At 36.2% G+C, this 72089-nt stretch overlaps 1 protein-coding gene, 1 long non-coding RNA gene and 2 pseudogenes across 2 annotated transcripts; 1 reads left to right on the top strand and 3 right to left on the bottom strand.

The window, feature by feature from the left end:
* Positions 1-10724: 10724 nt before the first annotated feature.
* On the bottom strand, positions 10725-12233 carry LOC113360603 (annotated as a pseudogene).
* A 690-nt stretch (positions 12234-12923) lies between these two features.
* Positions 12924-14790, bottom strand: LOC113358580 (annotated as a pseudogene).
* Positions 14791-30226: 15436 nt separating this feature from the next.
* Positions 30227-31646, top strand: LOC113362249. The gene is made up of 3 exons (XR_003365655.1): positions 30227-30414; positions 30590-30666; positions 31394-31646. It is a non-coding gene; the product is annotated as an uncharacterized LOC113362249 (long non-coding RNA).
* Positions 31647-53723: 22077 nt separating this feature from the next.
* Positions 53724-67037, bottom strand: LOC113358579 (calcium-transporting ATPase 10, plasma membrane-type-like). Its single transcript, XM_026602180.1, has 33 exons — positions 66483-67037; positions 65931-66137; positions 65805-65844; positions 65439-65527; positions 65213-65344; positions 64976-65065; positions 63790-63859; positions 63620-63690; positions 63459-63542; positions 63279-63356; positions 63121-63192; positions 62855-62938; positions 62685-62767; positions 62497-62605; positions 62358-62413; positions 62134-62176; positions 61423-61503; positions 61115-61252; positions 60604-60666; positions 60428-60526; positions 59338-59448; positions 58940-59110; positions 58615-58674; positions 58347-58511; positions 57148-57264; positions 56638-56736; positions 56042-56179; positions 55869-55969; positions 54870-54915; positions 54667-54795; positions 54389-54496; positions 54216-54307; positions 53724-54109 (listed from the first exon to the last, which is right to left on the bottom strand). The coding sequence occupies exons 1-33, from the start codon at positions 66600-66602 to the stop codon at positions 53983-53985; spliced, it is 3273 nt and encodes a 1090-aa protein (XP_026457965.1). The 5' UTR covers positions 66603-67037; the 3' UTR covers positions 53724-53982.
* Positions 67038-72089: the final 5052 nt, after the last annotated feature.

Genomic DNA, 72089 nt, shown 5'->3' with positions numbered 1-72089 from the left:
GTGTAGCCACCTATTCGGAGAGGAGAGTAACCTAATTAGGAGAAATTTCTTACGCCCGCTCAGTTTAAAGTCTTCTTTGGGATTGAGAAGCTCTAGCGTGTACCGTTGGTGGGAAACTAGATAATTGCGGTTTATCTTTTGTTTTCGATTGATTTGATTGACTATCGGTGGTTGAAATATGATTGCACCTAGTTTGTTTATGCTTGAGGATCTTCTCTTCAGATATAAGATTCACTCAAACTAGTTCAGAGTTTCGACAGGGATCTTTAAACTGTTGTTAGTTCTAAAGACGATCTTATGATAATCCATTGTTAACAGACTTCGTCCTGTGCGTGATTGATCACAAGAGATTCAAGTGATTGTGTGCAGGTTTTTATTGAAGATTTAAGAAGATTTGAAGACAAAGAAGATATTGAAGATCTGACTTGGGTTTATAATCTTTGGTGTGCACAATACTTATTTTGGTAAAAGAGGATCAAATTAATAATCGGTTTATCCTTGTGGTAGATTGGATTGATTAATTGAGTAGATCGGCATCAACACACTTCTTTGGATTAAGAGTGTTGTTGTCTTAATCTTAAACGATTACTTCGGTAATTGAACATAAGATAGATCTAAGGACCTAACGAAGGAGTTTATGTTAAGATAAATAGAATAGCCTTTGTCCGATTCATATCACTTGGTTGAAGAGAGTTGATACCAAACAGATTTGTTGTTCCATTACTATTTGGAATACGAACCAAAGGAATTGTTTCAAGTACGTGACTTATTTATAAGTTGGGGGCGTGGGAATACAGACGGAACTAGGTGAACTATAGGTTTAGTTTCTTGGTCTCAACTATACGAAGTTAGGTGTAATTTTGTTTAGCGTCTTAATCCTGAGAGTATTCAGTTCTGGACAAGGTCCCGGGGTTTTTCTGCATTTGCGGTTTCCTCGTTAACAAAATCTTGTTGTGTCATTTACTTTATATTTCCGCATTATAATTGTTTTATTATATTAAAGTAAATTACACAAACGTTAATTTCTATTTATTTAATAAGCAATCCTATTGTGTTTGGTTACGTCCGAACCTTTGTATCAAGTAAACATACTTCGTTATTGTTATATCTCGATCTCGTATCCATAGACGATTACACGAAGTGTGAAATGATTAGTTGTATTGTCTCGACTCAGTCCATAGACAATCACTTTTGGATAAAGGACTTATAGGTAGGAAAAGTTTTAGCTTGTGGTATATTTGTGTACCTTTGCATTTTCAATTGGTATCAGAGCAGGCAAACACGAAAAGATCTAACAATCTGTGTTTGGTACGATCCAACCTATAAGAATTGAATCTAATGTCTGATTCAGTTAACGTTATGCAAGAGTATGAATAATCAATTGAAGATGTTACTACTTCGTTGACTCTTGATCCAGGAGTTACGAAAACATCTATGTCCATCTCTGATGAAAGAGAAGAGGCTGATAAAGAGTTGACAAAAACTCCTAAAGCATATACAACCTATGTCTTCTAAAGTACTCATTTTAAATATAGAGTCAAATCTTCTTAAACATGAGATCAGAGAAAAAGACATTCAACAGAATTGTCTAGCCAAAGAGAAAATGGATCTCATTGTCAAACTAGAATCTCTTGTTAAATCTCTTATAGATAAAGAGACATGTCATATGATTCTGACTAATGATGATGTTGTGATTTCTTATGATGAGGAAACTAAAAGTACGTGCTCGATTTTTACTGATTGTGATAAAACCGGTTTAATCACATCTGAAACAGATCAATATGATGGTAGTTTTCCTAACTACATCAATTTAAAAGAGGATGAGAAACCAGCTTCTAGATCTACTGATGATCAAACGAAATCTTGTCCAAAGGAAACTTTGAACCGATTCCGTGGTGATTGTAAGGAATACAATTTTCAGTCACTTGACAGGAAACTTATACTTCTTCAACATGTGGTGGTAAAAATTTTGAAGGAAGTTTCTTGTCTTAAAAAACTGAAAGATCATTCCTCGGTAGAAAAACAAATTCTACCACATCCCGATAAGATCAAATCAAAGAAGTCAGAGGAAAGAGTTGATAATCGCTTATGGAAAAAGGTTCCTCTGCACCCATATTGAAACAGTTATGATTTTGATAAGGAACGACTTCAGAAGGAAGGGAAAGATAGAATCTCTGTCAAAAAAAACAATCGGGAATTTCCGATAGTTGTTTCAGATGATCACACTAATGTGAATAATAAGGAAGTCCTTTGAATGAGAAAATCTTATGAAAATCTCATTGAAAGGATCAAGAGAGATTTATCTATCTCTGAGAATTCTCACACTAGTACGTTTTATCCACATGATCATATCTCTCTAGTTAGAAAAGATCATCGTCTTGGGAGAAAATATTTTGGGCAGAAATTCCCGAAGAGAAACGTGAACTATGTTTCTGATATTCACTGTAAGCTGGAAAAAACTTACTCCGATGCAACTTAGTTGTATCAAAATTGTGCATTCTCATCCTTTTTCGTGCTCACAAACTTGGATGGGAAAGGCACAATAAAACGGGAGCACATTTGTTTTGTGTAGATTGTTTATCAAAAAAATTTATGTGACACTATATGGATAGCTGCGAATCCATGGTTGTCTGAAAAATGTTCATGTTTAACATGATTCTCCAAAAAGAAGTTTTATTTATAATTTTCGAATATTGACAAACCTTCCAACTTGTGAAATTCGGACCAAGGAAACGAAATATTTTCTTTTATATTTTCGGTTTTCCAGAGGTATTTTGGTCCGAAAGTTGTCTCTTTTAAAAGAGAAACTTTCTCTTGTCTGTATTCAGAAACCCTGATCAATCCTTTATATTTATTTATTTATTCATAACCGAGCATGCCTCCAATAACTCGCGGTGTCTCAAAGGCTCATAAGGAGGAAGCTCAAGAGGTTAAGGATTGTCAAGGAATCAATAAAGAGAGAAAGAAGAAAGGCATCATGTCTGATTATGACTCTGATAGTTCAGTTGGATCACAAGATGAGTCATGTCTGTTGTCTTACAACCTAAAAGATACAACCAAAACCAATGGGATCCGTTCTGATAGTATGATTGACTACATCCAGGGTTTTGAAGAACTAAGGACCAATCTCATTATAACAGTTCAAAATCAAGATTGGCTCAAAGAAAAGATTGAGGAAACAAAAGCTGATATAGCTGATATGAAGATTCAAGTTGGAAGACTTTAGAAACAAGAAGTGGTTGTGGACAAGTCTCTTGAGACATGCGTTAAGAGTTTGAACACTGAAGAGACCTCAGTGAACAACCAGAGCATCACCAGAGATTAAGTTATCTGTTGTATTACTTAATCTAGAATAATAGACATCAATTTTTGATCTCTTTCATTGATTGTATTGGTCTATTATGAATAAAACTATTATGAATATAGTTATTTGATTTATAATTTTTCTTGTGATAGTTTTCGGTTTACATAGCCTATGCTTGAATGCTTTTATCTTATTGCTATGTATGTTTATGGGATGTTTGATTTCGGTTTTACTACCTTAATATTCGATCTCACATATTGTGAACCCATGTAGTTTGGGTGACTTTTTAATTTAGCAGGATTGAGTTCTAGCCCATGTTGGTAGGCTTTATCAAAGAATCATGAGGGGTTCTGGTAGAAACAATATGTGAAAAAGTCACAATATGTTGAATCAATTTTGGTTTAGTATAAAAGCATATGTGTTTCGACGGTTTTCAACTTTTGCTTGCAATTGTTAAAACCGATTTTCAACCTTTCTCTGGTAAAGGTTGGTTGTTTTTATTCTTTTGTTTATGCATAAGGATGACAACATGATGATATTTCGATATCAATTCTCCATGGATGAAGATGCAAACATATTGGAGAAGTGGATATGAAATTTTAGGTAACAATCTTGTTAGTTAATTGTTTACCTGTTTAAGAAAAGCCTGAGTTTATATCATATATATTTATTGCTTTTGAATAAAAATAAATTCGGTACAATTGATGTTGTGTGTGATTCAATTGGTTCTGGTTAAGAAAAACTATTGTTATCTTGCGTTTGTATGGTATCAATTGTTTAGGCTTACAAAATTTCGGTGCAATTCCGGTGCTTTTAATGTCTATGTTGTTTCAATTGCTTCCGGTTGAGGTGAATAATTATGCAAGTTGATTTATGTTAGTTTGTATGAATTATTTATGGCTTAACGAAATAAAAGTTGTACGGGATGAGTTGTTTAGTCCAATTCGATTCTGGATAAGAGAAACTAAGTTAATTATGATCTCAGTTAGACTTATCGAAGTGAGGTTTCATTTATTCAAGTCTAATCGAATGACTTAACAAGAAATGCTAGTTAACTAACCTAGTACTTGTCTTCTTTAAAATTGAAAGGTCTAAGTTTATGGATAATTAGAACCTGATGAGAAAAATAGAGTTATCTTTATTTTGGTCTTATCGAATTAAGCGGTTGCTTTTGAACAATCGGTTTAGCAAAGGGACTAAGGTGCTTAGTTGATTTGTGTTTTGCCAAACTAAATTGGAAAAATTGTTCCGGATAATTGTTTCCTTGGTAACATATCAAAATAAAACTACTTGTAGTTTCGGTTTTGATATTGGTTATCAGAACATGATGTGTGAAACCCTCGTGCCTAACTCTACAGGTTGCAAGTCTATTGAGATTTGTAAGATTCTTTTCGTGTTGTCCTTTATTTTTTTGTTTCTTTGTCATTTTTGTGACAAAAGGGGGAGAAATATATGGAGTAAACAGGTGATACTGGCATTGTTTTTATATTGATTGGTATCGCTAAGGAAAAGAACAGTGATGCTTGAACGTTTATCTAACGAAAGAGTGAAAACACAGACTAAGGGGGAGTAACATGTCATATGAATTGGTATAACAAAGACGTGCGGATTGAATATCTACCTATCTTCCTTAAGGGGAGTATTATCTTTGTTATTATAATGTCAACAACGACATTTTCAAGGATTGAATGTAAGAAGTTTTACTGTGCTGTTGAATTCGGGAATCAACCGTATGTGTAATGAATTCTTGTAATTTTTTTATCCATATGATGTAAGAGTTTTGTCACTAAAATTGAAAAAAGGGAGATTGTTAGACCATTGCTCGGTTGAACCCACCAAGCGTTGGTATGTCAAATTTGGTTATCATATTTTAGTGAATCAAAACTCATATTAAGAGTCGCTTGATTATGTACTAGAGTCAACTTTGTATATGTTAGCTTGAAAGTATTAGGATATGAGACATTAAAAGTATTGCGAAGACTTGAAGATGTGAAGAAGCAAGGAGCTACAACGACAACAATCATCCTTCCACTTGAGGTTAGTGATATTTTACTTGAACTGTTTCATTCCCTAACGTATCTTTCCAGTCGTGCATATTGAAAACATAACTGCGAAGCATATTTGAACTCTAGATAGACATATTATTAAGAAATACAATACGCGGTTTATTTCTTAACCATTAAACTTTGTAGATAAGACATCGCCATAATCATTTGAATGCTATTGTGATTATGTATGGGTATGAGGTGAGGATTTCATCCTAGGGAACAATGTTTACATGTTTTCTAAGGAAGTAAGTTCATAAACTTGTTTGTGAACCGAAAAGGAAATTGTCAGGTGTTATTGGTTTTTTTATTCATTGCATATCTTATGAACAACCAATATGTGTGATTGAGTGTAGCCGCCCACAACTTGTTTGTTTTCTTGGTAGAACTATTCACAAAGGCCTAACTTATGTATTGGTATGACTTTTATTAGTGAAACCGATCTTAAGTAATCACCTGAGATGGTATGATCGGGTTTGTGTTATGTCTAACCAATTTAGGAAAGAGGAACCGATCCTAGTAAGAGGTGCAGTACATCACAAAGGAGAACCGATCCTTGTATGAGGTGCAACAAGGTTTATAACAGAAAGGGGAACCGATCCTATGGACATGTGCAACACATATAAGTTAGATACCGTATATATGTAGGGAGCCGATCCTAGTACCTAGTTAACCGAACTTTTGGAAAGCTAGTGTGACTATGCACCTTGTTGAATCCAAACTCAAATCCCGAGACTACTCAAATGATCACTTCTGGAGAAAATCAAACTGCTCATGCCAACAAGAGGAATCAGGTATTAATTTTCTTTAGACATAATTTATTACATACAATCCTTTATTTTCATTTGTTTTTCTTTTTAATCCCTAGGGTTTACTGCACAGTTTTGTCATTAATTGTTTTTCATACCATTATACTTTTTCCTAGGTTCATTAAATTTTCTCATGCATTAGTCTTACTTGTATTAAATTGTTCATGCAAATTTGATCATAGTCTGCACGTTAAAATTCTCAAACTAAGTTTTATTTTTTCCCTCATTCCCAACTCTAGCAACATGAAAGTTTTATCCTGGAATGTCCAAGGCCTTAATACTCCATCTACTAGGGACAACCTTAGAGACATTGTTAGATCTCAAGACCCGGATGTTATATTTCTTTGTAAGACTAAATTACAGGAAGATAAAATGAGATCCTTACTAGCTCCTTTCAGATATCCCAATATTAGATATATACAACCAGTAAGACTCTCTGGATGGTTGGTTCTCATGTGGAAAAATGGCTTTGTCTGTGACATTGTTAGCTGTGACCATAATATGATTCATGCAGCTGTTCAAAGTGATTCAAGTCATCCAGAATGGTTATTATCATGCATGTATGGCTATTGTAATTATTTTAAGAAGAAAAATCAGTGGGAATTCATCAAAGAAATTAGTCTTAATATTTCTCAGCCTTGAATTCTTCTTGGTGATTTAACTTTCATCTCCATGATCAAACCTCTCAAGCTTTTACTTCAAGTGATGGTTTAGTTCATTCTGTACTTCAGGAAATTGGTTTAGAAGATCTGGGTTTCATAGGAAGGGAACATATTTGTTCTATTAATAATATTGGTACATGAAAAAAAAGGACAAGAATTGACATGGATGTAGTTAATACAAATTGTAATATTTATTTTCAAGACTCTAAACTTCTTCATCTCAATCAACTTGGTAGTGATCACTGTCCAATAATGCTGGTTACTGACTACTCGCAACCAAAAATTTGGAAGACTTTCAAATTCTTTTTCTCCTGGTTACATGACATAACTTGTGCAGTTGAAATTGATAAAGCATGGGAAAAGGCAATTCAGGGTTCTTCATGTTTCAAGCTAGTTAAGAGACTCCAGTTCACAAGAATTGCTTAATCTAGGTGGAATAAAACACATTTTGGAGATATAACCAAAATTTTCATGCTCTTCAACTACAATTATTTGAAATACAATCTCTTCATTTTTCTCAAGAAAATACTTCAAAGGCTATTGAGGCAAGCAGAGAACTTGATAAATGGCACCAAATCCAGCATGAATTTAACAAGCAAAAGTCTATGGATAACTTTGTTAAAGATATGGATTATAATAGAAAGTATTTCCATACTTTAACAAAACAAAAAGAGCAAAGAATAATACTGACTCTTTAAAAGATGGGGATGGTAATTGGATACATTCCAGAGATAGTATTGCTTCACTCCTTTCTGATCACTTCAAGGATATAAGTACTTCTGGTAATCCATGTATTGAAGAACATCATTACATCAATATCCCAAGTATAGTTACAGAAGAAGATAATAGAATGCTTCTTGCTTCTCCCACAAATGAAGAAATTTATAAAACCTTAAAGAGAATTGAGAATTGGTCTGCTCCAGGGGCCTGAAGGTTTTCAAGTTGGTTTCTACAAGTCCCAATTGAATTTTGTTGGTGAGGATGTTTGTGAGATGGTCAGGAATTTCTTTCTACTAAGTTCTTACCAACTCAGATAAACAAAACTTATATCTCCTTAATTCCTAAGAAGAACAAGCCATGCACTCCATCTGATTTCAGATCTGTATGACTTTGTAATACTTCATATAGAATCATCTCAAAGATTTTATTTGGTAGAATGAAGCCACTCATGGAAAGAATTATTTCTCCCTTCCAAGCTACCTATGTTTCTGGAAGAATGATCAATTATAATACTATAATTTCCCATGAATTAATATATTCTTTGAAAAGAAAAGAAGGAAAGGGAGGTTGGTTGGCGCTCAAGCTAGACATGTCAAAATCTTTTTACAGGCTTGAATGGCCATTTCTTATCAAAATTCTTCATATTTTTGGTTCTGCAATGAATGGTGCCAGCTAATACATCAATAGATATCTACTACTTCTTTGTTTGTTCTTATTAATGGCTCACCATATGAAGAGTTTACTCATTCTAGAGGCATTAGACAAGGAGATCCTTTATCTTCCTATCTATTCATTCTTGCAATCGAGTGGATTTCTAGAAATTTATTAACTGCTCATGATTCAAAGGAAGTTAAAGGAATTACAACTGCAAGAGGAGCTCCACATATTAATCACTTGCTCTTGCAGATGATTGTATTATTTTCACTCATGCTAATTTAACCAGTGTGAATAATAATCTTTTTAAAATTTTAGAAGATTTTAGCTCACAATGTGGTCAAGTCATTAATTTTGAAAAATCTTCAGTCTTCTATAGTAATAATATGGATCCATCTGTCTACAATACTCTCAGTCATATTTTGGGAGTTAAACTTATGAAGGAAAATGAGAAATATCTAGGGTGACCTCTTCTGATAGAATGTCCAAACTCAAGTCCTTTGAAGAAATTCAACTTGATTTTGAAAGAAAACTGGGAAGTTGGCAAGGTATTAACTTACATCAAGCTGGCGGAACTACAATGGTAAAAGCAGTTCATAATGTTATACCTGTATCAAATGAGCACCTTCAAGATGCCTAACAAACTTCTTAAAAAACTAGATTCTATACAAAGAAAATTCTGGTGGGATATAAGTCTAACAGAGGCTTAAACTTAATAGCATGGAAGAACATGTGCTTGTCAAAAGATTTGGGAGGCTTAGCATTCAGCGACTTAAAAACGCTTAATCATGCTCTCCTCACTAAACTAGCTTGGAGAATATGTCAACATTCAGATCATTTATTGTCTAGACTCTTGAAGGCAAAATATTTTAAAAAGGAAGAGTTTCTACATTTAACAAAGAGAAACAACTCATCTTGGAAGAAATGTATTGAACAAGGTTTGTATATACTTCAACAGATTTATTGTATGGAGGTAAATAATGGTAAAGGTACTAAAATTTGGGTTGATAGATGGATTATTGGGTTAGACTCCAAAGCTGACCCCCTTCATCCTTCTCATATTCAATATGTGCTTGTTAGTGAGCTGATCTTCCTGATACTAATGGACTAGAATATCCCTCTTCTCTGCACTTTATTCACTCCTGACAATGTTGAGAAAATCAAAAGAATGCAGCTTTCTACTCAAGAAGATGATGTTTTTTACTGGATTCCTTCAAAGGATGGTAAATTTACTGTCAAGAGTGCTTACAAAAAACTTATGGAGGCCAGAGTTCAACACCAAGCAGCTTTAAATGTAGTTCCAAAATCAGTTTGGAAAGCACTATGGAAAGCACTATGGAAGATAAAATTACTACATCGTGTTTAGTTATTCATTTGGAAGTGTCTGAAGTAAATTGTACCTACAAGAATTAGATTGGCCCAAGCTATGCAGGACGTCGAAACTCACTGTGAAATCTGTGCACATGATAAAGAATTTCTTTACCATATGCTGATCAGTTGCAAGCATGCCAAAGCATTCTGGAGATTACTGAACATAAATATTGATCAAGTTATCAATAATTGTCAGACTGTAAGAGATTGGATCATATCTTGGTTTCAAGATGTTCAACATACTGGTGCAGCTAATCTTTAAAAATGGAGAGAGTTGTTAATGGTTGGATGGTTGATAATTTGGAGGGAAAGATGCGACTGCATCTTTCAAGATAAATCACTTAACCCTATTAACACTTCTTCTAGAATACAGTATCAAATACTTAGTTTCAATACTTCTCTGCAGGATAGAGTAGTTAATACTTCTAGAACACAATTAACATTTGTATGTCTAGAAAATCATGCGAACGATCATCTGCACAACATTCTTAGAGTAAACACATAATCTTTTAAATTATTTGTTGATGCTTGTTTTCATCAGGATACTAATGACTTTGGTTCTGGTATTGTCTTATTTAATCCTACAGAGGGTTCAAAGGAGCCTATGCAGCTGGAGTAATTGATGCTGAGGCTGGAGGACGTAAAGCAATGCTGGAGGGATTATAAATGAGCTAAAGCTATGGAGCTAGACAAGATACACATTGATGCTGATGCTGAAGTAGTTGTTAATGCTATTAATAATAATAACCTGTCGCTTGTAAGATGGAAAAATAGGAATATTTTAAGAGACATAAAGCTTTTACTCAATTCTTTGTATAGGTTTAACGTCAGTTATATAAGTAGAAAGTGGTAATTGAATCAACTAGTTGATTCCATTTCAAAAGCCGTTAGTAAGGACATGTTAGAGGTTGAAGAGTTCAGTTTTGATCTTACACACACTGAAACTATGTTATCCAGGTTTTATAAACCTGACAAGATTTATTAAATAAAATCCTCTAATTATCTAAAAAAACAAAAACAATGTAGAACAAAAATAAGGAATTAAAACGTGCAATTTCAAATGACTAGGAAAAAAAATGGTAGGTAAGTTGGTAATATTAGAAAACAAATGTAACAACTTCAGTCGTCAAAGCATCGTCAAAAATATCAAAAACCAGATCTATAATATTGAGCATTGCGGAACATTTGCAGCCCGGGCACGGGAACGAGCCTGCTCAGCCTCCCTTCGTGCTGCCTTCAGCTTTACTTGCATCTTTCGTCTTTCATCAGCCGATTTCTTTTCTGCATCAGCCTCCCTTTGTGTTGCCTTCAGCTTTACTTGCATCTTTCGGCTTTCATCAACCAATTTCTTTTCTGCATCATCAGCTTTCTTTTTTGCCTGTGCTCTGGCAGCTCGTTCACTTTCTAACTCCCTTTCAATCCTTATGGTCGTCTCCTTCAACTTCATCTCAACCTAAGACAAATAAATTTAGGAGAAAAAGTTGGAGATTTTAAAACAGAAAATGAGTTCTTTTCTTACCATCTCAGTTATTCGTTTAGTATGCTCTTCAAGCTGATCATTTTGGTCCTTCAAAATCACCTTCATTTCTTCAAATAGCTCATTTGTGTAAGGTAGCCCATTATTATGTGCAATTAGCAAGTTCACGAGTGACATTAAGCTTTCAACCTGCTCTACTCGTTGTTTTTCATCTTTAGTCTTGTTATCAAAAAGAAGAACCATGTTTCCACAAAGCTTGATTACATCCTGGATCAATATTACAAAAGCTAAAGTATATTTGTTAAAGTCTAAGGGCATTCAACTCAAAATCAATTGACAATGACTGGAGCGGCCCTTCCATATTATATTTTAAGTTAATCAATTAATTCTAGCAATATTGTCCTTTCACACGCCCCCTCACGTGTAAGGCCAGTCTCTAGGCCTCACATGTGGACCTACGTACGAGTTACCAGTCCATCGGTAACAGGTATACACAGGTGGGTGACTAAATCAGGGGGTAACACCTCGGCCAGTATCGGCACTGGCCTACACCCCGGGTGTACAAGTGACAAAATCGGTTAAATACTTCGTCCAGTAACTCGGCCTACACCCGGCTATACAGGTCTGAATCTGGGACTTAGCTCTGATACCATGTTAAAGTCTACGGGCATCCAACTCAAAACCAATTGACAATCAGTGGAGCGGCCCTTCCATATTATATATTAAGTTAATCAAATAATTCTAGCAATGTGGGACTATTGTCCTTTCACAATATTAGATCATCATCAACCTGTCATAGAACAGTAAACATACTAGTATGATGAAGATCGTCTGGAAAACAAATGTACACAACCTAGCTAGAAATTAGTGAATTGTGTAAATTAACCTGCAGTGATTGAGGGCACTTGCTACCCAAGTATTCGGTTAGCGTAACCTCATCATCTAGGAGTTGATCTCCTCCAGTAGAAACAACAATCATGTACTCATTGATCTTGTCACCAAAGAAATCCTTCATATATTGTAGAGCAGACTTGATCTGAATGATTTTCTTGGCAAAATACTGTTCCCAGTAGCGCTTTTGCCATTTCCAGTTCTTCCCACTAATACAATCGTTTTAGCAGCAGCGTCAGCACATGATGTCAGAGATCCCAACTCACAATCATTTTCAATCGAAATATCTCCACCGCCCATTTTTTCCTAACAAAACAAGATCACATAAACATTCAGAAGAAATAGAAACACCTTAGATAAGTCAGAAATCAGAATAAAGCTGTTGTGAAAAGGAGATAGGAAAAAGAAAAAATGAAACATGGGATGAATGAAATGTCTTACTTGATTTTGTTTATGGAATGTAAAACTTAGAAAATTTAACTTCAACTAAAAATTTGTATGCTGATTTTTATTTAGTGCCACGACATACATGAGACAGTGGGCATAAACTTACAGGAGAATTGCCTGTCTACACTCCCATGATCTCAAGCACCACAATATACTATCAGGACCTCATGATTCGGCTACCCCACACCATGAAGTCCAGAAATTTAAAATGTTTTTTTATTTTTTCTTGCATGTTTCTTTCTTTTTATTGACAGGAATGTTTGGTCCGATGTTGCTCTCACAACCAGCAGCCAAATTTATAGAAATTATTGGAAATCTCTTAAAATCCAACGTACGGCAATGTTTGTGGAATTATGATCCAGTACATAGAAATCTTTTCTTAAGATTTTTGAGTTGGCCAAACTGAACAAAAACTGGGAAAAAACAAAAAACAAAAAAAAAACTACAAGAGAGCCAAGGCAAAAGGGGAAGTACTAGAACAAATTGCCTCAACCCCGACTAGGCTGGGAACCCCCTGCAGCACAAATTAAAACAAATCGGAACTGGCTTAAGATGGTTCTTGCTTGAAAGAAAATTGATAATAGATGATGAAGCCTTAGAGAACAAACCTAACAAACAAAGTACTACAATTACAACGGCAAAATGAAAACCCAACTAATTACTTTCTAAAATGTCAATTTTTTTTTACCACTCACAACCAACAATGGAGTTAACCAATTCCTCTTCAACAATCTCCTCTTCTTCAACTTCGCATTTCTTCATCTCTTTCGCCTTCAATCTTTTCTTCATTTCTTCAACTACATTCCTCATACCCATGTCGACATCTTCATCACAACTCATAAAAATCTCAGCAACATCAGCTGGTGTCATCTTAACTGTGCCTAACAATTCCTCAACTTGTTTCATAACCTTATGCTCATCGACTAACAAATATAATTCTTGGCTAAAATCTTTAACGATTTGTAATCGCAAAACGTCAAGTTAATATGTTTATCCATCCGGCCTGGTCTTAATAATGCAGCGTCGAGTTTTTCTTTATGGTTCGTTGTAAATATTATCAGCCTTTCTCCACCACACGAAGACCAAAGCCCATCCACAGCACCCCGGATAAGCTCACACTGCTACCAAAACTTGACTGACTACTTTTCTTAATGTTGTTACCAAAGTTAAACTTATCATTTTCCGCATCACTGTTATTGCATTTCTTCTGCCGATCAGAAAGATCCAATGAACAATCTATATCCTCAACCACAATCACTGACTTACTTGTAATGGAAATCAACAGCTTTCTTAGCTGCGAATTGCTCGAAACAGCCGTTAGCTCCAAGTCATAGATATCAAACTCCAGGAAATTTGCAATGGATGCAATCAAACTAGTCTTTCCTGTAAGACAATTTGAAGCACAAATTAGTCTAAAATTTTACTGTAAAGAAAGCACAAATTCAAGATTCTTACCTGTTCCTGGTGGACCATAAAGAAGATACCCTCTTTTCCAAGATCTTCCAACTCTTTTCTGTTAACAAACTTAATCAAATCATCTTTAATCTCCTTCTTAAGTACCGGGTCGATCGCAACCGTATCGAACGTCGACGGATGAGTAAACGGCACAGAAGACCACAGCCGACCATTCTCATCGGCCGATCGGTTCGTGAACAGTTTTCTTTCTCTGTTCTTGAACTTGATAATCTCAGCTTCTTTCATGATGTAAGGTAAATAATGAGAATGCACCAAATCCTTGTACTTTGTATGAAAACTAAGCTGAAAATACTTACATTCATGTGACCTTGAGAACCCTATGTCACTTTTCTTCTCAATTGTATGAAAAGACCAATTGAGTTTAAACCCATTGTAAATGTCATTAAAGGTTTGGTTTGCATCCATTGTGAAGCTCAAGTTTTTGGAGTTTTTGGGTTTGGAGAGTTTTAAAATTTGTGCTTGTGAAACACATTTAGAACCCAAGTAACACTGAACTGAATCATAGAGATCATTGTTATAAGAATTATCAAACTCTTCAATTAGAATTGATACTAGTTTTGGCTGTAAAAATGTGAGGATTTTTGCAAAAAAATCTTTTCAGTGCTTGGTTTACTTCTGGTGGTAAGAAATCTCTGATAGCAGACCTAACAAACATTAGAGTTGCTAGTAGTGAGCCTATTGACTTCCAATCCAACAGAATTTCCATTTTCTTTTTCAACTTCACTAGTGTTCTTGATCTGTGAAAAAAAATGCAAGAATTTTGAAGTTAGACACTCTAAAATGAATGAACAAAGGGGGTTATTTAAAATCTCATTTCAATATAGATATATAGAGAGGTAGAAAGAGGAACCTGAAAGTGGGGGTTTGTTCTTCTTCACTGATTTTCTTAGGGTTTAGCTTTAAGTCTCTTCTTGTGTACTTAGTCTGATGTATTGCTGTGTTTATATACTTGATTGAGAGAGATGGGAGGGTTGTAGGTTCAAGTTCAATGAATTCTTCATTAAGTAAAAGAGAGTGTATAAAGACGGTTAAAAGTGGTGGGTTCCAATTCCAATTTATAATGCAAAGAAATTTCATTGTGGTGGTACAATTGAAAGTGAGAAACCAACAGTCATGCACGAGGAGACAGACAAACAGAAAATCCAAATGCATTCGAAATGGTAAATGTCATTGGGTTCTCGCTCCACATATCGTTTTTGTTGGGCCAATACTTTTTTAAGTTAAGATGATGCTGATGTTCATTGAAAATGCGGATAAATTTCATGGCAACTTTATGCTTCATGAGTCATGAACATTTTTCCTCATTGCTAGCTTCATTGTAAAATGACCTTGAGCGAAAACGCGATCAATTAAACACTTTCTAACTTCAAATTTTGGATTTCGCGTGGTTGTAGTGCTTGCTTGGTGTGTGTAAATATCAAATAAGAAATTATTCTTGATTTAATAATCTGGAATACTACGATCTCATTAAATGGTGGGAAATCATTTACTGATATACCATCATCTCTCCCTTATACATAAAAAGAACACAAAATTGGTTAAAAAGACCAAAATCAATAATTCCTGGGTGAAAAGGACATTTAGATTTTGATACTGTTTAAATGGACAAAAATGTAAAAATAACCAGGATGTAAACAGTTTCATCCTACCCATTTTTAAATACTTTTTCTTATTTTTAATTTACATCAGGATGCATTCAGTTTCATCCTTGCTATTTTTTAAGTTTAAGTCAGGATGAATCCAGTTTCATCCTTGCTATTTTTTTGGTGTCCATTCCATAACAATTTTTACTCGTCCATTTGAACCATGTTTTAAAAATATTTGGACAAATGACCCATTTTCCGTAAAAAGATATTGGATATCTTTGCAGTTTATTTGCTCTTTCTCTTCGCAATCTACTTGTAATTGATGTCCTTAGGCCTATTCCTATGCACATGTCAAAAAAAACTCGTTTGGCATACCAGGTGGCATGGTAAACCAATTGCGCCACTATGGGAAAACCAATAAGTAATAGACTTCCTAGCGAGCGATATTGTGAATTACACTGGCGATATTGTTTTTATCACTGGCGTTATACATTAAAACGACCGATTTAAATAGTATCGTTGGCGATATTAATATTATCGACCACTGGTATTTTGCAACGGCTATTTCCGCCTACTGGTTCCTATATATACGCCCTCGTATTTCTCTAAGGTACTCACACCTACTTCAACCTATATTTCACCAATTTCTCTATCTCTATTCTCATTTTAAATTTCATAATCATCAATGGCGAAATCCGATGAAGAGAGGAATGTTATTATGAATCAGTTTATATTACAACAAGAAATGCATCGAAAGAGGTTGCAAGAAATTGATGATGAGGAAGCTGAATATAATAAACTCATCAACATTTTGATGCTAGTACATACAGTCCAAATACCTAGAGTTCCAGAGCCACAAGAAGTATTGACAAGAAGGTATACGTATCGAGGGAGAGAATTTTACCATCAGAAGCTGATGCAAGATTATTTTCTTCCCAATTGTGTGTACTCAGATCAAAATTTTCAAGGTCGATTTTGTATGCCTCGTCATCTGGTGAAAAAGATTATTGAAGAGCTTTGTCGAGTAGAACCTCAATTTAATTATCAGTTTGATGCACTCAATATTAGAGGTCATAGTCCTGAACAAAAAATTACTTCGGCTTTAAGGATTCTAGGTTATGGCACTCCAACGGATGTGAACGATGAGTACCTTCGTATGGGTAAAACAATTTCATTCACTTACCTTTCATTGTTTCGTGAAGTAATGATTAATCATTTTGGTCCAACATATTTACGAAAACCAACCGAGGAAGATGTTAGAGAAATATTGAGGGAGAATGAGGCAAGGGGATTCCCAAGAATGCTAGGTAGTCTCGATTATATGCATTGGGTATGGCAAGGATGCCCTGTTTATTGGGACGGTCAATGATGAGTGCTAAAAAGTGCATATTTCTATATATTTTTCTTGGCATTTAACTCATCTTTTGTGCATTAATTCTACATTTTATCCCATATTCTGTATTTTTATTGTTTTCAAGAATAAATATTTTTATTAATTAATTTTTTATTTTTAGGTACTAAATAAAGCTTGGATGAATTACGGAGCAAAAAGAGCAGAAAAGTGGTGGAAGCCAAGAGGAATCACACAAGGAAGCCGCGAAGAATGTTGTGCGCAAGACCAAAAGGCTAGAACTGGGCTTGAAGAGGAAGAATTGTTCTTAAAGAAGATATGGGCTTGGCATACCCAAGGCCCAAAACCCTCACCCAAATCCATTTCCTATATCCATACCCGTTTCCCTTTCTAGCCGTCAGATTGGATCATTTCATCATCCTACGGTCGCAACATTGCCAGTACATCAAAGTCTGAAGCTCCTGTCTAACACTACAGCACCTAACTTCATCCGGAACCGTCAGCTTCGTTGTATCACTTAATCCAACGGTCGCTCAGAGCTTGTTTACATCGTGCCGTTCGATTCAATTAGTAAGTGATTATCCAACGGATCTCCTCGTTGCGTATCAACTTCAGATGATTCCGCTCAACACCCTAGCCATCGAACCCATCGACCTAAACCAAACACACCCTTCTTCCCAAACATCGAGTTCTTCTCCTCCACTCCGTCTGCAGAGAAAACTCTGCCATCTCCATTACCACCACGCACTGCCATCGCCACCTTCATCTCTGCCACCACCTTCACCAGCCACCATAGCCACCCTATATCACCAACCACTAAAACCCATCACCCTATGCTACCTATTTCAATGATTTCACACACCCTCTCTCTGTTAGGGTTTTGAAATCAATGAATTAGGTTGATAGGCAGAGGACATCGAGACAAGCAGCTAGAGCATGGAGATGGAGCAGAGAAAGGAGAATAAGCATGGGTAGACGATTGATTCGTCTCATCACAGTTGGTGAGTAAAAAAATCAAAACACTAATTTTTGGGGATTTGGGGAATATTTGTAAGAATCCTAATTTTGTATCTTGGGTATAAATAGATGTTATGGGTGTTGTAGAAACCATGCCTGGACTAGCCAGTGCTTCACCCAAGAGGACTGGAATAGCCAGTGCCTCAAGGGTTAATTTTTATTTTAAATGATGTTGTAAACTTCAATTGTTTTTATCCTATCCATGCTCTGATCTTGTTGTGCTTGAATTGTCTAGGATTGAATATCCTTATAGGTTGTTAAAACACTAAGCAAGCTTCTCTGCGGGTAGTTGCAGTGTGAGATCCCCAACTACCACAAGGTTTAGAATTCATCTTAGTGCCTTTAGCCTCCTTTCTAGACCAACCCTTAGATGAACAGCCGGCTTTGAACCGCAACTGTCATCTAGTTATTCAGAAAGCCTAGAAGCTGACTGATAACTAACAAGGGACAAGAACATAGTTGGAAGACATGCCTTTGTTTCTTTATCACTTCCCTTGGCTAACAGCCTTGGTTTGTTTGTCTTTGTTTCACTGTTCTTATTCACTGCCACTTATTTTTCTTGTTAACTGTCACTTGCTTCATTACTTCAATTCACACCCAAGTCTCTGTGGTTCGACCCTGCCTTGCACACTCATTACAACAGACCCTGTGCACTTGCAGGTATCATTTCTGTGACTCTTTTAGAGAGCCACCAAGTTTTTGGCGCCGTTGCCGGGGACTGGTGCTGTGTAGTTGAAAAGAAAAAAAAAATAAAAAAAAAAATAATGTACCTGTCTTAGTGTAACTTAGCCTGTTGTAGCTGTAACTTAGTATTTTACTGTTGTAACTTAGTATAACTATATTAGTGTAATAGTTTTAGTATAACTTAGATATATTAGTATAACTGCATCTGTAACTTAGTGTAGCTCTTAGTGTAACTTAGCTTTAGATGTAACTGTAGTTCTGCATCTCCTGCATCCATAGTTGCATCTTTAACTTAGCTGTAAGCATATTGCATCACTGCATCTGCATTCCATTCACTGCATCTGCATCATTCATTGCATCTGCATCCCCATCTGCATCTGTAGCGGCATATTATCTGTCAAGCATCTTGGCCTTGCCAACTACAGCTTCAAACTGCACTGCTTTATGCAGTTTTCCTTTTTTTCCCTGCCTTTTCTGTGTACTAATCACACACAATGAGTGTCAGGTAGTTGGTGTTGCTGCTGTTTGTCTTCTGTTGTTGTGGAGTTGCTGCTGCTGGTGCTGAGCCTCTGGTGCTTTTGATGTTGTTGCTGCAGCTGTGCTGCTACTCTTTCTTCTTCTTCTTGTTGTTGCTGCACTGAACTACTTGTTGCTGGTGTTACTTGTTGCTGTCCTGTGGATGAACTGATGTTGCTGCTGCTGTCAACTCCTGCTTTTGCTATAGATAGCCTCTGGTGCTGCTGCTGTTTTCTGTGTTGCTGCTGCTGCTGTCTTGCTGCCTCCTACTGCTGCTGCTTCTTCTTCTTCTTCTTGATGTTGCTGATGAGCCTCTGGTGCTCTTGCTGAAGTTGTTGTTGCTGTGAACCAAGCCAACTGGGCTGTGCAACTGCAATTACTGAGCAGCTGGGCTGTGCTAACTAGTAAGCCTAAACCCATCAGTAAACCCAATTTTTGGGCTTGTAATTTTAAGACTGAATGCTGGGCTTGTAGTTTAACTAAACTGTGGGCCTGTATTTAAACTGAACTGTGGGCTTATTTTGATTCTGAACTGTGGGTTTCAACCCTGAAATTTGAATTTCTGAACTCTGGGCTTGACCCAAATTAAAATTGGAAAAACAATTTTTAAGCCCAACTGGGCCTCGAATTTTGGCTATTCTGTTAGCCCAAAACCAAACTGAAACTGAACTTCTGGGCTCCTGAACCCAAACAGTTGGACCTCTTCTTTTTCAAAACCTTTTGCTGGGCTCAATTCAAACTAATTCGTTGGGCTTCAATTCACACTCAGCTAGGCTTCATTTTGCACAGCAGTTGTGGGCTGTTTTCAAATTTCTAGTGGGCTATGCATTCTTCCACCAATGTGGGCTTGCTCCCGATTTTAAAACCAAATTTTTCTTTTCAAAACCCATTAAAAACCAAATGATTCCCTAAAAACCAAAATTTTTCTTTTTCCCATCAAAATCAAATGTCTCCCGACAAAACCAAATTTTTTCCAAAAAGTCCAATCCCATTAAAAACCAAATTTTCTTGTATAGAATCTAGTAGATAGTTTCTTAGTTAAATCTTTTGTTTCTTTTGTACATATTTTGCTAATCCAATGTGACTCTTAACTGAAATATGTTGGATTTTTGCCTTGAATAACGGAGTTCTAATTTTGCTTTCGCCGTCAAATCGGGTATTCTCTTTCCTTTCTCTCTACTCAGCATAATCCTCTTCGTATGTTATAATTCTTTTCATATTTTTGAACATTGAGGACAATGTTTAGTTTAGGTTTGGGGGTATGGTATAGATACCACGATCACATGCTATAACTGAAAACTGAACTCTTTCTTTTTGTTAAAAAAAAATGAAAAAAATGAAAAAGTCAAAATAAAAAAATAAAAAATTGAAAAAAAACATAAAAATGGAGCTCATTTACCTTGAAATGTTGACTCTTGTGCATGTATGTAAACATAAGGATTCTTAGTCTAGATATTTAGGCACCCCTGATTCTAGCACAATTCACATAGTGATAAGAAACTTGCACGCGCACGATCTACCAATACATGTATAGCCTCATCCTTGAGGTGTTCTATCAGAAGTCACGATTGCCAATCACTTTAGAATACTGAACGAAACTTAACTAGATTGTTCTTTGATTGGTTGGGATAGAAGGTGGAGGTTACATTAAGAAAGACAACCATCGAATTTAACTGGGTGCATCAAAAAGGGCTACCTCTTGCTAAGAGTCATGTAATTTTTTGTTTCCTTTTGTATATGTATCAAAAGTGTTACCATGTTAAAAAAAAATATGATGTATATTCAGAAAAAAAAAAAATTAATATCAGAAAAAAAATTCAAAAAAAAAAATCAAGTATTTATCAATTCCATCCTCTCTTGTTCCAAAAATAAAAGAGAGTAGTCAATGTAAATAAGAGTCATGTAAAGAGTCATCTTTTGTTTTATTGTAATAAGCAAGGAAGGGTGTATGCCATTGATGTACAACGCGAGTAATTGTGAAATACCTCCAACTCATTCACAATTCTCGTAAAGTCCGGACAGCTAGCTAGATTTCGACCTTGGTTCTTAGCCTGAGAAACTATCTCTTGGTGATTAGTAGTCATAACATCCGATCTTTCTTTACACATGTGTAGATACACTTTACACTCTTATCACATGTCTTTATTTGTTATCAGTGCTAGGATTGTGCCTTAGATAGCTAGATTGATATCTCCATTTTGTTGTGAGCTTAAACTGTCTTGCACATGTCACATTTGATGGAATATGAGCTTATATTTTGTCCTAGAACTTTGTAGGTACGTTCTAAGCAAACCTTCACGAGACTTCACTCGTCCACTAGGGACACTTAGTGGTTTAAAAAGCTTATTGCATTCGCTAAATGCAATCGAGAGACCAGCGACAGTGGTATAGGTAGGATTCCCTTAGTTTTGTTTTACTTGAGGACAAGTAAAATTCAGGTTTGGGGGTATTTGATGAGTGCTAAAAAGTGCCTATTTCTATATATTTTTCTTGGAATTTAACTCATCTTTTGTGCATTAATTCTACATTTTATCCCATATTCTGTATTTTCATTGTTTTCAAGAATAAATATTTTTATTAATTAATTTTGTATTTTTAGGTACTAAATAAAGCTTGGATGAATTACGGAGCAAAAAGAGCAGAAAAGTGGTGGAAGCCAAGAGGAATCACACAAGGAAGCCGCGAAGAATGTTGTGCGCAAGACCAAAAGGCTAGAACTGGGCTTGAAGAGGAAGAATTGTTCTTAAAGAAGATATGGGCTTGGCATACCCAAGGCCCAAAACCCTCACCCAAATCCATTTCCTATATCCATACCCGTTTCCCTTTCTAGCCGTCAGATTGGATCATTTCAGCATCCTACGGTCGCAACATTGCCAGTACATCAAAGTCTGAAGCTCCTGTCTAACACTACAACACCTAACTCCATCTGGAGCCGTCATCTTCGTTGTATCACTTAATCCAACGGTCGCTCAGAGCTTGTTTACATCGTGCCATTCGATTCAATTAGTAAGTGATTATCCAACGGATCTCCTCGTTGCGCATTAACTTCAGATGATTCCGCTCAACACCCTAGCCATCGAACCCATCGACCTAAACCAAACACACCCTTCTTCCCAAACATCGAGTTCTTCTCCTCCACTCCGTTTGCAGAGAAAACTCTGCCATCTCCATTACCACCACGCCCTGCCATCGCCACCTTCATCTCTGCCACCACCTTCACCAGCCACCATAGCCACCCTATATCACCAACCACTAAAACCCATCACCCTATGCTAGCTATTTCAATGATTTCACACACCCTCTCTCTGTTAGGGTTTTGAAATCAATGAATTAGGTTGATAGGCAGAGGACATCGAGACAAGCAGCTAGAGCATGGAGATGGAGCAGAGAAAGGAGAAGAAGCATGGGTAGACGATTGATTCGTCTCATCACAGTTGGTGAGTAAAAAAATCAAAACACTAATTTTTGGGGATTTGGGGAATATTTGTAAGAATCCTAATTTTGTATCTTGGGTATAAATAGATGTTATGGGTGTTGTAGAAACCATGCCTGGACTAGCCAGTGCTTCACCCAAGAGGACTGGAATAGCCAGTGCCTCAAGGGTTAATTTTTATTTTAAATGATGTTGTAAACTTCAATTGTTTTTATCCTATCCATGCTCTGATATTGTTGTGCTTGAATTGTCTAGGATTGAATATCCTTATAGGTTGTTAAAACACTAAGCAAGCTTCTCTGCGGGTAGTTGCAGTGTGAGAGCCCCAACTACCACAAGGTTTAGAATTCATCTTAGTGCCTTTAGCCTCCTTTCTAGACCAACCCTTAGATGAACAGCCGGCTTTGAATCGCAACTGTCATCTAGTTATTCAGAAAGCCTAGAAGCTGACTGATAACTAACAAGGGACAAGAACATAGTTGGAAGACCTGCCTTTGTTTCTTTATCACTTCCCTTGGCTACAGCCTTGGTTTGTTTGTCTTTGTTTCACTGTTCTTATTCACTGCCACTTATTTTTCTTGTTAACTGTCACTTGCTTCATTACTTCAATTCACACTCAAGTCTCTGTGGTTCGACCCTGCCTTGCACATTGACTACAACAGACCATGTGCACTTGCAGGTATCATTTCTGTGACTCTTTTAGAGAGCCACCAGTCAATATAAGGGTCGTTATCCAAAACCAACAGCTATCCTTGAAGCTGCTGCTTCTTATGATTATTGGATATGGCACGCTTATTTTGTTCTTCCGGGTTCACAAAATGATATCAGTGTTTTGCACAAGTCGCCTTTGTTTGTATGATAGTTTAAGAGAATATCTGAGAGTGAATCTTTGGGCAGAGCATGGAAGACAATGAGTTATGTATTTTAATTTAAGTTTTTTATTTTAATTGAAGTTATGTATTTTTATTTAAGTTAATGAGAAATAGATTTATTTAAGTTAATGAGCAACAACATTTCAAATTAATCAACTTTTCATTTCAAACTAATATTAAGTAGAATGCAACAACAACATATCAAATTAAAATGTAATACTTCAAATTAAAACTTAATTTAATACATCAATTATCTAGAGGTTCTACTACATCAAACTCATCATCAGTTCCATCATCACCATTGTTGTTAGTAAATCAAGCTTGTTGTTCATTCTGTGCTTGAATCCTGTCAAATTCAATTTCCCACACATGTTTTTGCTGGGCGTTCATAATTGAAATGTTAGCTTGAAGAATGTTATGCTTGTCATAGTCAAACCCAAATTTTTCTTGAGAAAGACGACTTTTTTTGCTCTCCATGTTTTGAAATTTCCTATCAACTGATATTTGCTTCTCGACGGTCTTTTGATGTTCCATAAACTCCGCCATGTTAAATCCACCGGAACTCCCTCCTTCTTGAGCTAATTTTCTAGCTAGTCTTGCATTGTTCCTTCCTGACAGTTTTCTCTTACCATCATCAAAATTATTAAAAACTAAGTTACCTTTTGGGTTTCTTGCAGTATCTGGTGAAGATTTGATTGACCTGGTGAAAATGGTGAAGAATTTGGTGTTGAGGGAGAAGAATTATATGGTGACCTTTCAGGTACTTGTTGATTAGTTAATAAGAAATATGGATTATATTTGTTCAACACCTTCAAAATATGATAATAACTTTCGAAAGTGAGATGTTTACCATGTTTTCGCTGCCAATCCATACAAACTTGTCTTTCAAAATCAACATCCACCTGACCACTCTCCTTGCCTGCTCTCTTGGCTTGCATTATCAATGCAACATAAGCGGCTACTTCCCTGTTGATTACAATGAAATTTTCTGCCAATCCTTTTGCATCACGAGAATTGATGTTCATAGTTTGTTCTTCATATTTATGAAATATATTATCCCACATGGTGTTACCATGTTGTTGTGCACCATCGATACAATCTTGGGTAAAATAAACATAATTACGACAAATGCATTCATCCTCTATCATGTTGTATTTTGCACCACGGACTTTGTTTTTTTTAGCTTTGCCTTTGTCTTGACTTTGAGATTGTGAATCCATATTACAAGAAATAAAGAATTATAGAGAAGGTGTGATTGTTTTAGATTTGAATAAGAAGAATAATAAATTCTGGTATGATTTGAAATGAGATTGAAATTAGGTATTTATAAGGGGAGAAAATAGTAGTCGTTGGATGAAGATCTGATAATCGATGATCATAGAGACGAGCAATAGCTTGACTAGCGTTGGCGCTTTAAAGACCAGCGAGCGCTCTTTTAACCTTCGAGCGACGGACACTTTATCGCTCGCTGGAAACTCTGTCGTGTATGCCTATATGTTATTCCTGGCATATAGGCTTATGAGTTTGGCAGTTTGGCATACCCATAGTGCGTGTATATATGGCAAAACTTGATGTTTTCCATATGCATAGGAATAGACCTTATTTGTATTAGGGGTCTTGATTATCCTGTATTTTGATGTTTTTGTTATATTTATAAGCCAACATGTAATTACTGTTTTGGTTTGAATGAATTGAAATATGTTGATTGTCCAATAATAATAATATGGAAGTTAATTTTCAGAATAGTTTATGAAAGTAAATTTTTTATTTTTTGCTTTTAACTTCCGATAGATTTTTACATTCTTGCTTCCCGTTGCCATGGCCAAGTAGGTTATTTGTTTGGAAGTTGATTACAAAGTTTTAAGAAACGATCAAAAACCATTGTCCAAAAGAAACAAAGCCCTAGAAAATTTTTCTTTATTCTTGACTAGATCAGAGCAAGGATTCCAAAGAATATGGGATTATTTTGTTAAATGATACCATTTTGGATGGTCATACGATTATAAGATCATTACTTAGTTAAATTTCAGAATAATTTATGAAAGTAATAGTTCTTTTTTTTTTGCTTTTAAGTTACAATTTTTTTTGGTTTTACCTATTTCCTATCCCCAATTTCCCTAATTCTCATCCAACTACACAAATCAGAACTCTTATAATTCTTTTTAAATTGGAAAAACAAAACTCACTCTCTCCTATTTTCCATTGCTTGAACATGATTGTAAAATCACCATTTTCATCAAAAAATAGCTTTATTTCCGTAAATAATACGATGGTATGTCGATAGAAAAATAATCCACTAACAATATTAAAGTTGGAGATAATCGTTTATAGTGAAACCTACCAAAATTTGTTCCATCAAAATTAAACGAATACATCAGAAGATAAATCAACTCAAAAAGTCAAATAAAGTTGATCGAAGAAGATGATTTATCAATCCATAAACATAACACTGGATTTAGGAGACATCATACAAAAAGTTTAGGGTTCCTAAATTGTGATACATTTTCATTCATCTATTTTCTTCCTTTTTTATTTACTGCCAATTCCATTTTGAGATATTGATGGGTGAAGATTCAACATTAAAATTGATTTCTTGGAATTCCTCGTAGAAACAAAGGGGTTTTTTTAATTCCACGGTCAAATCCACTATACTTATTTTCATGAAATTTTTAATCATATAAGGTGTCGTTGTGTTTTTTTTTTAATTTGTTGTTGGCATAAGCTACAGAGGTTGGTACCGGTTACATAGGTTAGATAGATTTGGGATCGGATTGGTAGAGAGAGAGAGTGGAAAAAGGAAGACGGTGGTGGATGGGGTGGGATTTAGAGTGAATTTTGTTTACCTAATTTTTAAAAAGGTATATAAAATCTGCTTTGTGTTGTTGGGATGGAATTTAGGGAAAGTGGGATAGAAAGATGAAACCAAGCTTTTTACATTCTTGCTTCTGGTTGCCATGCCAAGTAGGTCTTTGTTTGGAATTTGATTACGTATTTTTGAGAAAGGGTCAAAAATACCATTGTCAAAAAGAAACAAAGCCCTAGAATTCTTTTTTCTTCTTGACTAGATCTGAGCAAGGGTTCCAGATAGTATGGGATTACTTTATCGAAGGATGCCATTTTGGATGGTCATAGGATCATACTGTCATAGGATCATACTGTCATTACTTCTATGAAGGCTTGGAAGTTTATTTGGGGAGATAAAAAACTTAGTATAATATGGAATGATATCCCGGTTGCTAGTGTATATGGAAAGAGTGCAATGCAAGAATCTTTTGATAACAAAAAGAAAACTTTGGCAAGCCTCATCAGAGAAATCAAATTACAAGCGTTCTTTTATGGAGAATCGAATACAAAAATGCTAGGACTTCCAGCAAATATGGTGATTTCTTTATGAGATTCATTATACCGACCTCCGTAATTCTTTTTGTGGTTTTTATCTTGGGTAGCCGAATCTCCTTTCGATTTTGCTTTTTTGCGCAGTTGTAATCACTGGGTTAATGTACCTCTCTTAAGTACCTTTTTTCAATGAAATTTCTATTTGACAGATCAAACAAAAAAAAAATCTAAGTAAGGACTTTTAGTTTTTTCTGAATAAAATTAATTTAGTTTAACTTTTTAGATATTTTTTTGTTGTTCTTTGTATCTAGCGATGCATTTATTCTCTAATTGGACGATTTTTTCTTCGTCTTTACGACAATTTTTTCTTTTCTGGATTGGTGACTCTTTCAAATCTCCATGGTGTTTCTTGGATTCCTATTCTCGATTCATCAAGAACATCAACGATTCTACTCGATCTCGCATTAGACTCATCTTCAACAAGTAAAGATTTAGGGCATCCAGATTTGATTGGATCTACAAGATTTTGAGTAAAATACTTCATTTTATTTGGAGCACCTGTTATTGAAGAGATAATCATTTTAAATGGTCGGAGTTGAGATTGACAAGATCAACCATCACTATTACATCTACAAAAAATTGGATATCTTTCCGCGATGCACTTTTAACTGGTGACGTAATTTGTATTTGGTTTTTGATTATCTTGTATTTTGGTTTTCTTGATAATCTTGTAAGCAATCAGAATGAAAAGAAAAGGAAAAAAAAAAACATTGTCCGGGCACAAGGAAATCAATTCTTTACAAAAATGACATGTTCAAGCATTATCGGCAGAAAATGATAAAAAAAGAATTCATCAATCGACATATGATATGACACACGTGTAAATTAACTTTATCTGATAGTAAGGATTTAATTGGTGCTAAAACTGAATAATTATGTTTGTTTAATAACAACATTTACTAAACAAACTTTTTTATATAATGGAAACTCATATATACAATAATTTCTAGAGTGACTAAAAGAAAGTGAAAGCTGAATGAAAACGAACCAAAATGAAAGAGGCCATTTGTAGTATTTTCTTTTGGAAGTATACTTTAGTGCAACTTTCACCATAATTTCCAAGTCAGTATAACCGAAAGAATTCTTGTTGTTTTATGTTATTATGTGAAAAGCTAATAGTAGGGCCATTTTGTTTTTGTATGTAAGATGACACACATCGACACCAGTGCACACTAAAGTTGGAAATATAATTGAGTTTCTGAATATTCAATAATTTGTACGAACTGCCGAGAAAATCATCAACACCATACTTGGAAATGATCGGGTAATTGGTAGCCAAATTCCCTTTTTTTTCTTCCGTTGTATTAATTAAGTTAAGATAACCTTTTTTAAGTGTTTCTCCGTCAATGGTCTTTTTGCTTTTCTTTTTTCTTAAGAAAGAGCAAACTTTATTAGCAAAGTAACTTAATCAAGAAATGCAGTTACCATGGAACAAACAAATTATCAATTACAGCTTCCCAATTATATATTAAGGTACTCGAGCAATAACCTTGAAATATTAGAAATTTCTATATGTTTGTTGCATAACCTAACTCACCCAAAAGACAGATAAAAAACCAAATCTTTTTGAAGTCTGTTTTTAGGCATACCTAAATCTTTCTACGCATATTGAATAAAGACAAAAAAGGATGTCAAGTAAATCTGCCCTTTCTGTATTAGTGTTAGTAAAGTGAATTAGTGATTAAAACTTTTGTTTAGTGATTAAGATAATTCAGAATTATAAAGTTTTGGGTAGATGAAAAAATTTGGGAAAAAATCAAGTTTTTATTAAGAAGGAGAGAAGGAAAAGGAGAAAGTGAGCAAAAAAAAAAAAATTGATTCAATGGAGGATGAGAAGGGTTATTCTTCATCTAAAAAACCTAGGAAAATACATATCAACTACAACAATGATCCAGAAATGGCTGATTTCTTAGATTATGAGAACGATTTTACACAAACTCAAACTCAAGATGATGATTTTTATGAGCCAAATCCAGATGATGAATACATAGATAAGGAACTAAATGCTTCTAACACACATGTACACTTCTATTTTATGTTTAATCTCACTTTTGTAGCTTGAAATCATCAAAAAATTGTATATTTCATCATGGTTCCACGAAACAGGACTATGTTCGGCTTAAAAATATAAGCCGAACCGACTAAATTGATGAACAGTTCGGCTAGCTGAAATTGTTAACTTTATACGCCGAACCTTCATTTTCCAACTTCCAACCTATTTGAAAGATCCTAGTTCGGCTTATATTAAAGTCTAATAACAAGCCGAACCTATTCCTGAGAGTTAGGTTCGGTTTTCACTCTAAATATCGTATCAGCCGAACTATATATTTTTCCAAGTTCGGCTCATATTCAAAAAATCACATCAGCCGAACATGATACTGATTTTCCATGAAACACTTAAATTCATACACATTTAGGGGTTAGGATTTTTATTACATATATTTTCTATTGTGCATCCTTTTCATATGATGAACCAAACAAAAAAAGTGGAAATTACTAAAAGTGTTAAGAAAGTGAAGTCTAATGATGGAGAATTCCAAGGTCCATAATAAACTGATTAAAATCAATGAGATCTTATCTTCAACTTCAAGAGAATGAAAAGACAAACACAACGCAAAAAGAATGAGGTCATTCCGACATCGAACAAAAAAGTTATGGCCAAAACAAGATCGAAAAACTTGAGTGTGCAAAGAGAAGGTTCGGCTGATAACTTAACAACAAGAGCTAGACAAACCTAGAGCCTACATATCAATATTTTCAAAGTGTTTACAGAGAGAGGTTCGGCTTGAAAGTGATCTAATCGAGTCAGCCGAACCTGACAACCACCTGGGGTAAATTTCGCTTCTCAGGTTCGACCGGGAAGATTTGCAAGGTATTAGCCGAACCTGACACTGTTCTGGGACGTATTTAATACACATTTTGGGGTTCGGATAAAAACTGACATTTACGGTTTAGCCGAACTGTTCATAGACACTTTCAGGGTGAAATTTCAAGAACAATTCAGCTCAAAACTCAACTCAATTATCAGCCGAACCCGCTATTGTAACCGTCAAAAACCCTAAATTTTTAGCAATTTAACCCATTCAATCCATGAAAAACAACAAATAAAAGATTGGGTTTGTAAGGAATACCTTCTTATCCTCATTTCAGTATTTGGAGCTTCAAATGGTTGAATTTCCGATTCAATTTCTGGTTCAATTATAGTTTTTACACCTTCATCTTCAATTGGTTCTTCTTAAGGGTGCACAGGAACCGAGTCGGACCGACGGGCCGTCCCGGAACCGGTGGAATCGTACCTGTTTTTGTACCGAACCGAGGAAGGGGGTACAGGTACCCGTCCAAAAAATAGGAACCGGGGATAAGCAGGTACAGGTACACGGTCCTGCCCTAATCCCATACCGTCCCGGACCGAATGTACCGAAGAATTATAACCATTGAATTTAGGGGTAGTAGACTACTGATAGCCATTAGATCTATGGGTGGTATATATAGAAAAACTTGGCTAGGGTTTCCCATTTTCTTTTCTTTTTTTCCGTCTTCTCTCTCTGAGAAAGAGAATAACTAAACTCCATTAGAGTTACAGGGAAGTTTTCTTCTCTTCTCCATACTTCAACTCCAAGAACACCACCAGTTACACTTACAAGTTACATCACCTCTCGATCCAGAAGAAGAAGAAGAAAAAATCAGTGATTGTGTTTCTACTGTAAGTTTTTTTTCCCGTTTTTCTTCTTCAATTTTAATCAATTTGTATTCGTTATTGTGTTTAAATCGTTTGATTTGGACTACTGGATTATTTGATTTTTGTTAATTTGAGTTTTATTTTGATTTTTGATGACCAATTGGTTGGAACTGGATTAACTTAATTTAGGATTTCACAGGGTAAGTTATCTCGCCAAGGAGAAGATGAAGGGAAAAGATTCAAGGAACAATCCAACTCAGAAATTGTTAACCAAGGGTAAGTTCATCAAAATCTTTGCTTTTAATCCTGTGAAATCTTCTTATGTTTCATGAATTTCCAAGGGTAAGTTGTTGATGGGTTCTTTTCAATTGAATCAATTCTATGACCAAATACTTTGCATAAGGGTTTTGCTTGATTTTGCTTATAAGTTACGAATCAGTTATAATGGTGTTGTGATTACTTGATTGGTTCTTTTCAATGAATCAATTTAAGCTTCATTTAACCCTAGTGGTTTAATCATCATACAATATCACCTCCCTGTTTATCTACATAATGAGTATTATTGAATTAAAATGGGTTGTTTTATTTACTTAGGGTATTGATGTTTTAAATCTCTTGGTTGGTATATTATGAAACTTAATCAAAGTGAGGGAATGATGTATATAACCCATTCATGGATTTCTTTTCTTATTTGTACTTTAAATGAAATGACATATTTTATGCTAGTGAGACATAGTTTGGTTGCTTTGTTTAGCTGTACAATACAACAAAGCTTAGTTGTCTAGTGACATGGAAGCTGTAGTATTTGGTTGAACTGTATATGACTTTGTTTGGTGTTCTCTAGTTACATGGAAGTTGTGGCATTTGGTTGAGCTGCTTGAGCATATAGTTATTGATTTTGAGAATATTGGAATTGAAACAATTGATTGCTCTGCCTCTAATTGATTTCAGTAATAGATATAGACTAATAATTACTAACTGTTGTTATTACTTGCTTTTGCAGCGGTACTTGGTCCTATCAACAATAATGCCACCACCAGTGCTGCTGTCATGGAATAGATTTTCAAGACTTTGTTTTTGCCTTTTGCCACCGGTGCTAGTGTGCTACTGCTACTTGTTAGATTAGTTGTTACTTTGCTACTTGTTACATACTGCCAGTCTTTGACTCTTTTGCTACTTGTTACTTTTTCAATTTTCAAGACTTGGTATTTGAGACTTTTCTTTGCTGGTATTAATTTTATTGCTACTTGTTGTCATGTACTGTCCTTTAAGATATTTCTTAATATATTGTTACTCAGTAAAACAGATTTTTAGCATGATTTTTTTTGGTCTGGTACCGAGACTAGTACCGGAACCGTACCTGGTACCGCATGTGTACCGAATGGTACCGGAACCGAGGTACAGGGTACAGGTAGCGGTCCAAAATTTTGGAACCGAGGTTAGGGAGGTACATGTACTCGGCCACGGCAAGAACCGAGCCGAACCATACTGTGTGCACCCTTAGTTCTCCTTCTTTAATTCATGGATTGGAAGAGGATTTAGAACACCTGACGTTTGTTTTTATCTTTGTACGATCCATTATATGGTTCAATTTAATCGATGATCGAATTTTCACGAATCGATAATTAATTACGATGATGGAAAAAATAATTATGAGAGAAAAGAAAGGTGGTTTGGCTAGAGGAAGAATAAGAGATGTTTAGGACAATTTATTTTTTGATTTTAGATTCAAGGATATATAGGTAATTGAACTACCAAATAGACACCCCTTATAAGGTCACCTAGGATAGGAAAACTATTTTGTATGTCTTGAAAGTTTTTGGTACGCCTAAAAACAGCCTTCATCTTTTTCTACGATGCTATATCTCTTTGATATATGAAGCCCATCCAATTAAAACACACAAAACTCAACTTTATAATCCCTGATATTTAAACTGTTTTCCACATACATGTTAGCAGCATTACTATAATGCATCTTATGCTTTTGTGTCATGCAGCATTCTAGTGGTCAGATGGCTTTCCTCTTTGTTTACTGGAATCAATGTCTCAATTAGGTTATATATTAATTAAACAGAATTATAAAGTAAGATTACCAAATCTTGCGCAGCATGCACCCATGTAGGACTTATTTTGTGTATTAAAAACTTTGTTTTGATGACCATCACTTTTGTAAGCTCTTATCCGATTCGAGGATTAACTAACGATTAAATAAGTGGCTCACGAGAAACCACGTTGACATCATCAGATTCTTTCCCAGATTTTGCAGTGCAAAAGCAGTAAGTTTAATTCCATTTCCTAAAAGATCAACAATAAATTAAGTAACTCATCACAGGCTTTATCTAATTCAAAAGAACCTGCTGCCTATTTCTAGCTGGATGTCATAATCTATCATGACGCCAAACGGTAAAAATAACGCTTTGGTCATCCATTATTGGGAAGGGTCATCGATATGATCACTCGTCAAGTTAGCTTTTGGACACAAAGGGGACCGCAAGGAAGACATTAGACATCTAGGAGGACTCCGTAGTCAAGATGAAAATAACGAGTAATTTCGGACTTCCTTTGGTTTGAAATTTCGCTACAGTTCGATAAGGCTAACTCTAATGGGCTAGATTGAACTCCTAGATTGACCAAAAGGTGTTGTAAATCAAGAAAAAAGTGTGAGAAAAAAGTTAACACTACTTCTGGATACTTCTCTCTCCTAACAACTGCTCGCAGTCCAAGTAGCAGCGAGATTGAAACGTTGAATACCTCAGCGCTCAAAAAGTGGTCCAAACGCCGAATGTGAGGTCTTCATTTGGAATGTTTGCTATTTGGGAATGGATAGATGGTACTGAAGAAGATGTAGATCTGCCAGATGAGGAACATGAAGTTGTAGCTCTTCGGTATATCTCATTCCTTACGAGTTGACGAGCTCCAAGCACGAATGAATGTTGTCGTGCCATATACTTGAAGCAATCCTCCTACAAGTACAAAGTAGAGAGATTTAGTTAAATATTCAAAAAACTTAAAATGAAATCGCAAATAAATGTGAATGTACTTACCAATGTCAAACCCATCTTGGAAAACTCAAACGGACAAGGTACTTCTGGAACTGGTAGTTGTTGTTCTACGTCGGCTTCATTGGAAAATGTTAAACTAAAATCTATCTCTAGGAGTTGTGATGGGGGCTCATTCTGTGTGTGATAGGTATATGTCTGCGACATCATGTCAGGAGGAGGATGACTAGGAAAAAATTGGTGAGGAACAGCTGAGCTACCCACTGCTATCTCATCGACGTTCTGTGCATGGTATGAATCAGTGACATAAGCTCCAACACTCTTCTTCTTCCACCAAGTGTTATATTGATCCTCAGTGACTGTATAATAGTCGGTGACCTCTACTACAATATCTCTGTCATCAATTGCTTGCAAATTTGGAGGATTTGTCGGGACTACAATCTCACCTAAAATCTTCCTCTGGAATCTCTCTGCCAAGTAACAACTAACTCTTGTGGGTTTTTCAAAGTCAAAAAAGAGAACTCTCGTTTTGGATACATCTAGTGCGTACTCATATTGGTATCCCACAACATACTCACTACCTGCCCATGGTTGCGAAATACATGATTCACTTGTTCTGGTGTCAATCTGTATTCTTGCGCTTTTGACTGAGTGTTTCATAGTATCCTTTTGGCCTTCTTGATGTCCTCTCTTCCTCGATGCAATCCTAATCTTCTTGAAGAGACAAATCTTTGGGAAAATATTATAATGTCCTCCAGGTGTCTGACAAAGCAAGGGTTGCATGTTGCGGAATTAGTAATAGTACCAATACTCAAGTACCATAACCATGTCAACTAAATTCGTACCCCTAGTTGACCAATCGTCGAGATATTTATAGGTATTACCTAATGAAGCTAGACCCAAATCATACTCCCCAACCCTATCTAAGTCAACAAACAACATAACCCAACGTTTATGTACTTTTCCAGTAGAATGCGCTAGAAGAAAGTGACCCAAACACCACAAAAAGAATGCTCCTGTCAATGTCACTACACATCCAATATTATTCTGGTTTTTTCTACTATCAATGTAGTTTTTCAAGACATCTAAGGAACATGTATTAGTCTTACAGTCCAATGGACCATGATTTTTGATATCCAAAAAATATAAATCATCCAAAGCAGGATATGTTAGATCACTACCCAACTGCGGCATAACTATTGATCGTTTACTAGGGTCACCAATGGGAATTCTCGTTAACATGTACCAATCTAAAGGAAGGAGGCCAATTTCAAACTCCGGAAAATGAAAGCTCTTGATACTTTTCCATCATCTCTCAGCCATGGCTTCAACTAAGCCTCTATCCCCATTGGCAAAATCAAGCTCAAAAAAAGCCACAATTGTCACAATATCTTTTTGCTATCGGATTATCTTGCACTACAATTTTGTAATTTGCTTCAATTTATTTCAAACTACCTCTAAAGCTAATTCTGCGAGAATTTTTCGTAACATCTTGACATACATGTCTATCACAATCCTTTGACGAAAATATATCCAACCGGTCTAGCAATTCATCCATACTCGTATTACAATCAATAACAAAGATGAAAAAAATATCATTATCATTCATTTTCATCCATACAAACTAAATCATCATTATCATTCATTTTCATCATACAAACTAAATCATTATTATCATTCATTTTAATCGTACAAATTATAATTATACTTCATTTTCATCATACAACTAATCAAATAGTCATATAAATTTACCTACAAATTTTATCTACAAACTAATCATACAAATTAATTCATTTTCATCACAAAAAAAAATCATTTTTTGTTCATCACACATAATCAAATTAAATCCCCAAAAAAAAAAAATCATCACAAATAATCAATTTAAATCATACACATAACATCTACATCATTTAAATACGAAAGAATCAATCATCAATTTGATTGAAATCGCATCAAAAATCATAAAATTTTAACCTAAAACTTAAATTTCTTACCTCGAATGATTTCGTGGATGGAATCACACCAAACCACCTTCAATCGATCACAAATCCGATGAATAACAAACCCACGGAAGGAATTTGAAGAAAAAAAATTCTACAACTCAAGATCTTGAAGAAGCATTTTCGGGAGAGAAGTGAAAATTATGTGAAGAAATGAAAATGGGGGAGAAATTCTAGCTTCTGTGAAAAATATTAATTCTCTTGAACGCTGATCCGTTCAGCGTCGTCAACCTAGCTGATCGGGTCAAACGCTGCTCGGTTCGGCGTTCACCTGGACGCTGCACTGTTCAGCGTCAAACGCTAAACTGATCAGTGTTTCGCTGCTAAATTCGTCATCCCATAGGACTTAGGAGGTTTCCCATGCTGACGTGGATGGACAATCTAGTAGCTAGATATCTAGCCCATAGGACTTAGCCTAAGAGTTAATTGCATAGATTAGCAAAAAAAATGGAAATAACGTGTTTTTATCGTTTGATTGTAAATTTATTTCATGAAATTGTGCGTTCATTTACCAAAGAGCAACGAAACCATTGAGTTTGACCAACAAAAAGATTACTAATTCTTAACTTTTCGAGGAATGCTCTTCTAAAGTATTTTTTGAACTTAGTTTTCTTGAGGTTTTTTATTTGCATCCCTCACGAGTGAAGAACTGGATTCAATGGAAAGGGCCTAAGAAGGATCTGAAAAGAATAAAATGAAGAAAAACAAAATAAAAAAGACATTGTTAACCTGTTGTTACCTATTGAAGAGGTCGGTCATGAGTTACCCAGAGCTAATGGTGAAAACCTATTCGGATATGAAGACTGCGTTGTTGCTAAAATTTGGCGTCCCTGGGTTATAGTTATACACAGTTCTTGGTAAAATTGGTTGAGGCTTAGTACACGTGTTCACCAACGTAATCTTACTGTGTAGGATCCTGAATGTGAAGCTAGAATTTTGAAGCTCTATAATCTACATAAATCGATGTCAAATTGCCTACTGGACGAGGAATTGTGGAGGTTCAATAAATTGTACACAAGTTGAGATCATACGATGCAGTCAGAGCTGCTCATCAGGAGGTTGATAGAGATTCCATATCTTCATTTTTGGAGAGGTTTCATCTCCCCATTGCCGAAATGACAATAATTTCAGACGACGTTGTCCATACTTTGGATTTACTCATAGTTGGACATTCGGTAGATGTTGGTTACACCCCAAAGTTTATTGGAAACCCTTGAAAGACTATGGTTTGAATTTGCTTGGATGGAATGGCATGAAATAGAGGTTCGGTTCAAGGTTGCTGCTAAATTTACTAAAGATAGACCCAAATGGAGAATCTAAAAATAAAGAGAAGATATTGAAATTCTTCAGGCTAACAGAGTTGAGGGCATGTTTTAAGGGGAGTGTGAAAAGATCAATTTATTTATTCCCCGGCAAAATCAAGTGGACTGCTACGGTGCTCTTGATGATTGTACTTGGTACGAGGATATTTTCGGATAAAATAGGGAACTTGTTGGATGTCAAATACCTTCAATTGTTTGAAAATGGCCACCGCATTAGTAGGAATTCATATAACACTGCTTGCATTGGTTTTTTAATCAATACTTTGAGATAAATCTCTCAAAAGAAGTATCAAAAAATGGGTGGTAATACAACTCTTCTCTGAGTAAGAAATATTTGACCCCCTTAACAATTGTATTGTGGTCTTATATTGTTTAAACCTTGATTTAGTCAAGATTAAGATAGTCTTGATTAGTAGTTTTAGATTTAGTTACTTATACGTGGTTGGTAATTATGTAATATGTGTACTAATTAATTACCTTTGAACATAGGTTTGAATATACGAATATTTTCCAGTATTTGGAAAGAGGGTCGTGACAAAGAAAAATAGAAAATAAAGTGGGCTGCAGGAGTGCCTACTGTAATACGGTACCAAGAAGAGGGAGTGTCCTCGCACCACCAATCTCAAGACTTTCTGCGCATTACGGTATCGTTGGATCACTTGAAGTGGTACAACATAAGAAATCCAAATTGACCCTTGTGTCGATGTGAGATATGCTTATGAAAAAGAAACAATGTCTCTGTACCATGGACCCTTGTTTTATTGTGGTGGGTACATACTCTACAATCCGAATAGATTCATGTAACTTGCTTACCACCAGGACAAAGTATATATTGAGTTTGAAGTTGATGTGAAGAAAATTTAAAATAAAAAAATAAAAAACAAATATGTGTAAGTGTCTGGTTTGGTACAATCAGGAAGTAAAGTCAAAGGAATGGGTTGAGAGGGGCAATACTTCTATAAGTTACATGGATGTGAAAGGATAAGCAGAGGAATGGTTCAGCTCGGACTCTTCTCTAAAGTTTTTCCTCTTCAATTGTTGGTTTGGGGACCTGGGTGAGAGGGCTCTTTTTTCTCCTGAGATCTGTCCGGCTGAATATATTTTATAGTCCGAGCTGGGGAAGCTCGAGATATCTTGTTCTCTTATGACGAATTTGCCATCTCTTGTATAAAATTCATCTAGGAATTTGAGAATGTGTCATGTGAAGGAATCTCGGACCTCCCCTTGAACAAGGGCGTTTCTGAACAGTCTGCAAAAGACTTTTTCATATACTTTATCAACTGGGTGTTGTTGCTTAAAGCGTCTGAGGGAATCGGTAACGCTTTCATCACTTCCTTGATTGATTTTACAAATACCATCTAAAAACTCTCTTTGTTTGATGTTATAGGAGTAGTTCTGGATGAAAAATGATTTTAACTCCTCAAATGTGTTGACTGAGTTTGATGGGAGACATATGAACCATGTCAAGGCGTCTTCCGGTAAACTTTTTGGAAAAAACCTCATCATTATCCGTGTGTTGTCGAGATACATAGCCATCATTTTGTCATAGTGAAATATGTGTTCGCTTGGGTCTGAGTCCCCTTTGAAGCTTATGAATGATGGAAAATGAAATTTTCCGGGTAGTAGACAATCACAAATTTCCTTTGATAATGGGAATTTCTTTGAAGATATAAGTTGGGTTATCCTTTTATTTTCTAAACATTAGTTTTATCCTTTACCTCTTGAGCTTTCATCATTCTTTCAATTTCTAATTCTATAGACTCATGAACCGGATCAACCGTGACAGCAGATGGAGACTCAAAAACTATTTATCTTGAGTTTTTTAGTATCTTGGAGAGGAAAGAATCTAATTAGACGATATCTCTTACGTCCGCTAGTTTAAAGACTTCTTTGGGATCAAGAAGCGTCTACTAGTACCGTTGGTGGAAAATTAGAATTGGATTGTTATTTTAGTTTTCAATTATTGATTTGATTCACTAACGTTGGTGAGATATTGATTTGCACCTGGTTTAATTATTCTTGAGAGCCTTCCCTTATGACGTAAGGTCACTCAAAATATATCAAGAGTTTAACATTGACTTCTGATCATCTATTTTTAACAGACTCCTTTCTGTGCATGATCGATCATAAGTCAAGTTTCAAGTTTGTTGTTGTGCAGGTACAGAAGACTATTGAATATTAAAGACAAGAAGATTTTTCTTATTGGTTTTGTATCTTCGTGATTTTCTTCGTGCACAAACTTGATCGGCTGGGATCCGACTAGATCTAGTTTATATTTTGATAAAATTATTATTGACTAGTTATATTCAGATCGACAAGCTATCATTTGGTGGTACTTTTCAGTATCTGAATCTGGTGGTTCTTTATAACTCGATCTGGTTAAATTATTTAATCCAGATATTGGAAGATCTAAACCCCGACAAAAGAGTTTAACTGATTTTAAACTGGAAAAGCCTTTCTCATGCTTAACTGATTGTTTTCCTGAGATAGGAGAGCGATCACCAAAAAGATTAATCATTTACTATTAGGAAGACAATCGAAAGGGTTGAGTGCTTAAAGTCTTCAGAGAGACTGAAGCAACTTAAGATACTGGACTCTATCTTAGGATTCACGTGCATTGACCAGATTGGTTGTAGGCGCAGGGATACTGAGGAAACTAGGTAAATAGGGTTAGTTTACTTGGTCTCAATTGTACGATATTGGTATTGTCTTTTTATAGCGGCTTAATTCTAAGAGTATTCAAAACTGGACTAGGTCCCGAGGTTTTTCTGCATTTGCGGTTTCCTCGTTAACAAAATTATTGTGTCTGTGTTATTTCTTTTCCGCATTATATTTTGTTATATAATTGAAATATCACAGGTTGTGCGTTAAGATCAATCAATTAGAATATCCAACCTTTGGTTGTTGATTTACGGTCTTTGGTACCATTCAAGTAACTCGTATTATATTTAATCCGGCTCGCAGATTTCTATTTGCTGATTGCGGATTGAATTAAGAGTTAGAGATATTGAGCTCTTTGATATACTTTACTCTAGATTGATTCTGACTGTCTAGTTTATTCTCTAGAAAGTATATTGGAGTAATCCCTCTCAGATTTCCAAAGGAATTATTGGGTGTGGTTGTTAGACCCCCGCATTTTCAGCTCCAAGTACTGGTAAGATCAATTTTGTTCCTCCTAATAACCTTCTTCAAGCTGAAAATTTCAACGGGAGTAAAAGTAAAAAACTCTCTCCAGCAGCAGATGACTCAAGAAACCATGTATGTCATCCCTCTAGAACTGGTTAGTTGAGAACAGTTAAAAACATTCATGTCAACTGCTATTATTGCGGAAAGAAAGGTCGCACTGAAAGAAGAAGTCATCTTCGTTTACGGAATGAAAAACTTCATAACATTCTTATCTGGGTGTCTAAAGAAGTAATCAAACCCGCTTATCAGTGTACTTTTAGAAATTCATCTCACAATCAAGAAAAGTGTTGTGATGGGCCAATTCCTGATTATGAATATAACACAACTTCTACTTACAACTGTAAAAAGAACAGTGTTATATGGATAACTGATAATTCTGAAAGGTTTGTAAAGAGAAAGAGGTTTCGAAGGAAGAAGAAAACTTCAAACTCTTCTTTTTTCTTCAAAGATGATCTTGCTCCTAAAACAAGTGTTCCTGATTATATTCGCATCAATAATCGTGTTTCGGAACTCAAGAACAGTATCAACAGTCTCAAGCGCAAGATCAAGAAGGCAATAAAGCAGCTGGTTCAGGTATCTTCTGTCATTCTCTTGTTAATTCTTTTGAAGTTTCTCATAAGGCCTCTGTTTTATGCCAAGTAAGTGAAAAGGACAATATCAATACCCCTAATGAGCTTAATGCTCATCATATTACAACCTGACGAATTCCTTGTGTGTATCCTCTGTAAGACCATGGGATGATACACATAACTCTCAAGAAGATGTTTCTTTCTTGATAAATGGTCTGTGTTGTACTTGTTGTGTTGATCCTCCTTTATGAGCCTCGCTCCGGACACTTGTTGTGTGTTGTCTGTCAGATGTCTTGTTTAAAACTTTATTTTGTTCTTCCTCTATGATAGTTGAATTCCAACTTTGTCTTACACTCTTCGTGAGCCAAATTTTCCTGTCATATGTCCAGAACTTGTTTTCAACATGTTCCTAAACGTTTGCTCCTCTGAATTCCTGGTTTTTGATTTTTGGGTCATAACCTTGAATTTTGTGTACCCGACCTGTTACCATACAGTTACATTATTTGTAACCCTAAATTTTTCTTGTGAAAATCTCTTATATATATATATATCAAGTATCTCTTTTTGATATGTATACTAGTTTGGTAACATCAAGACTTCTCTTGTTTTTTGGTGTGCACAATGGAAGGATGTAATAAGAAATATAAGTTTGATGATGCCAAAGTCTTTGAACTTCACAAAGAACCCATCTCCACTGTTTGCTTTCAATAAATTGATTATGAAAAAGATCTTCCAGTTCAAATGTCTTTTCAGTTGGTTGTAAATCATCTTCAAGATTTTGAGGTCATTTGTGAACAACTTGAAATTGCATCAAAGAACCTTGCATTTCTGAAAACCAAGCTAACGAAAGCATCTGATGAAATCTCCCTTGTACGTTATTTGGTTGTTGATCTTGTATAAGTTTTTCTTGATGTTTTTTGATTGTTTAGGAAACTTCTTATGAGAATTTATTCTTGTATTTTTAAGAAGGATAACTAGAGTTTGGAATAACCATTATCGTGAGTACACATAACTATTGCCAACGTTTTCATCTTGAAGTGTTTCAGATTTATTTATTTAAATTCTAAGTTATTTGGAAGATGATTTTTACAGTATTGATCTTTATGGTTTTATATACTGCAAATTGTTATGGGATATGTTTTTTACGTCCGTGAATCTTGACTATCCCATATTTGTTCAAAAGGTAACTCTATTATATGTCGGTATGAAAGTATTGATAAAAGATAGAATGAACTTTTGACTACAAAAGTTAAGCCTTTTATGTCATTATGCAAATATTGATAGAAGAAAGGATGAGATTTTGTTTACAAATATTAAGTCTATTATATGTCAAATAGTGATGAAAAATATAATGAATCTTTGATTATTCCGCAGTATTGATATTTTCCTGATCCACATCTTTGTGTATGTACTGTGTTGCTTTGTAAGTTCTCTTATGTTGAGCATGACCAATTGAATTGATCATTTTCCTTGTGGTGAATTCAATTGAGATTTTTGGATACAAAGAAATCCTTCTTTATATTTGAGATTCATGTTTCATATGATTTGTTAATGTCCAAAGAAATCCTTCTTTTCTTGTGAAAGTAAAGGTCGCTCTTGTTGTTCTTTCGGGAATGAAATTTTATAGGGGAGAGTTCTTAATTGAACTTGTGCTTAATTGTAAAATCTTTTTGGGGAGTGCGGCTGTAGAATATTATAGGGGTTATCTTGTATCTTTATAAACTCCTTGATAAATGCATTTTGTAATGACCCGTCCCTCCACCGATACTGTCCCCACTTAGCCACTGCGGTCATCCACCGATCCCGCCCGAGCACGCTTAATTGCAGAGTTTTCTACCATCTCTGTAGCCAATTGTGCTGAAAACGCCTCTGTATAATGTAGACGTTCCTTGTCTCATGTGAGAGCAGTATCTGGAATAATCGCCCAGCATACTCCCCCACCCGAGAACAAGCGAACAACCCCTAATTGTATCCCAACTAACACCGATATTGTTTTCACTTACCCATTGCGGTTATCCAGCAGTGTAGGATTTTAAACGGCACTACTGCGGTCATCCAGTAGCAGCTTCTCGGGAGGTCACCCATCCTGTGACTACTTCCGGCCGAGCACGCTTAACTGAGAAGTTTTTTTCCCACAACTCAGTCAAGTGAACCCATCAGGCCTCGGTGTTAGGAAAGAACAAACCATTACCCATAGTCCATTCCATCGGCGAACCACTGCCGAAATCGGGGTATTACAATACCACCACCTTAAATTTGAGCCGTCCTCGGCTCCGGAATATATTTTCAAACCCATATCTCCGACGTTCCCTTCCCCTCATGAGAGCAGTACCTGACATATCCCGTCCAGCGTAATCTCTCACCCTCGGAAGGTGAACCGTCATCGGCTCTAATACCATTTTTAATGACCCGTCCCTCCACCGATACTGTCCCACTCAGCCACTGCGGTCATCCGGCAGTATGGGGTTTTCAACGGGCATCGCTGCGGTAATCCAGCAGAAACTTCCAGGATGGTCACCCATCCCTGGATTACTCCCGCCCGAGCAACGCTTAACTGCACAGTTTTCTGCCAACTCTGGAGCCAATTGTGCTGAAAAGGCCTCGGTATAATGTAGACGCTCCTTGTCTCATGTGAGAGCAGTATCTGGCATAATCGCCCAGCATACTCTCTCACTCGAGCACAAGCGAACGACCCCTAATTGTATCCCAACTAATACCGATATTTTTCCCACTTACCCACTGCGGTTATCCAGCAGTGTAGGATTTTAAACGGCACTACTGCGGTCATCCAGCAGCAGCTTTTCTGGAGGTCACTCATCCTGTGACTACTCCCGGCCGAGCACGCTTAACTGCGAAGTTTTTTTCCCACAACTCAGTTAAGTGAACCCATCAGGCCTCGGTGTTAGAAAAGGACAAACCATTACCTATATTTCATTCCATCGGTGAACCACTGCCGAAATCGGGGTATTACAATACCACCACCTTAAATTGGAGCCGTCCTCGGTTCCGGAATATATTTTCAAGCCCAGATCTCCGTCTTTCCTTTCCCCTCATGAGAGCAGTACCTGACATATCCCGTCCAGCGTACTCTCTCACCCTCGGAAGGTGAACCGTCGTCGGCTCTGATACCATTTGTAATGACTCGTCTCTCCACCGATATTGTTCGCACTTAGCCATTGCGGTCATTCGGAAGTGTAGGGTTTTCAACGGGCATCACTGCGGTAATCCAGCAGAAACTTCCCGGATGGTCACCCATCCCTAGATTGCTCCCGCCCGAGCACGCTTAACTGCAGAGTTTTCTACCAACTCTGGAGCCAATTGTGCTGAAAAGGCCTCGGTATAATGTAGAAGTTCCTTGTCTCATGTGAGAGCAATATCTGGCATAATCGCCCAGCATACTCCCCCACCTGAGCACAAGCGAACGACCCATAATTGTATCCCAACTAACACCGATATTATTCCCACTTACCCGCTGCGGTTATCCAGCAGTGTAGGATTTTAAAAGGCACTCCTGCGGTCATCCAGCAGCAGCTTCCCGGGAGGTCACCCATCCTGTGACTACTTCCGGCCGAGCACGCTTAACTGAGAAGTGTTTTCCACAACTCAGTCAAGTGAACCCATCAGGCCTCGGTGTTAGGAAAGGACAAACCATTACCTATATTCCATTCCATCGGCGAACCACTGCCGAAATCGGGGTATTACACATTTAGTTTCGACTAGGTGATGGCATCTAAACAAGTTGGTATGTTGTTCTCTTTTGGTCATGAAGTATCTCTATGAAAATTTCATGAGGATCCCACTAGTTTTCGTACCTTTACCAATTTATATTGACAAAAGGGGGAGAATTAATGTGTAGTTTACAATACAAATACATATGGTTTACGGATCATTATGTAAGGGGGAGTCGTTTTCATTGTGAGATGAAGTATTGACTAAAGGAGAGTGATAGATATCACCATAGTATTGTTGTCAAAGTTGTGATGCAATTGGACTTTGATGTTGTATAATGATACTATGACACCCTATAACAATGATTGAGAGCAACTGTTTTCTCATTGTTATAGCTTCACATCTTCAACAAATATGATGCTGAGTTAAACACATTTAGAATCATTGGAGTACTTGGAAATGACGAAGATTTCGAGTAATGTTGAAGAACCAAGGAGATCAAGCATTTGGATGAGAAGCTATAAAGTTTATTTATTTTATAATCCATATGTATTGATAGTTTTGTCACTAAAATTGACAATGAGGTAGATTGTTAGAGCACTGCTCGGTCGAACTCGCAAGCGTTGCTATCTCAAGCTTGTTTGTCAATGTTAATGATCAAAACTGTAAGTCTTGATTTCTAGTCTACTTATAGTAATGTCTCGGACTAGGATAGATTGTGTAGTTGAGCATTAGACTTCACGGCGTTCATCAATTGAAGACGTAGAACTACTAAGGAGAGCTTGTGGAACTTCATCAAAAAAAATTATGTGGAGACTAAAGCTCATCTATCACTTGGAAAGTCTATTTCTACTTTATCTCCTATATTGAGACAAAAGTCGTATTGCTATAGTTTTCAATCATGCACATTTGAGATTTCGAGCTGAATTTAACTCGCTTACATATTTCTCGAAATATGTGTTGGTAAGCTTTCGCTTCAGCCAAGTTCATCTTATATTCTTGACGAAAGTCAAAAGATGATCATGTGAAAATCGCCGAGTAACATCTTACATGGTTTGTATGATACAATCATTTGGTGTAGACTTAGAATGTTTTGTTATGATTATTTCAATAACTTGAAAATTGCTTTGATGCTAATAATGTGTGAAAACGGCTATTGTCATCCTCTAAGAAAGTTTCAATGATTGAAATGGAGTTTATAACACTTAACCAACATTGGATTATATACATGTTATGCACTCTTGCATATATGTGATCCATGTCCGGGAACCATAGTATGCATACCCGTATGCGTACCTGTTGGTTTGAGAAGTCCGGGAGCCTAAGTACACATACTCATACGTATACTGGCGTAAGGTTCATGTCTGGAAAATTCTGCTGGGTTTGGAGGTATGCGTACCCGTTCGCATACTGACGAAAACCAAACTTGGCCTGGCTATTCAAGTATGTATACCCGTTTGCATATTTGAGTGGTTAAAGTTCTAAAATCGGTTGTGACATGAAAAATACATTTATATAATAAGGAATGCATTCTTTTCAAACCGTGGATATAATATTCATGAATTGATTCGAGTGAATCAAACCAATTTTGCTTCAATTGAGTTCTTTTATACTTCTATAAGAATATAGCAATTGAACAACTCTTTCACCAGTTTCATTTGAGTCATTTGAACTAGTTATGGTTAAGATGAATAAGGTTGATATGAGAGTGTTCATACAGCTAACCTGGGTTAACTACTGTTAAGCCAACATGGTGTACACGTTTAGGTACGGTTACATAAACCTAAATGAGGGTACATTTCATTTGTGTATAACAAGCTAAGTTCGATCTAACGGTTGAAAGATATTAACTTGAATCTAATCAGGTTTTCATCTAACGGTGAATATTGAATGCTTTGTTACCAAGGTAACATTGACTGCAAACCCTAATTTGAAACCTATATAAAGGAGAACTCTAGCAACTGGGAAACCTAATCCCCACAACTCATGTGTGATACTAGTTACGACTAGAATCGATTCTCCTTTAACCTTAGGTTTTTCACGAAACCCTGTAGGTTAACGGATTGAAGACTTCATTGGGATTGTGAAGCCATACCCAACTATTTTCTCTGTAGTTGCGTGTTCTGATCTTACTTTTACTATCGTGATTGAGTATTATCTTTGCTAAGATTTGCTTGAGATTTATCTCCGATGGATAAGATTAAAACTAGTCACAAACATATTCGTATCATCGTTTGTGATTCCACAATATCTTGTTTCGTTACCATACGATTAAGATTATTGTGAAGTGATTGATATTACTAGGTTGTTCTTCGGGAATATAAGTCCGGTTTATCAATTGGTTCATGTGTACACGTTTAGGTACGGTTACATAAACCTAAATGAGGGTACATTTCATTTGAGTATAACAAGCTAAGTTCGATCTAACGGTTGGAAGATTTTAGCTTGAATCTAATCAAGTTTATATCTTACGGTGAATATTTAATGCTTTGTTACCAAGGTAACATTGATTCCAAACCCAGATTTGAAAACTATATAAAGGAGAACTCTAACAACTGGGAAACCTAATACCCACACCTCATGTGTGATAATATTTACGACAAGAGTCGATTCTCCTTTAACCTTAGGTTTTTCACGAAACCCTGTAGGTTAACGACTTGAATACTTCATTGGGATTGTGAAGCCAGACCCAACTATTTTCTCTGTAGTTGTGTGTTCTGATCTTACTTTTACTATCGTGATTGATTATTATATTTGCTAAGATTGCTTGAGATTTATCTCCGATAAGTAAGATTAAAACTAGTCACAAACATATTCGTCTCATCGTTTGTGATTCCACAATATCTTGTTTCGCTACCATACGATTAAGATTATTGTGAGGTGATTGATAATAGTAGGTTGTTCTTCGGGAATATAAGTCCGATTTATATGCATTTGCGGTTTCCTCGTTAACAATATTTCTGGTGTCTGTGTTATTTCAGTTTCCGCATTATATTGTTTTATCTTTATAATTGAAATAATACAGGTTGTGCGTTAGATCATAAATTAGAGTAATCCAACCTTTGGTTGTTGATTGAAATTGATTGATCCTTGAATATTGGTCTTTGGTATCGTTCAAGTTATTTCTCTTATGTTCAATCGGTCTCGCAAATTCCTATTTGTTGATTGCGGATTGAATTAAGAGATAAAGATATAAACTCTTTGATATATTTTTTTCTAGATTGAGTCTGACTATCTAGTTGATTTTCTTGAAAGTATATTTGAGTTTGTCTATTCAATTGCCAAACGAAATATTGGGTGTGATTGTTAGACCCCCGCTTTTTCAAATTATAATAAACAATTATAATTGCGAAAATAGAAAAGTAAAAGACACAATAAGATTTTATTAACGAGGAAAACTGCAAGTGCAGAAAAACCCCGGGACCTAGTTCAGAATTGAATACTCTCAGAATTAAGACGCTATACAAAATTTAAACCAACTTCTTGTAGTTAAGACCAAGCAACTACCTCTAGTTCACTTAGTTTCCTCAGTATCCATGCGCTTCCGACTTCGAAGGTCACGCACTGGTACAATTCCTTTGGATCGTATTCCAAACAGTAAAAGAACAACAAATCTGTTTGGTAACAACTCTATTGATTCTTTTCAAGATACAGATATCTCAAGTCATACGCAAAGGTCTTCCGTTTAATCTAATAAACTCCTTTGTCCGGTTAGATTAATCTATCCAATAACTACAAAAGCAGTTAAGTTTAGATTCTTACTCAATCAAAATAAATCTCAAAGAGATATATTGAGAATGTCGATCTCACGCAACTAATCAAACGAATAAATGTGATTCTAGTTGGATCCCAGTCGACCAAGTTTTGTGCACACACAAAGATATGAGAACTAATAAGAAATCTTCTTCGTCTTCAAATCTTCTTTAATCTTCAATAAACACCTGCATAACACCACTTGAATCTCTTGTGATCAGTCACACACAGAACGGAGTCTGTTAACATGGATTATCACAAGATGTCTTTAGATCTATAAACAGTTCTAAAGATCCCGTCGATACTTCGATCTAGTTTGAGTGAATCTTATATCAGAAAAGAAGATTCTCAAGAATAAACAAACTAGGTACAATCAAAGTTTCAACAACCGTTAGTCAATCAAATAAATCGAAAACTAATAACACTGCAGTTATCTAGTTTCCCACCAACGGTACTCGTAGAGATTCTTGATCCTACAGAAGTCTTTAAATGAGCGGTCGTAAGAGATTTTACCTAATTAGGGTACTTTCCTCTCTGAATAGACGGCTCCACCAGAAACAACAAGAATGAAGTTTTCCTGGCACTTAGGATAGTTTGCTAGAAATGCAAACTTAGGTATTTATAGACCAAGGATGTTTGGACACCAAGGAATTTCTATTACCGAAAATATTCTCAAGATATGCAATGAATAGCAAAATTCGGTTTTCCTAATTCCAATAAATGCTTGTCCAAAATTTCCAAAATATCTCAATAGAAAATCTCCAATTAGTAAATGCAAATTACTAATTTTTATTCTCTACAGATATGCATTTAATTGCTGGTAATTAAAGCATATAAAACCAAAAACCTTAATTAAAAGATTATCAATTTATTTCGGCACATGATCTCTTTGATTACTAAGGAATATCTTTGAACAATAAATGATAAGAGTTATTGTACGTGTTCAAAGTATGTTGACATATCTTCACTGCAAATCCTTATTCATATTTACATGGATTTACATTCTTGGAATCGGTTATACCGCACTTCCAGACAAGTTTAGAATTGGTTGACTTGTATTCCAAGATAACTATGTGCTTGATCAAATATTAAGTCACATATATGGGTTCAATTTCCCAATCACTAGGATCGGTTATACCTCAATATGGATATACTTGTGATCGGTCGCACAAGTTACCAAGACCGGTTACATCAACTCCAGGATCGGTTACCATATTCCCATGGTATTGCTTGTGATCAGTCACACCAGTTACTAGGATCAGTACACCAATTACCAGGACCGGTTACCAATTACAAGGATCGATTACACAATACTATGTGATCGATCACACTAATTACTAAGATCGGTTACACCAATTACTAGGACCGGTCACATCAGTTACAAATATGGATCATACTATCTCATGGTGATTACTTAGGATCGGTTACACCAATTAATAAAAACTAGCCATACCAAATCATAATCTAGGCATTGTGATTAGTTATACCAAGATACATAACAAAGTTACGGTCGGTTCTACCATCTCACACATATTGGTAATCCAAAGATTTGCAATGAATAGCCGTACCAATAAGCCTAATTATTTCCCTTTCGATTCATAAAACAAGTTCACGAATGTACTTCTTTTAAACGAATGTAAAACATTGTTTCCTAGGATGAAATCTTCACCATAACCTATTCACAAAATCATAATAGTATATACAAGATTATGTCGATGTCATATCTACGAAGTTCAAAAGATAAGTGTTATACTTCGTAGTCTAAATCTTCACCATAACTCAGTCTCTTCAAATGTTTCCATCTAGATGAATAGACTCTTTAGTTGTTTCCTTAGTCTAAAGAGTCTATTCATAAAAGACGGCGCTGCGGCTACGGAGCCGTAGAGAAGAATAGGGTTTGAAGGGTTTTGAAGTTCCATTTTCTTTAATTCGGTTTTGTTTAGCTAGTTTGATTTGAATATGTTTGTGGCTTTTGAGAAAGCCATGTCTAGCTAGAGCCATGTTAGGGTTTAGATGGAAACCAATTTAATTATATACTCTACAATGATATTTCTAATAATGATTTGATTGATTAGTAATTTCTCTTCATATAAAGCTTGGTGTTTAATCGTTTATGTGATTTTCTTGATTATTTATGCTTTTCGATTGATATTTCATGCTTGGGTTAAGTCATTTGACGTGGTATGCTTTAGGATTGATAGGTAATGCTTTAGAATCACTACCCACGAAGCGAAGGAAATTACAATGGAGAAACTAGAATTTAGAATTTAAACATGCCATCTTCCGAGACATGATATTTATTTCGAGATTTGCCTTAAGTTATAAATAGAGATTAGTAGAGTTTTATATGATTGAATTGGTGGAAATCGAAGACCCTAATAACCCTTTAACATTTTGGTTTCGCCTTTATTATTTAAAGTTTCATTTTGTCCGAATTTCCGAAAACTCTCGAAAACATATTATTGTTGATTACTGATTTTTGATATTAATTAGTAGTGGTATTTCACACTCCTCGTGGGAACGACCTGTACTTGCCATTGTTTACGAGTTAGACACTGTGCACTTACAGTATATTTATTGTAGGTTTCATACAAATATAACCATGTCACATCACTAGAGTATTATACAATATGTGCAGTATATACAACTTCACAGTTATGTTTTCAATATAGCACGACTTGAAAGATACGTTAGGAATGAAACAGTTCAAGTCAATATTATTAACCTCAAGAGGAAGGATGATGTCGTCATTGTAGTTCGATTCTTCTTCATATTCTTCAGGTCTTCGAAGTAATACTTGTATGTATCAGCATTCCTAGACTTTCTAGTCTAACATAAACGAAGTTGACTCTAGTATGCAATCAAGCGACTTTAGATGAGTTTTGACACACTAAAATATGACAACCAAACTTGACATATCAAAGCTTGGTGAGTTCAACCGAGCTATGCTCTAACATATGCATATTGGTTTGCTTGGTGTCTGCAAAAGTTAATGTCTTATTGAAGGTATTATAATTTAATCTCTTTGATCTACAAAATATATCTTTATTTTTGGTAGGACATAAACTGAATTCTCTGAAGTTTCTTAATAATCGATGTAGTATGTTGTCATACTTAACATTTTGTATACCAAATTTATGTTGTAATGAGTTTGAAGTCCTTGTAATTAATGTAACATGGTTTTAGTAATTTATTAATGTTAGAGCATTGCTCGGTTGAATCCACCAAGCATTGGTACGTCAAGGTTGGTTGTCATATTTTAGTATCGAAACTCATAAGTCGCTTGATTCGATTACCAGAGTCAACTTCGTTAGTTTAGATTAGGAAGTCTAGAAATGTGGAGGCATACAAGTATTACTCGGAAGACCTGAAGATTCCGAAGACGTATCGACATCGGCGATAACATCACCCTTCCACGTGAGGTTAGTAATACATGACTTTACTTGTTTCGATTTATATATCTTAAGCTTTCAAGTAGTTTCTGATTGAAAACATAACATGCAGAGTTATATATATGAAACTCTAGTATAATTTTGATCATCATGTGGTGATCAAAGTGTCAAGAAACAATATATATCTTGCTAATATAAAGAAAAAAGGTATTTTGGTTGGTCACAAAAGGACAAAATAGCTTGGTGTAACCTTGATAGGGGTAGGATCTATTTACATGGTTATATCGACATAATCTTCACATTTTAGCGCCATTTTTTCTATTGAGTCCAACCGGTAATGAATTTGAAGCTAATATTTGGTGACATGTTCCCCATACAAAACTCTACATTCCTACCAAAAATGAGAGTATCCTAGAATACGAAACCCTCACCATCCACAAATTTTAATTTCAATCATTAATCTTCAACGGCTGATATTCAAAATCGTGGATTTATACATCTCGGAATGCGTCATTTTTGGACTCAGTAAAAAAAATGGCGCTAAAATGTGAAGATTATGTCAATATAACCATGTCAACAGATCCCACCCCTTACTAATATGACCTTAAAAAGGTACAATAAATCAGTGCTCACATATGCAACCTTATATATTCACATATTTACAAAAATGTCATTGTTATAAAAATACATCAAATTTTTTTGGAACTTGATATCTTTCAGATTTTTGTAAAATTAACATATTTGGAAAGCTCTTTGAAATACCTATATAATGAGTATAAATAAGAATATTAAATTTTATTTTACGAAAAACATTATTATTATCAAATTTGGTGTTGTTAAAAGAGTAAAATTCAAGTATGTGCATCGCACATGTGGCATCACTAGTATCAATAGTGATAAGTGCTTTATATTGGTATATTGATTTACGAATTATAATGCTTATCTTTTGAACTTTTTATATTATGACATCGACATAACCTTTGTAACTCGTTACTAGATTTTATAGTGAACATAGGTTTGATTCAATGTAGTCGATTTCGGCCGAAATTCCGGCGATTTTTCCGTTTTCGGTCATGGAGGAGCCGATATTGATATTCTCGCCAAGACGAGTTTCCACCGGAAAACTCACTGGAATTGTTCATTTTCGGCTAAAATTTCGGCCGAAATCTCGGTTTTTTATTTTAATTTTGGTTTAACAGTTTCATGGAGTCTCTAATTCAATTTAAACTCTTCAGTTTTCATCGGTTGCAAGATCAATTGGTGAAAAGAATCAAGAATCTAAGAAATCAAAACACAAAAGAGTAATAATTGGTAAATCAAATTAATTAAAGAATATGATCAATCCCATCATAAAGAAACAAAACCCTGAATTTGGATACACTCTAAAATTACAGTGCATCATTTAGTGATTCAAAAGAAACGAGAAAAGAAATAAACCCCAGTTTCTAAATTATAATGAGCAGAGACTTGTTAAAATGCCCACATCCACACGATACGAGAAGAAACATTCTGTTCCATGAGAGAGTTTTAGTATGAGTGAAAGACAAAGAAATTTTTTCTCGTAAAAGAAGAAAGAGAACTAATAGTATAATCCCCAAAGGGTATACATGTGTTGCGGCTTTATGAGAGTTGATTACAAGAGTTTGACACGTCTCTGACTCTACTCTTTTGTACAAATTTCACAAGTATAAAAAAGAAGCCTAAAATGGTCCCTCCGGAATTCCGGCCGGTTGTCTCGGTGTCTCGGACCCAGGAAAGGCAGTCCGAGATACGAAATCGACCACATTGGTTTGATTCATGACTATAAAACTATGTTTAATTACATAAGTTTAAGAAAGTAGATGTACGAACTTGTTTCGTAGTCAAAAGGAAATCAAAAAAATTGATAGTCCGGTTTTCATTGAAGATCTTAAGGTTCGACCGATCATAACTTATATAAGGAATCAAGGTAGAATAGATCCTAGCTTATGTTGGGAGTCAAGGTAAAACTGATACTAACTTGCTTTAGGTATCTTGGGAGAACCGGTCCTAATAGGCAAAACCGATTCCTATAAGTCACATACACTTTAGGGTTTGTGTGAATTGAAAATTGGGCTTGCAAAATAGGAAAGTTCAAGATGTCGACATAGTGAGTAATCTGAACATGTGTTGAACTCTTATTTCATAATTGTTCAAAGATATTCCTTGATCGAAGCGGATCCGTGAAAAATGCTCGGCTAGAGCTTGAGCCGTGTAGCTATATATCAGGTGATATGAGCCAATAAAGGTGACACATCATCAGTAATATGAACCCTTGGATGTAAAATAAACAATGGCTGAAATAATTTGTCATTTTCCTTTGTCAAACCCATTTGTTCACGGATCCGCTTCGTAAAAAAAAGAAACAAACAAAGCATCTACCGAATATATATACAGTAGAACCTCCATATATTGATACTCGATATATTAATAACCTCTATATATTAATAAATGATTATGGTTTCAAATTGGGCCAGTTATAAATAGTTTTAACCTCTGCAGTTTAGTTAGGCCGGCCAAACGAAGCGAGGGAGAACTCTATATATGGTGACTTTATGTCAATCTTTACATTCCTTCAAGCCCAACAACAACAGACACAACAAAATCAAGAACAGGTAAGACTGGATGAACTGAAGAAAACCATCATCGTCTAATTCTAGAGGTGTAAAAGATACGATTAAGGACTAGTCGCTCAGATTTTTATAACTAATAACTACTATTATAAGGATGAGCAGACATATTGTTGAAGAGTACTTGGTGAGAGGATTTTGCCCAACTGGAATAAATTTCCCAACAACTGCTAGAGGCCAACTGGAAAATGGAAAAGCAACAAAAGGAAACAACAACATAGATCTAAGAACACAATTCAGACAAAGCTCGAAACAAAAATTCTGAATTCATTAAAATTAAAACTGACCTGATAAAACCGATAATAATAGAAGTAAGCCATAGCTGCCAACTGAGCCTAACAGTCCCAGTAAACTTTCCAAGAAAAATGATGATAACGACCTGGATAGGAGAATAATGGGCCCATAATTCGTAAAAGAAATGCATAAATAAAATAGGACAGGCGAACCATCATTATCTAACCTGAAGTACAAGAGTGACTGCTACGATGACCAACAAGCGGCGGTTTTTGCTCACTCCACACAAAATGTTCAACTTATCTGGCTTGCGGGCATTGAATACATTGAATAACTACAAATTTGATTTTCAGTTATTAGCCTTCCTATTAATATATTTTGTAGTTATCCCAGGGTACTGATAGATTGAAAAAACTGATGGCAAAAATGTCTTTAAAAATCTGTTTAACGATAACAATTTGTTCTCTTGAACTTCGCAGTCTTTATTGATAAAAAAAAACTTGCCTGACAAAAGACGAACGCATTAAAGATCAAAGTATTCTTCTCTGTGATATCATGTTTGTTATTCCCTAAATGCAGAATACTCAAACCCTTGAAGTTGAGAATGAGGAGCACAGTAACTTGATATATAACCTACAATCTCCAAACAGAAGCTAATTTAAATTGGTAACCAGGGCAAGACAAAGTTCCTCTGCCTAAAGATATACCTGTACAGCAAAGTTCCTCCACATGATATTCGTAATGAGCGTTTCCCTGACAAAACAAACCAGCCATCAAGCAACATTCTCCTGTAAAAATATAGTATGATTGCCTAGATGATGGTGGCCAGAATCTGAACAATATATTCAGTTTGAGAACCATAACTAAAAAATTCTGTCTCTAATGTTATTATGATTTTATTTGTTAATAATCTCTACTGTTATTCAATTAAGTAATTTTCATTTTTATGCCTTCTTATAGATAAATCCTTCTTCATAACAAGTTAATATTACACAAAAACCATGTAGCCATCACTATATAGATAAATCCCTCTTCATTTTTGGGCCTTCTCTGTAAGTCTTGCCCCACCATCACTGGTCAACCAATATTGAGCCGCAACATGAAAACTTAATAGTGCAACAGCCTACATGTCTCTGTGTGGGGTTAGACCTTCCTTAAGCTCGTATGTAGAAATTTGGGTATTGGGTGTGGTTGAAAGCCACAAAGGTCACTAAGTGTAAACTTTCTGCATTAGGCCTTCTGTATGTGTTTCACAAATGACGTACATATGTGGTAGCCAAGGTAGAGGGTGTCCCACAAAAACACAGCGGTAAAAATACAGTGGCCAATGAAACAAATCACACAAAAATGCTTGGGGAACAAAATCCTATATTGATATTCAATTCAGTTCTCCACCTATTCTAAAATCAAAGCATATCCTAAACAAATCCTTCAACTGGACATGATACTATAACCTTAACCTCCACCAACAATGCTTATGCAAGCACTACTAATAAATCAATATTAACCATGGAAAAATCTCAACTAGTCACACTAACTTATGAAGGAATTCTTCAAATATATGGACAAGAGATGCAACCGCATCTGAGTGAGAAAACACGAGAAGAAGAAAGTGTTTTTGTTCTGTATATTCATCCATTTCTAAGAGTTACCATATTCATTTGGTAAGCAAAATCTGAAGAAAAAAAAAATCCAAGAATACTAACTTTCGACCAATTGGAGTTCTGTCCATCAGATGATCCGTAGGTGGTTCAGTTGCCAATGCAAGTGCTCCAAAAGTGTCCATGATGAGATTAACCCAAAGGAGCTGTGAACATATAAATGTTGGTCTTTTTCAGAGGAAACATTGACCTAAGGGGAAATAATGAACTACACAAACCTGGACTGTGTTTAAAGGAACATTTCCCGAGGAAGTAGCAGCCACAAAATTAATAATGATTGCCCCAACATTAACTGTGAGTTGGAACAGAATGAACTTTTGCACGTTTGCATATACAGATCGACCCCGGCGGAGAACCTACATCTTACAGAAAATAAGATATCAGTGACATCGGAGAATGCCAAGGAATTCACAAATCACATGGGGTAACGAAGAATAAATATCATTACTTGATTGTGGAGGAGACGCTATTTTTCTAAATGATTTAGTTGACTGAGGACAGACTAAAACTTAAGTAGTTAGCACAGACCCAACCAAATTACATAAGTACCGACGCAGCGATCACCTATACAGTAACTATAACAAAAAACCTTTTTAAACAATTAACTGTCAAGATGATAATACATAGTCAGTATTACATTTCATGGTATGCGACCTTTGTTTCCCTTTACTTGGCATTTGTTACGGTAATAGTTACACTCTTCGCTACAGTAACGAAACAGTTAATGTTTCACTACGGAGAAAATGTTAACGTTTCATTCTGGAAACAAACAGATTTTATTTTATTTTGTGCAAGCAGAATATTCCAAACACACCTTTACAATTGAAGCAAAATTATCATCCAATATAATGATGTCCGAGCTTTCTTTTGCTAATTCAGTACCTTGGATTCCCATTGCAAGCCCTATATCAGCCTATAGTCCAAATGAAAGAAATAAAACGTGTGAGATGAAAAGTATACTATAAACTTAATTCAAACTTCACCAAGGACAATTTTGTTTAAAAGAAAGATTTAAAGTATAATAAGTTTCCACCAAGGGAACCTGCACACATGACACTTTTAGAGGTCATAGTCGCCGATGTACTAACATAAATTCCTCAACCAATCCATTTTGCTTCAATTTTTAGTCTAGTTTTTTCATATGAATCAAAATATAATTCATTTGATTCATGAAATATGACTGATTTAACCAACGAAACAGATATCCATACACCATACACATGCATGTGATACAACAAAATGTTTAAGACTTGCGAGGCGTCTGCCACATATTAGAAATAACAGATATGCCTTCGTTCATTGAGGATATGATGCAGAATAATACCTCTTTCAGTGCAGGAGCATCATTGGACACATCCCCAGTCACAGCAACAACATGACCTCCTCTCTGCAACGCTTTCACAAGCAAAAGTTTGTCATTAGGATAAGAGCTTCCCATTACCTGCAATTCAAACATAACGATGAATCAATTATTCATAATGCCAACCATTTAGTATTCCCTGGGTATCACAAAGTCATAAGCATTTTGGTTATAGGATTAAGAAATAATTTATGAACATTAATAACGAACATATAAGCATTAATATCATATCAATTCTATATTTGACCACTGATAGCTATCCAATATTTTCCTATAAGAAATGGATTAATAATTTCATACAAAAAAAAGAAAGCATTGCAACAAGAATAGTACTTTCTAAAAAGAACTGTGTCAACAGTAATCCATGTATCAAATACTGGTGAACACAGCAGTGGGAACAGCGGTCTTCATTATCCTCTTTAAGGTTTATAAAAGACCTAAAGAAATTTGAGGAAGATGAAATGGTGCTTATATTTAACTTTCTGAGAGTCACGCTTCCACTTGATCTGTTTAAAGACCACCTACATCTCCTTTTAGTTAGCGTGGATCGTTTTTCTTCTCTTTGGTTCACCTATTTTGTAGACAACACTCATATACACATTATGAGACAGCAGTCTGATATCTCAGTCTCTCCCTCTCCCATTCTCTTTAATGAAAAGAAAAACAGACAGGCCTATACGCCGAATAAAAGCCGCTGAAATCCTTATGAACTTTTCTCCTCTTCCCTCCCTTGAGATTGAACTGGATATAGCTTCTATTTTCTTCTGACTTGTAACGAAAAACTCTGATTACCACAATTACACCAAATATTCAACTTCTTAAAGTTAAAGCTTCTTTCTCAAATTAATCATACCAAACACTGTTTCCATGATTTATAAAGGGGGATACCACTATTAGCGGGGATGATACCAATTCAGCTATCCGACGGTCAGGATCTGTTAACATTTATTTGTCCTATACGGATTGGTATCACCCCCAAGTAATACCGGTATCCCCCTTTATAAATCGTGACTGTTTCCACGTGGTTATCATATACATCAGAAGTGTGACAAATCGAACTGTTGTGTCTGACGAGTTGCAGTGCCGGGGTTCCATCACTATATCACATCAGCTTCAATTCAGGACAACAAAATGCAAATGTTACATAAATGTTCAGGTCCTACCGAAATTTCTCCAGCAACTATGCCTCTTTCAGATTCAGACAACGTACGGAAAGCTGCTCCTTCTATGATATTTGGCTCCTTAGCATCAGCTACAGAACCAAGTATGCCACACTCCAAAGCTATTGCAGTTGCAGTCTGAAGATTGTACCCAGTAACCATGCGTACCTAATCTCAGACACATGAAAAGTCTCCAACTTCAAGATTGCCAAGACAAACACATACATGTCTAATAAAAATTGTTATGAGGGAGGGAGGGAGGGAGGGACACCTTAACACCAGCCCTAGTGCATAGCTTTACAGCTTCTTTAATTCCTGGCCGGCAAGAATCCTAAAACAAAATACAATTATTAGCAACAGAGACCTGTAAAGAAACCAACAAAACGATGGAGTAATCCTCAAGAACATCAAAAAGTTCACAACAGAGACATTCATGAGAAATAAAACGTAATGACTATGGATTTCATTTGTATAAACATATAAAATACTTCAATGAGGTCAAAGAAACAGAGATCATTCAGTGATGCAAACTGCTACCAGAAGACACAATAAAGAACAAATTAAAGCTAGCTTTAACAATAGTATATCCTGTGTACCTCTATCCCAACAATGGCCAACAGAACAAGTTCATCTTCGGGAATAACCCACTCAGCCAGACTGTCTTCATCCATTGGAACTTTATCTATCTCAAATGATCTGTAGGCAACAGCAACACATCGCAAGCTACCTGCAGCCATGTCTGAAATAGCGCTCTTGAAATATGTTGCCTGTGATCAGTAACACAGTTTTGGTTGGAATACGAAACACAATTGGATACATATTTCTTTTTCCTTCCAAATTTTAATTGAAAAAAATCTCCGGGGCGGGATAAATTTTCGATAGCATTGGTATTTTATACATTGAGCTTCTCTGAAGGATATGTGCATCTCTAGATATTAATCAAACAAAAAATATCTAACTCCTTGAAAGATGAGGAATGTGAGAATTTATTTACCATACTATTATCCATTTTTTTGCACGCACCGCCCACATCGAGGTATTCTGTGCATGAGCCTAAAACTATTTCGGCAGCACCTTTCCAATGAATATGAACTTGAGAGTCAGGCTGCAATCATAAGATTGTATTAGTGTGCATCACATATGTTATTAACTTGATCATTTCACATTTCGCGGAAATAAACAGGTTTGGAAGCAACATACTTTTATACAAACGATACTGGAAAACAAGTTTCTACAAATATAAAGAGAACGTCAATTCTCAACCAGTGCTTCAAAATAGTATGCACTACACATCACTAGCACTGAGGAAACAAGAAACAGAGGGATGTCCAGATTGTGTAAAAGAGTGCATTGCAGTCATAAATGGTCTTTCAGCGTCCAGGTGACAAGGACACAATATGACTTGGACATGCAAAGCTTTCTTTGTCTGCAAAAGGGGTCGGATTATTTTAGTTTGAACTATGTCATTGGATTTGAGAATCTTCTGTAATACACCATTTTACATGCCGCTAAATGTGAAATATAACATTTCAAACTTTGATGTATAACAGTTCTGCTGAATCACAGATGTAATAGCAAACTCTGACATATAACAGTTGTGTTGAATCAAATATGCCAAGATGAGACCATAATGTCCATACAAGCTGACATCCAGTCAAAAGTAACCTTGAGTTAGAATAACTCGGTGAACTTACCCAAAAGTGCAACATTTGACGGAATAACTCAAGGAACTTTTCGATGATAAACCAAGAGTGCTTTAAGTTTTTCAAAAATTCTCAAATATAAAGTCGAAGAGTATACAATGTGGTATCAGTATCATTAACTACATTACTAACATGCAGAGCAAATTTCTGATAGGGCGTACAAATCAAAGAAATGTCAAAGACAATATGTCAAATTTCTGATAGGGCGTACATAGATGATAGATACTAAATCCAAATTTGCGTTGACCAGAAAATAACCGAAAGTATCACAGAAATTCTAAACGCCCACAAATATGGACCAAATATGTAGCAATTCTGTCTATAAATACAGATATATCTTCACTTCTACTTGATAATGAAATTCTGAAGATGTTAAATTACCAGTTGCAAAGCGATACCACCCCGCTTTATCTCTGAATCGAACGGAAATACACGAAGGAGTTTGCATTGTGATCTTAGCTCATCGAAATTCATTCCAAGCTGACAGAATTGAAAATGACAGAGATGAGATCCAGAGAACAATAACCATCAGAAAGTACCCACTGAGGACATACTACCTTGACGCCCCACAAAAGCAGGGCCTTCTCCGTTGGAGACCCAGAAATCTCAACCTCGCCACCCTGACATAAAGTGACACGAAAATGTTCAGTAGCGCATTGCTTTTTTTTTTTTTTTTTAATCTTTGCTGCTATTTGCTGAGTATTTAACTATCTTCTAGATTACATCCTCTACCAAAACACTATAACAGGAGGGAAGAGTATGAAGACAATGCTCAACTTCTTCATTACCAGAAATCTCTACTAGACTCTAAAGATTTTCAGCTTACTACAGAATAAACAATATAACCGACCTACAATAGTACAAATCTCCAGCATGTTAGTAAAAATTAAGTTCACTAAAATTCAAATAGGCGAATCAACCCGACAAGAGAAGTAAGCTCACTAAAATTCAAATAGGCGAATCAACCAGACGAGAAGTGCAAAAGCTTACGAAAAGGCAACCATTAACAGCGGGAATACATTTTCCTGACTATCTCTCAATATACTCAGTGAAGTAGAATTGAATTACCTCAGATGTAAAGACACTCCCAGCAGTGTTCAGTGCAACACCTTCTTTAATTAGAGATTCTGCAGTGGCTGATAAAAGAGCACGGTCGTTAGTTGAACTTACCTTCTGCCCACCAATATAAGCGTCAACCACAGCCATCTGTGGAATTAAAAGATCTCAAATGAAATCCAACAGCCAGTGCGATAAGAGAACAATTAAACACCTGATTAGGGAGAAATTTCATTTTCCGGTGGAAAATATCAAAATCCTCCCGTAGAAATGCAAGCAAAAAAAATAAAAAATAAATATCATGAATCATGACAACTCACCTGATTCAAGGTCAATGTGCCTGTCTTGGTGCAAATGGTTGTTACGGTGCCCATTGTTTCACAGGCAGAAAGCCTCCGCACCTGTACCTCAAAAAAGTTAGTTAAACCACTGGATGTAAGTTATTAAGTTATAATAAAAGATCTGTAGGGTTGCTAGTTATGGCACAGTGATGTGAAGGGTCAATTTCCTTCAATTAATCGTGTAGATGGGATTGAAGACCGTGAATTGACCCGATTGACCGTCTGAAATCTTGCCAAAAAAATGCGAGTTTTGTGTTGTAGGGAACACCAATGGTTCTGAGTCCTATGTCACGCCTCTCATGGTGCTCAGATCCCTATCACAATTGAAGGTCCAAGAAGTTCTTATTGTCCTTTATTCTGGTGGACTAAAGCTATGTAAAACTTTAGATGCCTGTTTTTGTTTTGTTCTAATCGAACACATCTGCTTTTTCATCCCCTTCATACACGCGGAGGAAAATTTCGATCGTATAGATCTGACCTTAAAATTTATGCCCTTAAAATTTTAGACATGTTCCAGATACAACGGTCTTCAAGGGTTGATTTGATCAAATTTTCAGACTGAATCAACTCAATGTCATCATCCCATTTGCATCAGTAGACAAATACCCAACCCCTTCTACATCATTGTACCCAGAACACAAAATAATTCTTATAATAACCAAAGAAATATATATCAAATCATAAACATACCAGAGCCTTGTCTGACATCATCTTCCACATTGAATAAGCAGCGCTGCATCAGAGACAAACATGATCTCAGCTAATCAAATATAGGTGTCTCAATAACCCAGTAGCTATTGTAGACAACTCAAAAACTGAAACAAGGTTCAGATTTCCAGAAAAATAGTAAACCGAACAGTATAAACACAAAACAATAATATAAATCAAAGTAATCGTGATCAGAAAGGTCTTACGTTGTGCTAACTGCTAAGGGAAGACCTTCAGGCACTGCAACAACCACAATGGTGACCTAAATGGGTAGGCGATTAATTTAGTACCAAATCAGGAAACTACAGTTACAAAAATATATTTAAAAAAAAAAAGTGCACACACCGCAACAATGACAATTTTAATAACTTCCTCTACCGCATCACCAGCACTTGTCTTTTTTTTGATGAATTGAATAGATTTATCTGGATTTTTTGCCAGACCAGCAAAGTATCTGAAAGAAAAAAGTTAATAGAAGTAAAATCTACAGAATTGTATAGTTGACATAATTCAGTTGCTAAACTCAGATTCACCTGATCAAAGGAACAAGCAACACCAAAAGAGCAACTGCAAGCCCAACTATGCCAACAAAAGTTGCCAGACTATTCAACTGTACCTATGATAGCTCATCCACGAACATTTACGTGTAAGCTATGTGTATTTATGTTTATCACTAAAGCGAAACATTTTTAAGAAAACAAACCTGCAAGGGAGTTTGTTCACCAGCATCCTCCAGTATACTATCCATCTCCAATCCCCTCACAGTGTTTTTTCCGACCACAGTTACCTGAAAAGGGAACATACCGTTCAGTATATAACACTGCTGGGATTCAGTATATATACTTTCAGCGACTAAGTATGATCCATGTTTCCCTTCAGCAGTATAGAAGAACCATAGACAAAAAACAATTAAATCTAAATAAGTAACTTGAGTAACTCCTGTAAACAAATGAGACTTTTTATCTTTACCAGCATAGTGCCGTAACCATCAGCGACTTGACATCCAGACATCAAAAATGGACGCTTGCTGTCTTTCTTTACCTGAAACATAACATCATGGTGGAGGAAGATAGTTAAACAGCAACTACAATGAGAATAGCCCTTCACTGGTAACAAAAGCAACTTACAATCTTGCTTTCACCAGTCGTACAAGACTCATCAACGGAAAGAGAGTGGCCAGAAATCAGAACTCCATCTGCAGGGACCTGAAAAAAATTGGATTCAAGTTCAGATTAGGGAAGCAAATCAGCACAAAGCACCAGAGAAAATTAGGAACACCATCAAATAACCTAATTAACGTAATTCACCTGATCACCAGTTTTTAGAGGAACAACATCACCAACAACAAGATCAAATATTGAAACCTCAACTCTTTTACCAACTCTCATGACCTGCAAAGGTTATGTTATGTATGTTAATCTAAACAAAGACAACCAAGGATGAGAAGCACTGTGTCTAGAATTCAAACCTCCATACGTATATTTTGCTTCTTGACATTCAAATTGTGAAACTGAAGAGAATGTTGGTAATCACTGGTGCCTAAAAATTTCAAGGAAAATAAGAATTACCAAAATTGATGTGAACGCAAGTGAAGAAAAGAAGAGCTACACGTGAGCTTCAGATATTAAATTCGGTTACCTGTAACAACGATAACAAGAAAAACTGCAAAGGCAATGCTGCACCCATCATACCACCCTTCTTTGATACCCTGGATATATAGACTTAAAAAAGTAAATAAATTGCAGGATTTTAATTAAAAAAAAAAAAAGCTAGGTAAAAACGGTAGAAATCCCCAAAACTGTAGAAAACCAGAACAAGCAAAACAAAAGCTTGGCAAACAGATACGCATTCACATGCATTGAGATTGGCACATAAACTGTCCCTAGAAAGCTGAAATGCAGAGAGCATATATTGCAGAGAGCATATATATTCACCTAACAGAGATGGTGGATGGTTAGTAGACAAAGTAACAACATGACTTTATCAATAAATCACAGACCCTCTTTTGAATAATCTAAAACGCTACCCTAAATCTTTGGCAACCCTCATGTTCTACACCAATTTACTGCAAAAGGACAAGGATGCTTGAAAGTCGGAGAAAGAATTAAGTACACATGTTGTTTTTCATACATAAACAACTTGTGTTCCGATTTTGCATGGAATCTGTCTTAAAGCTAAAACTGGTATGGTTGATGAGCTTTAAAACATGTTATATTACCAAATGCAGACAGAGATGAGACTTCATAATCTTCCGAGGTCAGCAACATGGCAAGTAAAGGGTTATACTTGCAGATTTCCTTATGTCCACTTATCTGAACCAAGGAAGACTACCAGAGAGAAAAAGCACCCCATTTCAGGCTTAACTTATACAAAACCCCTACCGTAACAACTATTGACTTATGAGACGCTGTACCAGTTTATTGTTCCATCCACATCTTCAAAACATTCATTCATCAACTCAAAGTAGGATGCTATGGACCCGCCCTTTATTTGAAGAGTATACCTGCATAGGCTTTATTGGGGCCATACTTCGATACAGTTATCAGGTACTCAACTAGTTAACCTTGCGTAACTACTCTGGCGAACAAGCGCACAATCCCTTAGATTCTATGTTCAGGCAAAAAACTACTACAGCATGAACAATCTTGTTGGGATATAAAGACCATTCGTCCACATATTATGCACATGTGATAAACTCATGAAATCCTTGAGAAGCAAATTGCAGTGCCTTGAGAATTGCTTTGTGGCATATAACAATATGTCACCATAAATCTTCTAACAAAGATGATAAATACACTCTCGACAACACCACATTTAAACTCACCTCTGACTTTATCCCCAAAGCTAAGGATGCTATTGCAGCGATAATCAAGATGATAATGGTTAGGTTCTGCAAGGCTTCCCAGAGGGACATCTACAATAACAAATGTAAATGAACGATACCAGCAGTTACATCAGTTCTTCACGACCGAGAACACTGAAACGTTAACCGTTAGATGAATGAATTCGAATATATTCAATTAACAGGAGAGATGGGGAATAATGATCAGCCGCCACTTACCAGAAAGCTTTGGGGGAGTTTACAAGGACATGTGTTGGAACCAAATGCTTGCATCCGATGTTGTAAATCGGCATCGTCTCCATTGATGCCCTTCTCCAGATCTGTCTTTAACTTAATTGATAGTCCACCAACCTGATGTAAAACATGATGGAGGTTTAACGCATAATGAGTACAAAACCTGGGTAGATCAAATATAATACAAAAGTTTCAATACTTGCACACTTACACCACCATGCTCTTCTAAGGTAGCAAAGTCATTATTTCCTGTCATTGTAACAAGTTGATCTTGTCGAATTCCAAAGTCACCGCTGGAAACTAGTAAGAGGTAATAAGTATACATACAAGAAAAGGAAGCAAGATTAGTATCAGATGTGAAACCTGTACTGTACAGAAGTCTACAAATACAGCATAAGTATTTCATGATAGACTAAACGGTTTCCTTAAAGAGTCGTTTAAGAGTACATAATGGACGTTAACTTCAACCTACGGGAAAGAAAACAACAGTTGCATTTACCAAAAACATAGAGAAGCTCAAACTTATCAGATATGGGGACTGAAAATTAAACTCGAGGTTTGCAGAGATTTAACATACCCTTGATACTTAGCGCAGCTTCTCGAAAAAGAAATGCAGCCTAAAAGATAGAAGATCAGGAATTAGAATAAAAACACAAAATCAGCTACTAAGTAAGAGTATATCTGATAGAATATGTAACATTACTCGTGTCACTTGTGCCTGTGTTCTGATCTTTCTTATTAGTAACTTTCTCGCTTCATCGTCATCATCTTCTTCTTCTTCCTCCTCCTCCTCCTCCTCTTCTAATTCGTCTACATCTTCCACTACTTCTTCAACTTCTTCTTCCTTTTCCTTTTTCAGGTCCAATGCATATAAGCATCGACCGTAAGCATTTTGGATAAGTGCAGTTTTCTACAAGAAGTTACAAATACCGTAAGTTCAATTCATTAGTATAATAAGTTCAATTCATTAGTATAATAAGCGAACGAGGAGAAATTTCCAGCCTAATTTCAACCAGATACAAGTTATATAGAAGCCAAATTGGTTTGCCACTGTTACTGAAACATGTTAACTAGTTTCAAGCAAGAGACCACATGATGGGAGACTGGCAGTGGATACTTGTCCTACATAACAAAATTACGGGACAAATGATATAGGCTTGCGTTCAGTGAATATAAACTACCCTATGACAAAAAAAAATCACAAAATACTAGAGAAAAAACTCAACCAGAATAACCAAAATTCACAAAGACTTACTGTCCTTACTCCCAGGGGTATGATATGAGCAATAGATTTAAGATGACCAAAATAGCTCTCGTCATCTTCCCTGCAAGAATCGAACTGCCATCGATTGGGCGAAATTCGTAAGTTGCTCATAGTTGAAGCAATTAGATCTGAGATGACTTTGAGAACTATGCCGAAAGTCTTCTCGAGATCACAAAGAAAAAAACTCCATTAATAAAAGGAATCAATTCTCTCGAGTTTAAAATTACTTGAGAGTCTACGAAGTCTAAATAAGACCACATCTTTCATTTTTAAAATGGTACATCTCGAGGCAAATAGTACCCCTATCAGCAGCCATGGATTCTCTTGAAAAGTTCCATGTTGATCACTTTATCAGAAAGACGAAGGAGATAAAAGAGTCAAGACTTTACTAGTAAAAAGAGTGTATCTTGAAACAGTAATGTCCCAGAAGGAAACGGAATACGTATAGATTCTTTCGATCTGTGTCTCTTCCCCATTCTACAGTTTCAGACGAGGATACAGAGAACAGAGATCAAGTTGGCGGAAGTTCGAGAGTATCCGAGGGTGGGAAGAAAATGTCGTCAAACTCTCTTCTTCTTTTTAAATGGACTAGTGCCCTTACTAAGGAGAGGCCAAAACGTGGCAAAGTTATTTTAGTACCCTTACACTAATTAACCTAAAACTAAATGCTAAACTTAAAAACTAAAAACTGTTTAATCTTTCTCTAATCTATCTTCTCTAATCCCTCTCCTCTTCAACTTCCTTCATCTTATTCCATCCAACCAAAAATTTTGATTTTGATTTTCTACAAAAAATGGTTGATTCTAAACGATCCATTAGCAAGAGAGATTCAACAGGTAACATGAAAATATCCAAATTAGAGGGAAAAGGTAAGGGAAAAGTTGGAACGAGTAAACCAAAGAATGCAATCCTTGAAGATGCTGAAAAGAAACCTCTACAGGTGAAAAAAAGACCGTAGGTGATTTCTAAACTCAAACCTGTTATTCTGATGTGTTGTATGATTGTTATATTAGGTTAGATTATCAAAAATTATGATTTATGTGTTTTCAGTCGGCAAGGTCGATAATTTAAAACCACGCCGACTGTTGATATTTTATAAGAGTCGGCATGGTCTCAGGATGAATATCCTGCCGACTTTTCATAACAGCCATGGCAACTGTTAGACAATAACCAGGGCCGACAGGGTGTAATAACAAACCATGCCGACAAACATCTAGTTGGTATTGTATTAGACTTGTACCATGCCGACTTTAGGTCAAAGAAACCTTAATTTCCTGAGTTAACCGTCGGCATCTTTCTTGCATAGGACCTTGTCGTCTGTGTGTTGGTCGGCTTGGTATATGATTACAACCTTGCCGAGTAAGTATTAGTCGGCGATGTATGGATTCTCGACCTTGCCAACCATATGACCAGAACCATGTTTCAATGTGTAAAAATTTATATCTTTTATTTGTGCATTGTTTAGGTTCCCAGAGGAAAAAAAAGAAGATCTACCTTGTCTTGTTAACAATGCAGAAGAGCTATTAGAATTTATTGACGGAATTTATCCTAATTTAGAAGATCCTAAAGATGAAACTGGAGAGAATTGCCCGGTAAGAAAGTTATGTTTGATGGGTAAGGAAAATCCTGAAGAGTTTCTAAGGTTTATAAATAGTTCTAGCAATCCCCTCAACTATGAAGAATGCACATCATCAGAGGAGGAGGAAGAGGAGGTTGATCCAAGAACTTTTTTCAGGGCATGTGACTTTTCTGGAGTGAACCCCTATTACAATGAGGTCGGTGACTACATAGGTCCAGATAAGGGAAAAGCAAAAGCTGATGCTGGCGAAAAAGCTAGTGATGGTGAAAAAGCTAGTGATGGGGAGGAAGATAACAACAATGAGAAGGATCCATGAAATTTTTAAACTTTATTATGTTTTACTTGCTTTAAAAACTTAGATTGTGGTTTGAACTATTACATTATGTTTTGAACTGTTAGTTTTTGATTTTAGGCTCGTTAAACTTATGTTAATTTTCAGTTTAAGTTGCTTTAGAACTTATTCTTTTTTGTGCAGTTTTAAAAACTATTAGAGTTGCAGTAAGTCGGCATGGTTTGTAAGCTCGACCTTACCGACCATCCCATGTTATATGCTATAATGCTGTCAGGGATAGGTAGTCGGAATGGTTTGAAATCTAGACCCTGACGACCTAAATGTTAGTAGTATAAAAATATTACTTTTTAGGTACAAAGTACAAGCCATTGAATGCTCAACAACAATAAATTTCAAAATCAAGATATTAGGTGTGTTGTTATTATAAAATCATTCTCAACTTCATCTTCAACCTTGCATAAAGAATGGAAGTTTCAAGTGCAACACAACCAAACATTTGTAGTCTTTGTACACTAAGTGGTCATTTTGCAAACTATTGTCCCTTTGAAGGAAGAAAATGCACTATTGAAGGTTGTAAGGGATTCTTATTTCTCATGAAAGCTGCAGTAGGAGATGTATATCATTCGTATGCTTCAAAATGCACTTTATGTGGGTTTTTCTATTGGATAGATGAGCGCCTAGCTCCATATGAAGATGAAGTTGCTAAAATCAACCTTCTACCATGCACAAATCCATGTTGCGACGGTAAGACGAAGCTAATTACTTCTCCTAAGAAATTGTGTACCGGAAAAAGATATTATCTATGTCCCAAATATGTTAGGGTTAAGTTTTTAACGTTTGTATGCTTTAATTAAGGTTTGTATGCTCTAATTAAGTTTCAAATTTTTTTTATGTTTTTACGAATCATTGTATTCGATTTTAGTCGGCATAATATTAAATTCAAAGCGTGTCGGCGGATTAATAGTCGGCACTTAACTGTTTACTAACCCTGCCGGCGCATGTATAGTCGGCATGGTTATCCTCAAAGACCCTGCCGACTACAATGTTAAGAACATCCAGGAACAATTTTTTTTTCTGTTTTGATCGGCATGGTTGTCCTCATAAACCATGTCGACAACAAAAAAGCCGGCAACCTGGCGAAATCCAGACCTTGCCGACTCCGGGATAGTCGGCACTGTAGGAGGGAAATAACCTTGCCGACCGTCCCAGGCCTTTTTTCTTGTGCTTTCATGCAGTGCAGCCGACAGCCTGACGAATTTATAACATGCCGACCCTGGGACGGTCGGCAGGGGCGTGTGATAATTACATTGCTGACCAAAGTAGTATACACCAAAAAAAACCACATCCATTTCATTCATTTCTGATACTCCAAAGTACATTACACAAAACACGAATGCGATTACAAAAGTACTCCAAAAAGATTCTTTAGTTCCTAACAATAATCAAACATCACTCAAATTTATTGGAGGGAGTTCATTCAAATCTATTAAACCTCCTTTAGTCAAATCTATGGGACATTCCTGGTAGGCTTGGAAAAGGGTATAGAATTTATCCCCGGCCAAAAACTTGGTGGGGCCGGAGATGTGTATAAAATTAAGCGCAATAAAAACGGGGGCCTACAGTAATACCGCAAGTGCACGGTCGTCAGTTATAGCTCGTGCAAGTACGGGTCGATCCACAGAGACTGGGTGTGTTTTGGAGTGTTCTAGCTATTTGGGTTCCTAAATTGCTATTGGGCTTTGAAGCCTTTTGGCTTAAATTGGGCTTTGAGTACTAATGGGTTTGTTCACAATAAAATGAACTGAGCTTGGGCTCAATTTCACCCTAACAGTGAAATGGTCTTTCACAGTAATTGGGCTTTGGGCTTCTGGAATGAAATGTATTGGGCTTGGCTATTGAACTAGGCCTTTGGGTTAAACAACTGGGCTTTGGTTAAGCCTGAATTGGATTGGGCTCAGCTTTTGAAATGAGCTGAGCTTTGGGCTCAGTTAGATGGGCCTTTGCTTGGCTGCAGGAAGCAGCAGCAACAACAGCAGCAGCAACACAAGTGCTGCACAGCAGCAGCAGCAGGAGCAAGAGCTGCAAGGGAAGTGAAGGCAGCAGGAAGAGAGCAATGCAGCAAGGGTTGCAGCAGCAGCTGCAGCAGCAGCAAGAGTAAGGAAAAGGAAGGCAGCAGGAACTGCAGAAAGGCAGCAGCAGCAGCTGCAAGGGAAGGAAAGGCAGTTAACAGGAAAGACAATGGAGAATACTAGACAGCAAAGAAAGATAACAATGAAGAAAACAGTGTGAACAAGATAAATGAACCAAGGCCTAAGGCCAAGGGCAGGGATGTGGAGAAGCTAACAGAGCAAAGCTAAGGCATTCATCTAGAGTGGGAAGAGAACTAGCTTGCTCATTGTCACTAGTGAGCACTAGTTTCTCCCAATGCTCAATCAAATCAGTGCAACCTAAGCATACAAATGGAATGGCAAGATAATCAGCTTGCTATGAGCACTGATTTCTTCCATTACTCAATCAATTCAGTGCTTCAAAGGTTTCTAGCCTAGCATTCCATTAAACTAACAGCAGTGAACTAAACATTAACCTAACAGTGAGCATTTAACTAACAGTGAGCATTTAACTAACAGTGAGCATTTAACTAACTAGTGAGCAACAACAGTGAACTAACATGGAATTAAACCTAAACAGTATACTAACAGACATTTAAACAACAAATATAAACATTAACAGTGATTCTAGCAGTGAGATAAACATGAACAGGGATTGATTTGTAACTGAAATTGAACATTAAAATTAAACATACACTAACCCAAATTTGGGGGAATCTTGGCTAGCCCAAGAACAAGTTTTAACATCCTACATCACTTCCCTTTTATACCCAAATTATCAAATTAGGGTTTTGTAAATTAATAAAAATTAACCTACACACTGACCAAAATAGCTTCAACCCATACTTGTACGATGCTTTCTCTGCTTTCCATGTCGCTCCAAGTGAAACCCTAGCTCGAGATTTCTTATCAACTCCATACCTAGGATGCAGAGATATGAGTTTGATAAGAACTCTAGGCTAGGGGGAAAGGACTGATGGGTATGGGTTTCTGTGGTGTTGGGAAGGAGCTCGAGACGAACTGGGATGGTCGGGGAAGATGGTGGCAGGGTAGAGCAGGTGGTGGTGGTTCTGGAAATGGTCGGGTGGAGAAGATGAGATCGATGTTTTGGGAAGAAGGGAGTGTTTGGGTGGTAGTATAGGGTTTGGTCACTATGGTGTGTAGCGGGATCATCTGGTTCGATGTTTGGCGATCTGATCCGTGGGATGTGACGATGGTAGGTGGATCCAACGATGAGATGGGAGGCTGTGGGTAGCGACCGTCGGATGGAGGAATGCAACGAAAAGGACGGCCCAAGATGGATATGGGCGTTGCGATGTAAAGCGGGAGCTTCGGAGTTTGATGTGCGATGATGGAGCGACCGTAGGATGCTGAAATGCTTCGATCTGACGGCTGAAATCCGATACGGGCTTGGATAGTGGAAATGGGTTTGAGAAAGGGCTTTGAGCCTTGGGTATGCCAAGCCCATATCTTTTTTAAGGATAATTCTTCTTCTTCAAGCCCATTCCTAGCCTCTTGGTCTTATGCACAACGTTCTTCGCGGCTTCCTTGCGTAACTCCTCCCGGCTTTTCACTACTTTTCTGCTCTATTCCGCTCCGCAATTCATCCAGACTTTATT

The sequence above is a fragment of the Papaver somniferum genome, chromosome 3, assembly GCF_003573695.1.
Source record: "Papaver somniferum cultivar HN1 chromosome 3, ASM357369v1, whole genome shotgun sequence".
NCBI lineage: Eukaryota > Viridiplantae > Streptophyta > Magnoliopsida > Ranunculales > Papaveraceae > Papaver > Papaver somniferum.
Note: the sequence above shows the minus strand (reverse complement) of the source record. Positions and strands in the feature narration are given on the sequence as shown.

Excerpts from the sequence above, each read along its gene's own strand:
- LOC113358579 (XM_026602180.1), bottom strand. The coding sequence starts at position 66,602 with ATGAGCAACTTACGAATTTCGCCCAATCGATGGCAGTTCGATTCTTGC. Across the intron at positions 63,543-63,619 it reads AGCAAAATATACGTATGGAG|GTCATGAGAGTTGGTAAAAG; the intron begins GTTTGAATTCTA and ends TAACCTTTGCAG. Across the intron at positions 54,916-55,868 it reads AGAACTCCAATTGGTCGAAA|GGAAACGCTCATTACGAATA; the intron begins GTTAGTATTCTT and ends TTGTTTTGTCAG.